Source organism: Notolepis coatsorum (assembly GCF_963971535.1).
Source record: "Notolepis coatsorum genome assembly, chromosome: 12".
Classification (NCBI taxonomy): Eukaryota; Metazoa; Chordata; class Actinopteri; order Aulopiformes; family Paralepididae; genus Notolepis; species Notolepis coatsorum.
The window spans coordinates 115,593,995-115,666,083 of NC_140176.1; the positions used below are offsets into that span (position 1 = coordinate 115,593,995).

The 72,089-nt window shown below is 42.6% G+C and overlaps 1 protein-coding gene across 4 annotated transcripts; it reads left to right on the forward strand.

Annotated features, from left to right (window-relative positions):
• The first annotated feature begins 17,111 nt into the window (after positions 1-17,111).
• On the forward strand, positions 17,112-58,456 carry LOC311238426 (uncharacterized protein). Of its 4 annotated transcripts, XM_084326484.1 has the most exons (16): positions 17,112-17,360; positions 24,475-24,525; positions 30,482-30,549; positions 41,651-41,783; positions 47,919-47,979; positions 52,268-52,346; positions 52,433-52,648; positions 53,709-53,824; positions 53,926-54,192; positions 54,311-54,500; positions 54,656-55,131; positions 55,335-55,662; positions 55,760-55,979; positions 56,340-56,396; positions 56,747-56,812; positions 56,901-58,456. In XM_084326484.1, exons 3-16 carry the CDS (start codon positions 30,502-30,504, stop codon positions 57,236-57,238), a joined length of 2,595 nt encoding a protein of 864 aa, XP_084182610.1. In that variant the 5' UTR covers positions 17,112-17,360; positions 24,475-24,525; positions 30,482-30,501; the 3' UTR covers positions 57,239-58,456. The 4 variants fall into 4 exon arrangements, with proteins under 4 accessions (XP_084182610.1, XP_084182609.1, XP_084182611.1 ...); XM_084326483.1 differs by lacking the exon at positions 24,475-24,525; XM_084326485.1 differs by lacking the exons at positions 24,475-24,525; positions 30,482-30,549.
• Positions 58,457-72,089: the final 13,633 nt, after the last annotated feature.

Below are 72,089 nucleotides of genomic sequence, written 5' to 3' on the forward strand. Positions count from 1 at the left end.
GAACACATGAATAATAACATGCTCAAATACCATGACATAACTGGAGGATAAAAGGCACACATCGTCCCATAGTCTCGCTATTATGGTAACGGCCCTTGGCGCAGCTCACAGCACATCAGACTCACTGTGAGTTTGTCAAACATAACACAACACTGTACATCAACAGAACAGCGCATAATAAAACATAACGGTGTATATAAAAAAAAACATAACAGCCTATAATAAAACATAATAGTGTATATCAAAACATAATAGTGTCGTAGGGCGCCAAAAGGCCCCCTAAAAAACAGAAAAATACAAAAGAAAACGAAACTTCACCGCCGCCCGACGTCCGCGACGGATCACAGCTCTACATATCAGACTTGTACGCAACCTTGTGGAGTGTGACCACATACAATGGGGGCCCAGAGGAGAGAGATGAATTGGTGCGGATACAGAGAGATGAGAGAGAGAGAGTAGAATAGGAGACAGAACAGGCTAGAGGCCGATAACACGAGGCGTCTTCTCCCGGTACCAGGTACAGGAGAGTCCGTGACATCCGGTGAGGAGAGGCCAGGCACAGCCCCCCCCATTATCTGGATATCAACACGTGGCAACGGACAGCTCCACACTACCCGCACAGTCAGTGGGGGTTAAACGGGGGAGGAGGAGTAGAAGAAGGATGTCCTCCGAGACGACTGCCCCCCCCCCCCCGGTAGAGTCCAGAGTCTTATGACAGGAGGGATCGCAGGTGGGCAGATGACCCAGAGGGGAAGAGAGTGGAGCGAACCGTTTACAGAGGAATAAACAAAAACTCATTGCCATAACCTTACAGAGGAATAAAAACAACAAAAAAATAAAGTAGTCCACTCTAACATTAACCAGGATCTGTAAAATATGGAAATGATGCATGACACCCTCGCACAACGTACACCTTTGAAATATGGATAAGACAGATCAGACAGCTCAGCATTATTCTGCACAATATCAATCACATCTCAAGACGGTCCAATTTTAGTTCAGTCACATTTTGCATAATTTCAATCAATTCATACTTTCTCACCTACTATTCCAATACTCTCATTCCAATTAATTATTTCAGCCCAGTAATTTATCCAGTTGTCGAGTCCAATTCAGTTGCTTATTCCACACCCCGCAGGCCACCAGGCAGAGAGCGCCGAACAACATTCCAGCCTCGTCAGTCAGCCATCACCCCCAGAGAACACTGCACCACACCGAATTCAGGCCGAAGTCCTGTTGCCGGCCCCTCCCCCTCAATTCGGCCCCAGCCCTACATTTTCAGGCGATCATCGAGCGACAGCCCGCGATATCGACCGGGGCTTCCAGAACCCACCTCAAGGCAATTCCACCCCAAGATCAGTTCCGTCACCACCGGCAGAGGTATTTGGAGAGGAGAAGGGCCTCGGTACGGTTCTCATCATGACCACAGCGTCCCCAAGGAAGTGGACGACAGCTGACCGTTCCCCCATCGCATCCTCGGTCGCTCAGCCACTCCCCAGTCCGGCAGCCCGTGGAGGAAACAAAAGCACACAAAATACCACAGCTTACTCGACAACCACAAGCCGTTTACAATTTATCCAGACACTCTTCATGAGAAAACCCATTGACTGAAACTCATACAAAATGTAAAGAACCACTTAACTCCAGGTTCCCAGTTCCGGCTCATCAGCGTCACCCTCCGTGCTTATTACACATATATTTCACAAATGAGAAGAAAAAAAACAACAAGAAAGGAGAAAAATCAGAAACACATATTCCAACATAACACATTGCATAAACCCAAATCAAACCCCAAACAAAACACACCGTCCTATATCAGTGCATTCACAACGCAGATCTAACCTATTGAGCATACAGTAGTCTACCGAGCATACAGTATTCCAATGAGTATATATATTCTAATGAGTATACAGTATTCTACCGAGTATATATATTCCAATGAGTATACAGTATTCTACTGAGTTATACAGCATTTTACAGACCAGGGGTATACACCAGCATGATTGATGGGTCACGGCCTCCCTAAAGGAGAGCAGGAAAAGGGGAGAAAAAGAAACACGCAACAACATCCAGTCTCCTACCATAATCATAGAAACATGCAGTAATCGAACCAAGCATACGCTTCACACCCATACTCCAGGACACACATGTACCCCATGCACCCCCCAATAAACCATGACAAACAAAATTAGTTAATGTTTTAGTTGGAATCATAAACGCAGAACCATGCACCCACAGACAGACATGCACTTAGTATCGTATTTAGGCAACCAAACACATTAGCGGCCTTCCTCCCTGTCTGCCATTACTTCCCCCTAGGCCTAGGAGAGAGAGAACACGAGAGAGATTAATGGGGATCGCCCCCCTTGTGCTGAGCCGTCACACCTCTCAGCATACCTGATTCCCTGTGCCATCTCTTTCTCAAGGGGCACCCAAGATACCAAGTACCAGGATTAGTACACAAAAAACAGCCTCGTGTCCCAGGTTTGGGGGGTGGGCAGGGACATTCCCTGAACCGATGACCAGGCATGCCACACGAGAAACAGAGTTCTATAGTCCTCTCAACCTCCCCCAGAAAACAGGAGCAGTCAGCCAGGAATGTCTCGGCCTCCGCTAGTCCCCGTTCAGCTCCCCGTTCAGCTCCAGACACAGCTCCGAAGTCGAAGGGTTCCGTCCCTTCCAAAACAGCTTCCAAAACAGCGGTGGCAGTCGCCACCCTAGTGGCCGCCTGAGTCGCGCACGCACTGAGCTCAACCTTTGCCGGTGCCGCTGCCGTCCAATGTCCTAAAACCCCTATCCTCTGCACCCTCCCAGCCCACCTTACAAATCTCGTACTGGCTTTGCGTTTTCCTTCGTCAGCGACCTCACCCAGCCAACGTGAATGCGTGGCCCCCAATACCTGGCCTACGCTACCCGGTTTACACGACCTCCACTTCTGTATAATTCGTTCAGACATCTTCCTTGAAGAGGGATGGGAGAGACAAAGAAAGAGGGGAGAGAACAGTAAGAGGGAGAGAAGAATAGAACAGCGGCCTTCCCCGCCAACATTATTACCAAATCCAACACATTAAAATGACATCCACACAGAGATCCATAATAAAATGGCATACTTAAAACGACCCAGACTCAAAACCTAAAAAGAGTAAAAAAGAAAAAACAACACAAAATCTACACCCCAAAAATTTAAATAACGTAAAATAAGGAGCAAATAGGGAGAGAGAATGAAGCGGAGTGTCGTGTGTGATGTGCGCGCAGTCAGCCCGTGCGTGTATCAGAGTCCGTGTGTTCATGTGTCAGTGTACGTGTGTGCGTGTCAGAGTGTGTGTGTGTATGCGTGCCTGTGTTTGTAATAGGTTGTGTACGCGTGCAGACAACGTGTGTGTGAGTATTTATGGATTAAGACCTCTGAGTGCCCCGCTGTGCCAGTGAGAGAGAGAGAGAGAGAGGGAGAGAGAGGGAGAGAGAGAGAGGGAGAGAGAGGGAGAGAGAGGGAGAGAGAGGGGGGGGGGGGGTGAAACCAGGACTCTGCAAGTATCCAAAGATTCATTTAAACTCGTGTAATTCTGCAGTCCAACAAGTCGAAAGTACTAATCTCTTTGGAGTGAAGCTGGACAGCACTCTGTCTTAATCTCAGTATTTTAATTATCGTCTTTATCTTTCTTAAAAATGGGAAGAGCAATCGGTATTCCCAGGAGACGTACTCATTGTCAGATAGAAGCGGTGACCTCTGTAAACTCCAGGTTGCCCCGAACTGGGCAGCACGGTTAGTACTGTACATGGGCTACTATAAAGCATACAAAATATGTGGGAGACCCTGATGGGAACAAGACAAACGCCCTTCTCAGGTCTGCATCCCCCCAACAATTGTACGTATTGAGCCGCACTGTATCGTACCCATTCCGCAATCCGTCAAATAAAGTTTTCATTCACTCATCCATTCATTGGTCCACTTTTGTACTTCCGCCACCGTGCACGCACGTAATTTCATTCAACCCGATCTCACCATCATGCAATATGTGTCTGGTACCATCTCTAAAAAACAAAGAATCGCAATAATAATTACTGTTCCTGGTGGACCCCAGGAAGACTAATAAAAATCAAATAATGGGTCAAATTCCTATAATTATGATTCACGGTCGCTCACTAATTCGCCGTTATATAGATAGCGAAACGCATGCTTTGTCTCGCATCGGAGCGTGGCGGCGCTGCAAGCACAAACCAAAACTTCACCTATTTATCAAATGAAAAAACAAAACACCTCTGGTCCTCTTAATTTATAATAATCGCAGCATCCTTATCCCAATCCCAGTAACATAACGTTCTATGATTAGTGCAGTGACCGCTTGTCAATGTCACACACCCCCCATCCTGACAACGCGCCCGGCGCATATCGTTCCTCCCCGGGCCGGGTAATAAGACGTGGATGTCGGCTGAACCGAACGCAAGGGGCCCACATCGTCCGGGAGAAAACAACAGCCCGCAGTGGCCCTCTGTTGCCCCCGGCGCCGGCAGGAACATGCCTCGATCGAGCGCACGTTGCCCCAATAAAATAGGCGGCGCGTCCCAGTATTGTATGCTCTATATTCCAACATGTGCGTCTACATCAATGCAGTCCTGTGTGAATTATGTGCGTGGTCCTGCAACATTACACATCTACTATGTACCGCAAGCGGCACTAACAGTCCCCGCGCCTCGGACCAAAGAAATAATAATAATAAAAACAACAACATGATGATTATGATGAATTGAAAACGGGGGACCCTGATGCAAACAAGACGAAAGTCCTACTCCCCCCTTTGTATGTCACGCAGTCCGCACACCGTGCGTGTAACTATAATTATGTAATAACATATAATGCAGGACCTCTTTAGGGGGTCTTTAATCGGCATGCAACGAACTGGACCATGAGTCCGGAATTAAAGCTATTTTCATGTCTTTCGTATATATTTTATTCCATGGAAGGTTACGTTTGTCGGAGCCAAACGAATGAACGATGAAAATGATATCTGTATCATACTTTATGGTCATCGCGCCTTGCGTTTATCAATAATACGTTTATTCATGCATATGTAATACGTGAAAACCCTGATTTAGGACGCAGCGGCTGGGAGCAAAAAACGCCCTCAGACACTCGCAGGTTTGCATTGAAAGCGAATAGCTGTAAATGCATAGGCCATATGTGTCCTCATAGATTTCCAGTTCCAGTGTTCCATTGTCCATTTTGCATGTATAACCAGCTATTATATATTTAATCAGAATATTAGAATTCATTATAGAATGATGATCAGTGCGGCTGTACCCCACAATATGGTTAATCCGCATTAGAAAAGATAAAGCTTGCTGGTTCAACAGCATCTATAAGTGTGGTAATAACGCAGATATTGAGTGTATAATATTTCTGTGAATATGCGCGTGGTGCACGCCTCTGTATCCAACCAAAATTAAAACGATTGCTTCCAGCCCACGAGTCGCGCGTCCGTGGTGGCTGGTGGGCCAGCAGTGCGCATGGCGGTGTTCAGAGTGGTCGCGACGAGAAGTCAGGTACCCACGCCTCCTATATAGCACAATACAATAATATAATACCCGCTCCTACAACTGCTTATATAGCATAACATAATAATATAATATAACATAACACCGCCTATCGTTAATGAACTAGATACATCCATCTAATCGTCAACGCATAGTCTGAAACTGCAATGCGAAGAGGGTTCAATCGTTTCTGGTTCCACAGACCTGCTCCCTCGCGCGGCCGCTGCGAAGGTTCAAAAGTCTGCTGAACCAGTACCCCTCCTCGCAGAGCAGGACATGGCCCCCCTACCACCAGTACACTAATTTCAATATAATATACCATTCTCTACTACACAACACTCAGAATATAAGAATTCAACATTAAAATACGGGAATAAAATATCGGTATAACATAACTCATACGCTAACCACATTCATGGGTTCTTCGTAACTGACTAAGCTTATTCCTGGCCAGGATTGCAGCTGGCTGACGCAATCAAGAGACTAAATCAGGACAAATTAAGGCTGATCAACCATTAACCGTAAACTGTTCGTAATTCCCATGCACTTCAGCCCTACACAATCCCATGGTTTGTCCACTCAACCACTCCGGCCATACTCAAGCCCCTGTACACTGTGGCTCTAACTTAAACAAACAACCCTAACTTAAATAAAATGGGTCATTCTAACCTATGACAGTACTTATTGCCTTTCAGAGAAGGACTTATCATTCAACACAAACAACAACAGCAGAGGGGGGAAAAAAGGACAGAATATAAAACACACTGCTTTTCATCGAGCACATCCACACACAATCAAACCCTCATTGCTCCAACCTAAACAAACAACCCTAACTTAAATAAATGGGTTGGTTCCAACCTAGTGTAGGAGAAAAAAAAAAAAAAGAGAGAGAGAGTGGTGAGTGGGAAAAAAATTAAATAAAAAAAGTTCTAGTTATAAATTGCACCTTGCAAATATCCATTTCAACAACACAATTCAATGGGTTTTACTTTTATTTTTAGCCACCTATTTACAAGACAATAATTGAGAATGCATCCACTCATAACGGCTGTTTTAACTATGCAGATTTCGACTTTTGCGTAACAGGCTTATCTTGCTTACCTTTTTTGAAATGGATCCTCTGAGAGTGGATGTTCAGTCAATATTGCCCGTAAATAGCTAGGTCGGTAAGTCTGATTGAATGCCCACCAGGAACGCCAAATTGTCACGTTTTAGATTCAAACGTGAAAGTTGTATACTATACTTAGAAATATAAGAGATGAAACACTTTTGAAGGTATTTATTATAAACAGTTTAACATAACAGCAAATTAGCAAGGTACAATTGAAATCTAGCGATTGTTACAACCGGCCGGTTGAGTATATTTAAAGGAAAGTATAAAAGTCAAGTCATTGTGTCAGTCCAGCATGTTTCCTCCGTTCCAGTCTGTGTCCAGTCCAAGTCAAAGCAGAAGAAGTCGAAGTGAAGTGAAGTCAAAAAAGTCCCCCCTTCCCTGTGGGGGTGATCTTTTATTAGCGATCCCATAGTCCAGTGTGTATGTGGTCTCAGTCCTGCGTGCACGTTGTGTGTCTGTGTGTATTGCTCAGCCTGTATGTCCGGCGTGCATGAGTGCATGTAGCGCGCGTTTACGTGTAAGTAGGTGCATGTGTGTATCTAGGATAACGATCTGTGATTTAATAGCGACTGGACTTCGTGACCACTGAATGACCCAGTCGTATTTCATTCGGCTTGTGGCATCCTGTTGAATTTATGTGATCGGCTAATCTGGTGGGTGAGCAAGGGTGTGTATGTGTGTGTGTAGGTTTGTGTGTGTGTGTGTAGGTTTGTGTGTGTGTGTGTGTGTGGGTTCGTGTGTGTGTGTGCTTGTGTGAGAGGAACGGTACCATGTACCAGGGGTCAGCCTGCAGGTCACTGATCTGTGAGTGGCCCTCTTGTCTGAGAGAGAGACGTAAACCAGCTTTATATAGTGTAGTGATGGGAGAATGTCTCCGCTTATAAAATTACATGATACGTGTCATATTTCATCAACGCCCAGGAACCCGAAGAGGAGTGGGTCTCAGGCAGCCAGAAGATGCAGAGTGTAGGGGTCTTGAGGGTGTGTAGTTAGAAGATGCAGAGTGTAGGGATCTTGAGGGTGTGTATAGTTAGAAGATGCAGAGCGTAGGGGTCTTGAGGGTGTGTAGTTAGAAGATGCAGAGTGTAGGGGTCTTGAGGGTGTGTAGTTAGAAGATGCAGAGTGTAGGGGTCTTGAGGGTGTGTAGTTAGAAGATGCAGAGTGTATGGGTCTTGAGGGTGTGTAGTTAGAAGATGCAGAGCGTAGGGATCTTCAAGATTCAAGATTCAAGATTGTTTATTGTCATATGCACAGTTAAAACGACAGTATGCCATACAATGACAATCTTACTTTGCTAGTCCACCCTTCACAAAAAAATCACACAGTACTTAACTTAAACATATTTAAATACAAGCGAGTGCTAGAAAATAAGATATAATAAAAATAGATACAACATATATATACAATACAACAAGGCACAGTGAGTTACAATTGCACGTTCCATGGAGGTGACAGTGGGTCATAGCAGCAGTTAAAAGTGTCTTTAGTGATTCATAGTTCATAGTAGAAGGTGTGTGTGGAGGGGGGGGGGCTAGGCATTCAAGAGTCTGATGGCCTCAAGATGGCCACATCTTGAGGGTGTGTAGTTAGAAGATGCAGAGTGTATGGGTCTTGAGGGTGTGTAGTTAGAAAATGCAGAGTGTAGGGGTCTTGAGGGTGTGTAGTTAGAAGATGCAGAGTGTAGGGGTCTTGAGGGTGTGTAGTTAGAAGATGCAGAGTGTAGGGGTCTTGAGGGTGTGTAGTTAGAAGATGCAGAGTGTAGGGGTCTTGAGGGTGTGTAGTTAGAGACCATTGAATGGAGGTAGGAGGGTTTACTCTCAATGTACTGTAGCGTTAGCATATAGTTTCTAGAATCATTAGTCAACTCCTCACACTCCCAGCCTTCTGCTGGGTAATTCCATTAACCCTTTCACTACCACACTACCAAAGAGTTAACCCTTTCACAGCCACAATACAGAAGGCTAACCCTTAACCTGTTAACCTGAAAGGTTAACCTGTAGTGTGGTAGTGAAAGGGTTAAAGTTAAGCACCAATATTTACCGTGGGCCAACATAACCAACATAATCACCACCACTAAATGTCAGATCGACTAAACAAATATCTTCTTCCAAAGATAAAGTCTTCTTCTACAGCTGTTATAAGAAATACATGTATATCTTTGTAAAGAGAATAGGCCATGGCCAGGGGAATATTTGTAAAGAGAATGTCCAGTACGCCTACTTGATTTTCTGGGAGAATTTGCAGTGTGTATTGTCACCCACTAGATGGCGGTGTTTAACAAAACAAGAATACGGGGCATCCGTTCTGCCACTCTGATTTACAGTAAATAGGACATATCTGGCCACATCTGGCTTGAAAAAAACCAGGTCCTTCAAGTCGAGGCCTTTATTGTTTCTAAGCAATATTATAAGAATGCTGCAGTATTCTGAGGTTACAGATTAAATAGATTTTCCTTAAATGGATTTTCTAGATGATGCAGAGCTGTTCCTGGTTAGACACCAGCAGGGAGTTGTAGGCAGGCAGAGCTTGTGTTCCGCTTTTGTTGTTTAAATGTAGGCCCACAGATTTTAGAGCATTTTCTGGGCAATTCATTAGAATGACAATGCGATGTAAATGTATTTTCTGCCAGATTAGATTACATTAGATTAGATTCAAATGTATTATCATTATACAGCACGGTAGGCCTACAGTACAACAAAAAGTTTGGCATCCAACCAGAGTGCAAATGTAACAGTAAAGTGTATGAATGAATAATGGACTCTGTGAAGCGCTCTGGGTCTCATGAAGAGCGCTATATAAATCCAAGTCATTATTATTATTATTATTAGTAAAGTGCAATAGTAATATACACTGTACAGGTGATTAAACTGGGTATAAAATATATAAGGTAGTACTACTGTATAATAGTGCTAATCAGAGTTGTAGTATTAATATGTACATTGATACAGATATAAACACACTATGTTAGTAGTCATACTGGCCAGCAGAAAAACTAGTAGGAGTAGGTAAGGGATATGTACAGATATAGATATAGTATATACAGGTATGTAAAAAGGATTATATGCAGGTATATACAGACATATGTGGATAAATATATATACAGTAAATATAAATATATGTATACAGCATTTGTGTACATGCTATCATAGAGTTACAGTATATGGCTTATATGTAGGCAGGGCCGCCTCAAGGGGTGTGCGAGCAGTGCGGTCGCACAGGGCCTCGCGGGAAGGGGGGCCTCGCACAATTTTTTTTTTTTTTTTTTTTTCTTTTTTTTTGATGCCCCCCTTCCCGCGAGGCCCTTTTTCATCACAGACCTAAAATCTAGTTTTGCTTATATGCTTATATATTTCACATTAGACACGTTTGTAGAATGTTCCTGGCTCTGCGGCTCTGCAGACATACTCACTATTGGAGCTCTGGGGCTCTGCACATACTATTGGTTTCAACTAAGGGAGGGGTTACATCATGTGTACGCCGGCGTGCGTCAGCTGCGTTTGACTATTTCGCGCGTGCAGCTTTGGAGGTTATGCTTAGTTATGCCAGGCAAAACGAAGAGGGCGGTCATTCGGCAGATGGACTGAAGATGAAAGTTGTTGCATGTTAGACAGTTCAGTCAGGCTAGCCATCCCGGCTAAAGGCAGGGACAGCTAGTTAGCTTTAGCTACGTTATAATATTGAGTGCTAACGTCGGGATAGCCATGATGATGTCGGCTAGTAGCTAGCTTAGCTAAAGGCTAACTAGCGTTAGCTAACCTAGAGAGAGCGCGTGCAGCATTGTTATGCCAAGATGAAGAGGACGGTCGTTCGGCAGATGAACTTCGTCAACTCCACGCGGTTGTCTCCATCCTCTTGGACGTTTGGTGAGTTTTTAATGCACTTTATTCTATTCCCGCCGTGGATCTCTCTCTCTCTCTCTCTCTCTCGGGAGCCAAACGGGCCGGCTAGGTAGTAGCTAACGGTGTGTGGCCTGGTGTCAGCACCTGGTGCGAGGGAGGTGAGCTTGGTGTTTCATTATGAGAATATCGCCATGCTCAAGTCGGCTATAGTCCGCGAGGGACTTGTTGCCGGCACCGCTATGGTAAACACCACTCTGTAGTGGGACGTGTATTGCCTTATTTTTCCCTTCTCTCTTCGTATGAGAAGAGGAAAACACAGCGGCTGTCTGAAGTGTTGGCCTGTATTGCTTTTCTCACGTTGTACAGTTTTTCAGTGGTAGCCGCATAGCTTGCTTCTGCGTTAGCTAGTGGTTAGCGATAGCCGGGTTGAGCTAACTGTTAGCCAGTTAGCTGTTTAGCTACGACGTTAGCTGCTCGTTTTCGCTCGGCTGGGAACGTTAGCTTGATGCTATCAGTTAGCCTAGAGTTAGCTGTTAGCTTGTGCTACGACCATTGACATTAGCCGTGAGAATAGCAGGCCCTGGCACTCTGACTACGACATCATCTTTGACAGAAGATGTAGTCGGGCCTGCACCATGACAAGGCTCCGGCCATAGCTTCTTTTTGTCCCGCCAGCGAGAGGCCTTTCGTCAACGTGGAGACCTGTGTTGCGGCCTTTCGCCCTGCGTTCCTTGGTGCAGGTAAGATGTCCATTGGACATTACCCCACTCTTCCTTCCTTCCCCTCCCGAATGTTTTGTTAATAACAATGTTTTTTTCCAGGCAAAACATATGTTACTTCACAACATTTGGAGATACGACATGTGCTGTGTGTGAATTGTCTTGGTCGTTTGTGTAGCTTGGGTAGCGTTGGCCAAAGCTGTGTGTGGCCTGGTGTCAGTACCTGGCTACTCTATTTGCAGTTAGCCTATTTAGCTGATGTCGGCCATTGGCTCCTTGCTACTTTGTTTTCTCTGGTATAGACCCTCTTCTCTTTGGATTTAAGTGTTGATCTTTGTCCTTTTGGATCTATGTATATTCATGTTGCCTTTGTGAAGTTATCTTTTCCTTCTGTTTTGTTCTTCCATTAAAAGTTGAATATCCTTTGGGGCTCATCTTTGCTTATCTCTCTCATACATGCTCTCTCTCTAACACACACACACACAGACATGCTCTCTCTCTCTAACACACAAACACACATGCTCTCTCTCTCTCTCTCTCTAACACACACAGACATGCTCTATATCTCTCTCTAACACACAAAATGACATGCTCTCTCTCTATATATTTCTCTCTCTTTCTAACACACATATACATGCTCTCTCTCTAACACACACACACAAACAGACATGCTCTCTCTCTATCTCTCTCTTTCTAACACACACAACTGTGCAGCGATAACACTGTATATTGACTGTAGAACGGGAGCTCTCTCTCGCTCTCTCTCTTGCTATATGTTGACTGTATCATGCCCAGCCTCGGGCAGCGCTATTATTTAAGAATATGTTGACTGTATGAAAAAAAGAAAAGATTTTTTTATTTTTTTTTTTTACCTTTTAGGGGGAGGGGGGGGGGCTCGCGTTTAAATATCGCACAGGGCCTCGCATTCCTCCCAGGCGGCCCTGTATGTAGGTGTATATACAATATACAATATAATATATATAAGGGCTGCAACGATTAGTCGACATAATCGACGACGACGATTATGAGAAATCATCGACGAGATATTGTTGCGTCGATTAGTCATAAAAAAAAAGATAATTATTATAATTTTTTTTTTTTTTTTTTTTTTGCACTACCTATCTTTGTGAAAGTGGCTTCTCAGCTCTGGTCCAGCCAGCTGAAGACTTCTTAGCTTAACATAACAGACCGACAGTAAGTTTGGGGGAACTAATGGGATAACTGGGGATGTTGTTTGGTCCTGACAAGAGTCTCAAAGCAACTCTGAGGTCATGATCAATGTCCAATCTGTTCCTCTGCTCTGTCTTCAGCTGGACCAGAGCTGAGAAGCCACTTTCACAAAGATAGGTAGTGAAAAAAAAAATCAACAGATTAGTCGACTACCAAAATAGTCATTAGTTGCAGCCCTAATATATATATATATAGAAAGGATTATAGGTATATTCAGACAGATATACATCACAAGGCATTAGTCCGGGCTCTTGATGAACGAGAGGTGCACCTAGTTGTTGTCTTTTTGCTTTTTGCTGAATGAATGAATGAATGAATGAAAACTTTATTTAACAGATTGCAGAATGGGTACAATACAGTACGGCTCAATACACACAATTGTTAAGGGGATGCAGACCTGAGAAAGACGTTTGTCTTGTTTCCATCAGGGTCCCCCATTTTCAATTCATATAGACATTTATGACATACACAACATACATGACATTTATGGCATAGGGACATATAGGTATAGCACTCATTCAAGGGTACTACGACTATGCTTGCACCTCATGGTACCAAAGCACCTCAAAGGCGCTAAAAACAAGATTACAAACATCACAAAACAAACTGGTCAGACTTCTACTTGACCTTACCCCTAGAACCCACCTCACCCGAGTCGAGTTGGCTTGAGATAAAGGCATGGATCTGGTTTTCAGCGTCCTTTTGATTTATAAATGGCCGTACTTTAGCTATGTTTCTAAGGTGGAAGAATTAAGTTTTTGTCAACTTGTTGATTGTGATTTAAAGCTTAGGTCTGAGTTTACCATGACACCAAGACTTAACTCACTCAAATACAGTTAGCAGCTGGATAGACCACAGATGGAAATTAGCTTCTGCTAAATCTGGTGCAAACATATTTTCATGTAACAATGATGAATTGTCAAAAAAAAAAAAAAAAAAAAAAATTAATTTAAATAGATTCGGGGCTTTTCAGAAAACATTCGGGGCTTGAGCCCCAGTATCCACCCCCTAGCTCCGCCCCTGGTACCCATGTACATGTCAAAATACTTCCCAAAGGTCAGTGAATACCACGACCACAACACCAGAGGAAGCTCAACAAATCATGTTAAACCCAGATTCGGCTCAAACAAGGGACTAAACACGTTAACCCAATCTTTCTTTCACCAAAGTACAAACAGAGAATAAAAAGTACTCCTGTAGTCTCGCGAGAGGTGCAGAAATGGGATTTGACGTCAGAGGAGACGCTCCGGTCTGTGTTTCACTGCACAGACTGGAATGTGTTCCGCGACACAGATAACATTAATGTCTACACGGAAACAGTGCTGGACTATGTTTGTACTAGGGTGGAAGAAACAATCCCCACTACCAAAATGAGAGTTTACCCAAATCAAAAACCCTGGGTAGACAAATCCGTCCGTGAAGCTCTGAGAGAGCGCACCAAAGCATACAACGACGGCCTAGTGGCAGGCAACATGAATGACCACAAGGTGGCGCGATACAACGTAAGGAGGACAGTGTCAGAGGCCAAACGGCGCTACAGGGATAAAATTGAACTCCAGTTTGAACAAGCTGACTCTAGAGCTATGTGGCAGGGGCTCAAAACGATGACAGACTACAAAGGCGCCTCCCTCAAACTGAACAGTGACATCTCCTTAGCAAATGACCTCAATACCTTCTATGCGAGGTTTGATGCTGGTAATAACAACACCAGCTCACAAGCCACGGCAATGGGGGGGGGGGGGGGTCGGCTGCTGATGGAGGCGCAGTGTTCAGGGTAACAGAGCATGAGGTGAGGCGGACCTTTAAAAAAGTGAATATCAGGAAGGCAGCAGGTCCGGACGGCATCCCCGGCCGCGTCCTAAAAGTCTGTGCCGACCAACTGGCCCCAGTATTCACTGACATATTTAACCTGTTGTTAGAACAGGCTGTCATCCCCACCTGCCTGAAGAAGTCCACTATTATCCCTGTACCCAAAAAATCCAAGCCTGCTTGCCTCAACGACTACCGCCCTGTAGCTCTCACCTCCATAGCCATGAAGTGCTTTGAGAAGCTAGTAAAGGGCTACATCTGCTCCTCCCTCCCCATCAACATGGACCCCCTGCAATTTGCATACCGCCCCAACAGGTCCACGGAGGACGCCATAGCCCATGTGCTGCACACAGCAGCATCACACCTGGACAAGAGGCAGGGGAACTATGTGAGAATGCTATTCATCGACTACAGCTCGGCATTCAATACCATAGTCCCCTCCATACTCATAGCCAAGCTCAGGGACCTGGGCTTGAACTATGACCTCTGCCAGTGGGTCTTGGACTTCCTGACTGGCAGACCCCAGGTGGTGAGAGCAGGCAACTGCACCTCCTCATCCATCACCCTCAACATAGGGGCCCCCCAGGGCTGTGTTCTGAGTCCCCTCCTCTACTCCCTGTACACACACGACTGTGTGGCTCAGCGGAGTAGCAATACAATCATCAAATTTGCTGACGACACAGTGGTGGTGGGCCTGATCTCTGCCAACGATGAGAGGGCCTACCTGGAAGAGGTCAAGGTCCTGGCGGGATGGTGCCAGGAAAACAGCCTCTCCCTGAACGTCAGCAAAACAAAGGAGATGATTGTGGACTTCAGGAGGTCGGGGGTCAAGGACTACAGCCCCCTCAGCATCGACGGGGCACCGGTTGAGAGAGTCAACAGCTTTAAGTACCTCAGAGCCTACATATCCGAGGACTTGACATGGACCACACACATTGACAGTGTTGTGAAGAAGGCACGACAACGCCTCTACTTCCTCAGGCGCCTAAGGAAGTTCCAAGTCAGTCAGAAGATCCTTAAGAACTTCTACTCATGTACAATAGAGAGCATCTTGACCGGCAACATCACCTCCTGGTTTGGAAATAGCACTGCACAAGACCGAAGCAGACTACAAAGAGTGACACGTTCAGCCGAACGCACAATTGGAGGGGGGCTCCCCACCCTCCAGAACATTTACAACAAGCGTTGCAAGGGCAAGGCTAAGAGAATCATTAAAGACTCCAGTCACCCGAACAACTGCCTCTTTGAACTGCTGCGGTCAGGCAAGCGATACCGGAGTCTCAAGGCGAGCACAGAAAGACTCAGAAGAAGCTTCTATCCCCAGGCCATCAGGCTGCTAAACGAACAATGAATGAACACTACACAACAACAACCACCAAACGCACATAGCACACACATCCACACGCACACACTCACTTAAACAAACACACTGTAGCACCCACTCCACACACTTTATAGCACACACCCACTTTAAACAAACACACTGTAGCACCCACTCCCCACACTTTATATTTATTGATGAAGGATTGCACTACAACTCGTACACCTTACTGTAAATTGTACCTAAATTGTACCTCATCCCATTTCTGCTTTGCACTAGATAGTACTGTACATTAGTACACTGCATAGTATTGTATATTATATGGTAACTCAGAACATTGTACATATGTCTATACCGAACACTGTGACCTCTTTTTCTTCTTCTAAATTACACGTATACTATGTTTGATACTATCTTGTCTAGCACAGTCTCTGGAGCGTAACAGTAAGAAGCATTTTGTATGAAAGTATTCTGTACTTCTGTATGACAACTATTAAAGAAACTTGAAACTTGAAACGTTTCGCAATTATGCCACATCAATGTGGAACGCCCTACCCAAAGCTGTAAAGGAATGTGAATACCCACATTCAAAACCGCTCTTAAAGAGCACCTACGGGAGGCTGCAATTCGAAACTGGCCACCGTAAATGTCCAAACCCCCCCACCCCCTCCTAATAGACAGTCTCCTCCCCACCGCATGTATATATTCTCTCCCCACCGTATGTATATTTCTCTCCCACCCACCCACCCCCTCCTAATGTACAGTCTCCTCCCCACCGTATGTATATATTATCTCCCCACGTATGTATATTTCTCTCCCACCCACCCACCCCCTCCTAATCTACAGGATCTATGGGTAACAGTATGGTATATTTGCATATCGTGTATGTCACAAATGTAACAGTACTAAATACCTGTATGTCATGTATGTTGTGTATGTCATAAATGTCACTATGAATTGAAAATGGGGGAATTAATGAATGAATGAAAACTTGATTTAACAGATTGCAGAATGGGTACAAAACGGTACGGCTCAATACACACAATTGTTAAGGCGATGCAGACCAGAGAAAGACGTTTGGCTTGTTTACATCAGGGTCCCCCATTTTCAATTCATAGCGACATTTATGACATACACAACAGGGACCCTGATGTAAACAAGACAAACGTCTTTCTCTGGTCTGCATCCCCTTAACAATTGTGTTTGTGTTTTCAATTGGTTTGGGGGGTATGATTTGATTTTAATTGAATTATATTTAATTAAATAAAAAATAAAATTGTTTGGTTATTGTTGTTTTCCTTTCTTTATCGGGTTCTCGATTGTTCAGTATGTGGCGGTGGCGGTATGCATAGATATCTATGCGCCTTTTGTGGTCGCGATCTGCCATTAAACCATTGAAGAAGAAGAAGAAGAAGAAGAAGAAGAAGAAGAAGAAGAAGAAGAAGAAGAAGAAGAAGAAGAAGAAGAAGAAGAAGAAGAAGAAGAAGAAGAAGACAGAGTGATGCATTGTGGGATGTATGCGCGGTCAGAGAGTGCAGCGGGAACGATAGAACTTTATTTGTCTGTAACTTTAGTCAATAACATTAAGAATAGAGAGCTGTTGTCAACATTGCAAACCCAAATAAATGCCCAGTCCTCGAGAGAAGTGTCTCCTGGTTTACTGTCACCACCTTCCAGAGGGAATGAGCCAGAAGTCCGGCTACTTCTAACAAGTAGTTACATTACGGAGCTTCACCTGCAGCAGGAGACGCTGCTGGACTCTGCTACGTTCAGAACAACACAGGAAACAAACACAGGTAGGTTCATGTCGACCTCTCCGTTTAGTTACAGTAAAATCAGCTTACTGACCGCACATCTGATCTGTTGGGCGTTTCTGCCACTTTTCCACCAGACTGGGCCTTGACCAGAGGTAGCTGGAGCAGCTAACAAGCTAAGCTAAGCCCACCCACCCACCCCCTCCTAATGTACAGTCCCCTCCCCATCATAATATACTCTGTCGGGATCTAGGGTTAACAGTACTGTATATTTGAATACCGTTTATGTCACAAATGTATCAGTACTAAATACCTATATGCCCCTATGCCATAAATGTCATGTATGTTGTGTATGTGTAATTATGATGAATTGAAAATGGGGGACCCTGGTGTAAACAAGACGAAAGTCTTTCTCTGGTCTGCATCCCCTTAACAATTGTATGTATTGAGATGTACTGTACTGTACCCATTCTGCAATCTGTTAATAAACTTTTCAATCAATCAATCAATATGTCATAAATGTCTATATGAATTGAAAATGGGGGACCCTGATGGAAACAAGACAAACGTCTTTCTCAGGTCTGCATCCCCTTAACAATTGTGTGTATTGAGCCGTACTGTATTGTACCCATTCTGCAATCTGTTAAATAAAGTTTTCATTCATTCATTCAAGCTGCTAAACTGAACACGTGACGTTAGGTCAGAAACTGGTGCGACTCTATGTATAGAGAGAGAGACATGTGCGTTTATTCAGCTCCTTACTAATAATACTGTTATCTTAGCTGCCTGGTACCTCTGTATCTGGGGCTAGTGTTACTGTGTTATCTTAGCTGGTACCTCTGTATCTGGAGCTAGTGTTACTGTGTTATCTTAGCTGGTACCTCTGTATCTGGAGCTAGTGTTACTGTGTTATCTTAGCTGGTACCTCTGTATCTGGAGCTAGTGTTACTGTGTTATCTTAGCTGGTACCTCTGTATCTGGAGCTAGTGTTACTGTGTTATCTTAGCTGGTACCTCTGTATCTGGAGCTAGTGTTACTGTGTTATCTTAGCTGGTACCTCTGTATCTGGAGCTAGTGTTACTGTGTTATCTTAGCTGGTACCTCTGTATCTGGAGCTAGTGTTACTGTGTTATCTTAGCTGGTACCGTACCTCTGTATCTGGAGCTAGTGTTACTGTGTTAACTTAGCTGGTACCTCTGTATCTGGGGCTAGTGTTACTGTGTTATCTTAGCTGGTACCTCTGTATCTGGAGCTAGTGTTACTGTGTTAGCTTAGCTGGTACCTCTGTATCTGGAGCTAGTGTTACTGTGTTATCTTAGCTGGTACCTCTGTATCTGGAGCTAGTGTTACTGTGTTATCTTAGCTGGTACCTCTGTATCTGGAGCTAGTGTTACTGTGTTATCTTAGCTGGTACCTCTGTATCTGGGGTTAGTGTTATCTTAGCTGGTACCTCTCTATCTGGGGCTAGTGTTACTGTGTTATCTTAGCTGGTACCTCTGTATCTGGAGCTAGTGTTACTGTGTTATCTTAGCGGTACCTCTGTATCTGGGGCTAGTGTTACTGTGTTATTTTAGCTGGTACCTCTATATCTGGAGCTAGTGTTACTGTGTTATCTTAGCTGGTACCTCTGTATCTGGAGCTAGTGTTACTGTGTTAGCTTAGCTGGTACCTCTGTATCTGGGGCTAGTGTTACTGTGTTATCTTAGCTGGTACCTCTGTATCTGGAGCTAGTGTTACTGTGTTATCTTAGCTGGTACCTCTATATCTGGAGCTAGTGTTACTGTGTTATCTTATCTGGTACCTCTGTATCTGGAGCTAGTGTTACTGTGTTAGCTTAGCTACTAAGGGGTAGTGTTGTCTGTAGATGTCCACAATAGTCTTTACAGGCGGGGTGATGTCCACTTAAAAATATTTAAAATAATTTTTATAAACTGGTCAACACTGCTCAAAACGGCTGTATTTCCGTATTTGGCTGCCTGGTGCGCCTGAGCTGTGATCACAGCGCATGCGCATCATGCACCCAACGCCGGAAATAATGCAGTGTTGACCAGTTTATAAAAATTATTTAAAATGTTTATTAGCAACGCCAAGCTTTCAAACCCTGCCGCGTGTGTGTGAAACCCTAATGGAACGCTGGGTACCTGGCTTGCATCGCAGTCACGAAAGGGGCTACCACTCTGCCGGACTAGGAAGGGAGGGGTTTTAGTTTGTGTGGTGTGATAACTATGTTGAAATTTAATTTAGAATTTTAGACGTTAGTTTTACAACTGAAATAAAAATTGTTATTACAGAGAGGGAGTAAAGTACAGAAAAAAAGGTACCAATATCGATTCCCAGGTACTTGTACCGGTATCGGTTGAAATGTGAACGGTCCCCAACCCTAGTCGTAGGTGAAGAGGTATTCAGTATGGTTCTGACACTGGGTCTGTAGTAAACAGATGAGCATCAAGTTCTGTTCAAGTAATGTAATTAATGTAACGTTATTCTTTGAAATAATGTAATCTTATTGAGCTCAATAGGGCACAATAAATTACTTTGCTCTTTTGATGTCATACATCACTCCCAGCAGCTTTCTGTGGGGGGCAGGTGTGGCAGTAAGTAGGAGGCTGATTATGGTGATTTGTGCGTCGCCCTCCCTGCCACAGGTGATTTTTATTTTTTGCATACATTTTTGCAAATGTGCTGATCGCCCCTCAGTCCTCTTGTACATTCATGTGTTGGCATTTTCTTTTTCAAAAACCACAACCTCCAATGCATTTCTATGGGTTGTTTTAGTGTAAGCCCTTACGTGCTTTAGTCATACGTAACGTAAGTCATACTAGGCTGAGCGTGTGGCATTCATTTGACATCACATCCGTAATCACACCAACCAGGAAATAACTAATGCTAATAGTTGTTGACTTTGATAACAATCACTTCACCAGATACATTCAGTGCTGGATCTAACTAAATGGATTTATAGAGACACATTTATGGAAAGTTCACGCCCGGACCACAAAGCTTCTCGAAGGGTTAGCGTGACACGCGACGGCTCTTCCAATTCATACGCAATGTTCTACCGGCAGCAAAAAAAGTGAGTCTCAGCCTTAGCGTTATGATATTATGATATGAAAATGTAATTGTAGTGCGGTCAGACCCGGTTACGGGTTGTCTTTTCCCTTTATTTTCTTCTGAGTTGCAATAAAACACATGTAAATAAATCTGTAAAGTAAAGTGCAATGGTGAGGATAAAATAAATAATAATTTTAAATAAAAATCTACATAAACTATGGGCTATATACCAGGGGAGGAAACTAACTTTTTGGCTTACCAGCCAACTGGCTGGTATCTGATTTTTTTTACCAGCCAAATAGATTTTTTACCAGACAAAAAAAATCGCTAATTGTGATAATTACTTCTTTGTACGTCTTCGTCTAAATTGATTTTCAATCATAGTAAATTAATCACACTGTCTCTACTCTTCAAAATATTACATCATTAAATCACATATTAACATGAAAGAGGGAACTATTCTGGACTGGGTTGGGCTGAACTGGGCAGTGAAAGATGCTGGGTTGGGCTGGTCTAGGTTATACTGAATGATAAATTGAAAATGGGGGACCCTGATGTAAACAAGACGAAAGTCTTTCTCTGGTCTGCATCCCCTTAACAATTGCATGTATTGAGCCGTACTGTACCCATTCTGCAATCTGTTAAATAAAGTTTTCATTCATTCATTCATCACAGCTCAACTACTAGGAATGTGTGTCTGACTCTTAAGTGCAGGAAATATTCATCAGAAAGGGGGGACATGATGGAGGGAATGGAAAGAGCAGGTTTGACAGGAGCAGGGTTGAAGGGCATATTGGAGTGTGGAGGAAGTGGACAAGGCATTAAGCAAACAGGACTGAAATGGGGGACCCTGATGTAAACAAGACTAAAGTCCTTCTCTGGTCTGCATCCCCTTAACAATTGTGTGTATTGAGCTGTACTGTATTGTACCCATTCTGCAATCTGTTAATAAGGGCTGGTTTAGGTTGGACTGAGTTGGGCAGTGAAAGAACCAAGCATTTCACTGTAATGTAATAGCTAAATAAAACAACTTGAACTTGACTTGTTACATTTGCACTCTGGTTGTATGCCAAATGTATTCTGGTTGTACTGTACTTGTGCTGTAAGATGACAATACATTGGAACTGAATCGACAACGCTAGGGGTTCAGCAGGTGTATTCTGAATGCCAAATATGACAACATCACCGTTGTGAAGGGCATATGGGCGAGTGGTGATATGGGGGGAAACTCGGTAATAATAAAATGTCACTCGGCTGCATTTAAGCAAAGCCGCTCAGTATAGTCCACTATGTTGAATGCGCGTTATGGTAGCTTGTTACATGCTAGGTAGCTAGCCGGCTAATGCTGGTCATTCTCATCCGACTCGAAGGAGACGCGTCGCGTGCTGTTGTTCGCCCCCATGTCAGACCGCACTGATATCCGAAAGCGACGACTCTACATGCAATTATTTTCATCCACTGATGTGTTTTTGTAAGTTTGTCTACGTTGTCAAGCCGGCTGCCGGTGGCAGGAGTTTGTAGGTCTGCGCGCAGTGGTCTGTCCACTTCCGCTAGATGGGCGGCGTCTTCTAGAAAACGAGTGTTCATTGGAGGAGCTTAGAGCGCATCTGTACAACGATGATGTTCATTGGTTATGGTCTGATTATTATGTGGCGCAAATGGGAGGAATCAAGGGGGGAGTCAGAGTTCGGTTTGTGCCAGTGAGCGAATCAGCAGATTGCAGAATGATTTTTTTGTTTTTGTAATTACTAGTACTCGCCAGACTGGCGAGTGCTCTTCATAAATTACTCGCCAAACGTAAAAAATACTCGCAATTGGCGAGTAAAGTGGCCTAATTTCCTCCCCTGCTATATACACAGGTATACAGTGAGGTACAGTGGGCTAAGTAGTGTTTTGATTCAGTAGTCTGACAGCTGAGAGGAAGAAACTATTTGTGGTCCTGTTGGTTCTGCCTGGGAGGCTGCGAGTACCCCGCAGGCGGGTGAACACACAGTCCATTGTTGGGGTGAGAAGCATCTCTGATGATGTTCCGTGCTCTCCGTGAGAACCGCTTCTCGTAGACTGATGAGATGGGGGGGGGGGGGGGGGGGGCAGTGGGGTCTTGTGACGTGAATGCATAGGGGAATAGGAGCGAGTGTTTTAATGCAACTAATCTCCATTTAGATGCAAATGCAAATACATCAGAATTGTCATTTAGAAATGAGATTGCATAGATGACATGTATGAATCGAGATTGCGTTTTTATCGTGCAGCCCATTTTGCAATTGAATATTTCAAAATGTTTTACTAGTATCCTCAGGTCACATGGGTAGTTGCCTCTTTGACACCATCGACACCTAACTTAATAGCCATAATAGGAGATGAGCCATGAAGTAAATTTATGTCGGCCGGGTAGTGCAGCGGATTAAGCGTCTGTCTACCACCACAGAGACAGTGGGATCGAATCCAGCTGTGGTGCTTCCGGGTTGGCCGACCGTCCATACTAGCACAATTGGCAGTGTTAGCGGGTGGGAAGCCGGCGAGGGTGGGTCCTGGTCATTGTAAACAGCGACTCCTACAGTTCGGCCGGGGCGCCTGCACAGCAAGGGAAGGATCTAGGAAAGGTAGTGTGTTCCTTCCACACGTTACTCTCCCCCAGTGAGAGTCCGCGCTGCCAGGTGAAAAGAAGCGGTGGGCTGGTTACACATGTGTCGGAGGAAGCATGTGATCCGCCCTCCCGGACAGACGGTAGGGGGTATAGTGCGCAACGACCAGGAAGGGGATTGGGAATTGGCATAACGACAAACATTGGGATGGAGAAAAATGGAAAAAGAAGGAGGAAAAAGATTATATATAAAATAAAATAAAAGCCCACTGTACCTGAGTAGGGTGAGTAGAGCTGCCGCGGTATTGATTATTTCCTTACCGCACAAATTTGCAAAATATTTCCTACCGCCGCGGTTATTACCGCATGCACACAAAAAAAAAAAAAAAAAAGTTTGAATGCATTTTTTTTAGTAGTAGTCTACTCTTTATAGCATATAGCCTGCCTCTAGTCTAAATGTCTATTTTTAGAGGATGACTTTGCAGCATGAATATTGTTTGGGATTCGGCAAGCACGCATTAGTTATTGAAAGTGAAACACGGATTCGAAGTTTCCCATCTGGTCGTGCGCCGTTCACTCGGTGTCGCGGGCAGGGGTGGTTACCCCTAACCCCCCCGACCCTTTCTTATTATTATTACTATAAAGTTACTACTTTATAATAAAGGCATTCGTTTTGTGGCATTAACATTATATAGTTATACGTTCAATAACATCAGCGTATTTACCGGACAATAGCAAGGCAAGCAATACTCTATTCATATCTCAGTTCCTTTCTTTGCTCAGAGCGTGCTGAGTTGTCCCATTCTGCGGTCTGTTAATAAAGTTTTCAATCAGACAAGTGTATAGAACGAAGGGCTTTTATTATAACATTCGTTGCAGACAGTAAAATCATTATGTCTCGTTTAGTACTCCTGAGGAGCGATGATAGTCCACTCCGGCGGAGAGTTAAAGCTAACGTTATTAGCCGTGTTGTGATGATCTGACATTCAGGAAGTAAAAACCTAATACGCGCTTGCCGATTGGTGGTAACACACTGCATGACGCTACAACGTGTGACGCGTCTCTCTTCTGACCAATCAGTGGTCTGCAATGTTTCACGTGACTTTTCTGGTACCCAATAGGGTCGCTTGGAACCTCGATAGATGAGTAGGGTATATCTGCAGAGCCGCAAGCCCAACGAGAGGAGGGTAATTTATTATTATTATTATAAAAAACAGCGGTGACGCGGTATTCAGCCTACTCTGCGGTGGCCGTGATGTAACAGCGATACCGCGGTAATGCGGTAATCGCGGCAGCTCTAAGGGTGAGTAACCTACATGCCATTACTGCTTTTTATCTATTGACTCATTATAGCTACTTTATTATCTTGAAATAATATAACGGCAAACGGGTGCTATTTGCAGATTTTAGCTCTGCTAAAATTCACCCTATAATTCACCCTCACCTGCTTGTTCAGAAGCTTATGAGTTTGGGGATAAACCCCTCAATAATCAAATGGTTCTATTCTCCTCTTACCAACAGGACACAACAAGTCAAGGTGAATGACTGTGGCACACTCTCGTCAAATTCAAGGTGCGGTGAACTTTTTTTTTATGTTGTGGGACTTGTACAGCACTTCAACTTTGTCAGTGCTGTAAAGTTTAAACCTTTTTAAATCTTAGACAAATGAAACACTTTGCTTTAGGGCTGGGCGATATGACGATATTATATAAATATCGGGTACAGTTAACGATACACTTTTTTAACGTATCGTGGATATCGTGATGTTTTGCCCAAGAGGATTGTGTCGCGTCAATCTGGTCCACACGTTCAAACTTTTGAACAACGCCGCCCCCACACACACTACTGCATCAAAGTTACTACTTATGATTAACAAACGCATTCGTTTTGTGGCATTAACGTTATATAGTTACACGTTCAATAGGGATGGGTACCTTTCACATTTGAACTGATACCGGTACCGGTACCTGTGAATCGATACCGGTACCCAACGGTACCTTTTTTCTGTACTTTAGTCTCAAGAAATTTAATTTACCTACCTCAGTCGTAAAAAAAAAATCCAAACTTCAAATAACTACAATTTAGACAGTTTTCGGCTTGTCATTGCTCCGACTGCTTTGTTGTTGAATCAAGTCAAATCCTAGGTAAGCATATATTGTGCGTGTGAACGTTGACATGAAAAGAAAAAAGTAAAAAAAAAAAAAAATCATTTTTTTTTTTTCTTTCGGTTTCTCACTTGATTCGATACTCGGTAGTACCGACGTGTTTCGGTTCGGTACCTCAAAAGTACCGAATTCGGTACCCATCCCTAACGTTCAATAACATCAGCGTATTTACCCGAACATAGCAACGTCCGAGGACGACATAGATAGCAAGCATTACTCATTCATATCTCAGCCCGTGCCGAGTTGTGCCCATTCTGCGGTCTGTTAATAAAGTTTTCAATCAGACAGATGTATGGAAAGGCTTTTATTATAACATTCGTTGCAGTAAAATCTAGAGCTGCCGCGATAACCGCATTACCGCGGTATCGCTGTTGCATCACGCTCACCGCAGAGTTAGGCTGAATACCGCGTTACCGCTGTTTTTTATCATAATAATAAAGTTGGCTTGCGGCTTTGCAGATATACCCTACTCGGTTCCAAGCGACCCTATTGGGTAGAAGTGGTACCAGAAAAGTCATGTGAAACATTGCAGACCACTGACTGGTCAGAAGAGAGACGCGTCACAGTTTGGAGGCTCTGAACAAAAACAGAACGCCGCCATCTTTACTGCCTCGCTAAGGATGCATTTCATTCAGGATTTGTTTGCGACAGAACCAAGTGCAATAAACAAAAAATAATGGATTCACTGTGTATTCTGCCTTATTTATTGACGAAACAAAACCGACATCAACCCAATTTACCACCGAGCGGAGAGTTTAGTGTCACAACAAGATCGCTGATGTCGTTTGTTGTTGTTATTAGCCTAATACTACCGTCAGCCGATATACACGAGAGGTAACGTTAAACCCGGGTTGCTTGGTAGAATACACAATGAGAGGTAACGTTAGCTTTGGCAGAATAGACGCAACGAGAGTATGGTTAATGTTGTTATTGATTGATTGATTGATTTAAACTGTGTTAAACTCTGGCTTGCTGCAAGCCCTCGGACATGGCTAATTGGCTATGCCCACGGAGCTTTCAGTGTACACAAGCGAGCGGCACCGCCTGCATCCCCACACGGAGACAAACGGAGTAGTACCTGGCTGCAGTGGAAAAGGAACGAAGTACCAGGTGCCTAAAGCGGGTCGAGTCGAGTAGGTACTATGCAGTGGAAAAGCGCCATTAGACTAGAGGCAGGCTATAAGAGTAGACTACTAAAAAAAAAAAAATGCATTCAAACTTTTTTTTTTTTTTTGTGCGCACTGTGCGGTAATAACCGCGGCGGTAGGAAATATTTCGCAAATTTGTGCGGTAAGGAAAATATCAATACCGCGGCAGCTCTAGTAAAATCATTATGCCTCGTTTAGTCATGCTGCGGTGTGCTGGTAATCTGACTCGTCGACCGCGGGGAGCTACCGTTGTTGTTGAGCTCTCGTCAAAATCAATGGAGGACTTTCTGGAAAGTAAAAAACGAATAGCGCTTGCCGATTGGTGCTAAGAACAGCAGGGCGGGTGCAAGCGGTGTGACGTAATTGGCAGACTCGACTGTCAATCAAAATGATTCTGTTGCCGGCTGAATGATTGAATGAATGAGAACTTTATTAACAGATTGCAGAATGGGTACAATACAGTACAGCTCAATACAACAACAGTGGACTGGAGTAGAGCCATATGGAATCCGCGATCACGGAATCGCGGACGGAATCGCGGAATTGAGCAATAAAAATGGGAATCCACTATAATTTTTTTTTTTTTTTTTTTTTTACCTTTTTTTATGTTGTGGGACTTGTACAGCATTTTGTTCAACTTTGTCAGTGCTGTAAAGTTTAAACCTTTTAAAATCTTAGACAAACACTTTGCTTTCATGAAATATTGTAAGCCGTCATTTGAGGCTTTATAAAAGCAGCACAATGAACACAAATCTGTCAGTGCCGAGTCCGACCTCATCTTAAATAACAAACAGCATTGCTTGTTGTAGTTAACAAAGAGAGGCAGAGTTGATTTAGCAAAAATATATATAATTTTAAAAAATTATCAAATTTTATTTTCATATTCGAATCCCATGCCCATCGAACAAAGCTTCAAAGTATTTAAGATGGCCCTATTAAATGGACTGTTATATCTTATTAAATTGTGGACATTTATTCATTCCCACTTATTAGACACTATTCCTGATGGTAAAATGAGCGTACAAAGCAAAATACAGAATTCTGAAATATTAAAACGGAAAAAACGGAATTTGGAAAAAAATAAAATGGAATTTGGAAAAAAATAAAACGGATTTCATATGGCTCTAGACTGGAGGATGAAGACCAGAAAAAGACTTTCGGCTTTTTTACATAAGGGTCCTCTATTTTCAATTCATCAAAACATTTAGAGACATACAAATATTCAGTAGTTTCATTAAAATGCTATTGATTGATTGATTGATTGATTGATTGATTGATTGATTTAAAACTTTATTAACATATTGCAGAATGGGTACAGTACAGCTCAATACATACAATTGTTAAGGGGATGCAGACCAGAGAAAGACTTTCGTCTTGTTTACATCAGGGTCCCCTTTTTCAATTCATCATATTTCATATCTAAATCATATAATATCTCATTGCTAAATATATGCAATATATAATCTAATAATCCAATCATCTAAACCTAATATATAATATAAAAATGCTAAATGCATGGGTATTTTATTTTGTCTTTAATGTTAGCTTGCAAACTCAAATACTGTCTTGGTAAGCCTCATAATGATTTGTTTGTGGAAAAAAAGAAAAACATTGTGATGTGTATTGTGTATCGCCGAAAGGTCAGAAAATATCGTGATATCATATTTAGGCCATATCGCCCAGCCCTACTTTGCTTTCATGAAATATTGTAAGCCGTCATTTGAGGCTTTATAAAAGCAGCACAATGAACACAAATCTGTCAGTGCCGAGTCCGACCTCATCTTAAATAACAAACAGCATTGCTTGTTGTAGTTAACAAAGAGAGGCAGAGTTGATTTTGCACCAAAATATATACATTCGAATTTTATTTTCATATTCGAATCCCATGCCCATCGAACGAAGCTTCGAAGTATTTAAGACAGCCCTAGAAATTACAGTGTGGCAGTAATGGGAAAAGGGTGCTAGCTCGCCATCAATCAGTAACTTGCCACAAGACTTGCATTCGCTCTCTCCAGCACACAGCCTCCCTGCCTGGCACAACAACCACAACAGTAGGGTCTATAGTCACAGTCAGGACAGTAGGCTCTACAAGTAGGCTCCCTTAAAACGCTAACGCTATTAAAAAAAAAAAATAATACAGTGGGTGTTAAAATAAGAATATGACTTGGCCTGAAAAAAAGTCAGTCAGGAGATTTCTTTTTGATTTAATCCCTGAGCCTACATGCCATTACTGCTTCTTATCTATTGACTCATTATAGCTACTTTATTATCTTGAAATAATATAACGGCGAACGGGTGCTATTTGCAGATTTTAGCTCTGCGTTTGATATTGTTCATCCTCACCTGCTTGTCCAGAAGCTTATGAGTATGAAGAGTGAAGAGTATGGGGCAGGGTTAAAAAAAAATTAAAATCCAGTGCTTTTTTTGCCCCCCTTAATTGATTATCGGGGGCTTTTTTTTATTTTGTGGGCACAGAATTTTTATGATGAAAATTAACAAAGATTATAAAACATTGTTGACGCTTTTTTTTACAGTCTCATCCCTATGTTTGATAACGTAATGTTAATGTCTCCATATATAGGGCTCTACGCTAACCTTTTTCCCAAGGAGCACATGTGCTCCTAAATAAAATTTTAATAAAAAATATCTGCCGATAAATCTAAATTTAGGAGCACACAAAGAAATTTAGGAGCACAGTAAAAAATGTTCAAGTAACACAGTTTATTAACAAACTATTTATTACATGCATATTATACTGTGCGTGTGCATAGTGCTAGGGATGGGCGTGAGTAATCGATTACTTGTAGCTATGAGAAAAATGGGGGGGGAATCGAAATTATTAATATTTTATGAAAAAAAGGTAATTTTTTATTTATTTTACATATTTTTTCACTATATAAGTGTTTGTTGGTTTCCATAACACTTTGGGTGCCGGGAAACGCTTTACAGCGTCATTCCCGGCCATGCTCAAGTTGCAGAAGGACGCTTTACAGCGTCTTTAATATCAATATTTCAAAAATCTGTGATCGGATTCATATTTCCCCTCCGCTGGCCTGAGATCCACCAGGAGGACCCACTGAGCTCTCTGGCGGTTCAGGAGCGCCATCTGGTGGCCGATCGGCGCAATCGCCAAACAGGAAGTGCTGTGGAGGTTGTGCTGGTCGACCATATTACTTCCGGGCACTCTGTTTGGCTGCCGGCACTCTGGCTCGTCACAATATATAGCGATCCATTGCCAATAACTCGATAAACAACATGATTTGGACGTATATAGTATTATACAAGCTGGAAATGGTTCATCAGGATAAACATCCCATAATCGAAAACGGTCTACACCACGCTGATCGTCCAACGGCGCGAGGAAGATCCGGTAAGATTCAGCGTTATTTTTGAACGTGTTCCATATAAACTGTTATGATGAACATATGACCCACACTAGATGAATGATATAACGCTGCCCACGGAATTATAAACGATCCCCCGCCCATCCGGTCATCATCAGATCATACGTAGATCATTCTAGAAGTACGTCCAATTGACATTTTTTATATCTCCCCGATTGCCATCAAACTGTATTTCATCATCAATATAATGCATTTGGGGCTATAGATCACGTTCTGGAGAAAGCTGCAGAAAGAGATGAAAACATACTTATACATTAGACTATTCATTACTATGAATATGTGAATGAAAAAGTTTAACGTTGCTACACAATGAACAATACATATAGGACTTTGAATGGGCCCTAATAATGGCAATGTAGCAATAGAATTTAAAAAGTTATAGCCCTGCAAAGAAGGGGTACTTCTCCATAGACAAATAGAGCTGGCAATCTATGGTATATCATGAATTTAACCCATGGCACCCAAAGTGTTAAACATATACGTGAATGAACAAAAATAAGTAAAATTAAAAAAATATATATATACATTTTATTTTTTAAAGTTTCTTTTCCCTTTTCGAGTAATACACGATCACTCGAGTATAGCATGTGATCAATCGATCTGGATTTTTCTTTAAAATGCCCATACCTAGTGCATACTAAGGGCTAAACATCTGTGCAAAGTGTCGGGGGCTTTTCTTGCCCCCCTTAACTGATTTTCGAGGGCATTTGTTAAATTTTCGAGGGCATTTTGCCCTAAGCCCCCCTTAATTTCAAACCCTGGGGATAAACCCCTCAATAATCAAATGGTTCTATTCTCTTCTTATCAACAGGACACAACAAGTCAAGGTGAATGACACACTCTCTGAGGTCAAATTCTGCAGCACCGGGGTGCCTCAAGGTGCGGTGAGCTCCCCTCTTCTATTTACACTGTACACCAATGAGTGTAGCAGCAGTCAGCCTAACAATCATGTCCTGAAACTTTCAGACGACACACTTATTCTAAGCCTATTGAAGGCTGGCGACTGCCCCTCTACTTACTTTAAAGAGATCGACTCCTTTCAGGTCTGGTGTGGGAGACATCATCTCATCTCAATACCACCAAAACCAAAGAGATGATCTATGACCCCAGAGAAGTGAGAGTACATTTACATTTACATTTAGTCATTTAGCTGACGCTTTTATCCAAAGCGACTTACAAGTTCTGTACGACAAGCCATCAGGAAGGGCACAACTCTATCAGCTGAGCAACAATGTTCATCAAAGTGTTGAGTGCTACAGTGTAGGTTAGTTTATTAGGACAAGTGCATGACAGTACGGTTAGTTAGGGTTAGATATTTTTTTTTTTTTTTTTTATTCAGATAATGGTTGAAGAAGTGCGTCTTTAGTCGACGGCGAAAGATTGGACGTGATTCGGCTGTCCTAACTGGGGTGGGTAGTTCATTCCACCATTGTGGGGCAAGGACTGAGAATAGGCGAGTACATGACCCTGTGGTAATTGGCGACTGTGATATAGAGCAGGTTGCATCATATAAATACCTAGGAATCCACATGGATAATCGACTGAAATGTTATGTACACTTCCTCCGTAGTCTCAGACTGTTTGGTGTGAGCACAGCGATCATGACCACATTTTATAAAGCTGTCCTAGAAAGCCTGATGAGATGGGGCGTGGTTTGGTACGCTCACAGTCACAGTACAGTGTAAGTCAAATATTGAAAGGCTAGTGAAAGCAACGATGAAGGTGACCGGAAACACCAAGTATCCGTCACTCCAATATATCTTCGATAAAGTAGTGGTCAGCCAGGCACAGAATCTTACAGGACCCTTCTCATAATCTTTATCCCGAATATGAAGTTCTTCCCTCAGGGAGACAGTTCAGAGCAAGTAGATATAACAGCAACCGCTACAAGCTCTCCTTCCTTCCTACATCCATCGCTCTCCTAAATAATAATAGAGGTTGATTCCTTTGAGGTGCCACCTAACAGTGGGCTGTCACCTCTTTCTTTCTTGTCCAAGTCTTAATCTGTTGTAATTTAATTCGGGCAGGGTGCAATATGAAGCTTTTTGAAATTAGTTTACCTACTAGTGTTGTCACGATACTGGAATTTCGACTTCGATACGATACCTTGAAAAGTATCGATACTTTCGATACTTTCAATACCAAAAAAAATTATAATTTTATTTTTATTATAATTTTTTTTTTTTAACAAATTTTGCTTTTTTTGCAGGTTGATTCTCCTCAGCTTCTTTCTCTCTGGTACTATACGAGATGTTTATCTTTAGATCAGAGAGAGAGAGAGAGAGAGAGGCTGCTGGAGATTTTAGGTCGAGAGAGAGAGAGAGAGAGAGAGAGAGAGAGAGAGAGAGAGAGAGAGAGAGAGAGAGAGAGAGAGAGAGAGAGAGAGAGAGAGAGAGAGAGAGAGAGAGAGAGAGAGAGAGAGAGAGAGAGAGAGAGAGAGAGAGAGAGAGAGAGAGAGAGAGAGAGAGAGAGAGAGAGAGAGAGAGAGAGAGAGAGAGAGAGAGAGAGAGAGAGAGAGAGAGAGAGAGAGAGAGAGAGAGAGAGAGAGAGAGAGAGAGAGAGAGAGAGAGAGAGAGAGAGAGAGGAGAGAGAGATGAGAGAGGAGAGAGAGAGAGATTTCAACAACATTGCTGCTAATTGGACCGATTATTTTTTCGATTAGTCGACTAATCGAAAACCAATGTAAACAACAACAAAAAAAAATTTCCCTTTTTTTTAAAATTACCTATCTTTGTGAAAGTGGCTTCTCAGCTCTGGTCCAGCTGAAGACGGAGCAGAGGAACAGATTGGACATTGAGCATGACCTCAGAGTTGCTTGTCTACCATCACCCAGACTTTGAGACTCTTGTCAGGACCAAACAACAACATCATAACATGATGATCCCATAGCAAATTAAAATAATGACTCATGAAACATTTGAATTTGGATCTTTAAGCCACTTTAAATGAAAATGTATTTGAAGAACAATACAGCAATCACTCATAACAAGATAAATAAATTAAATAATACAAATTAAAGTGGAAGTGTACTTTAAATAACTTTTGTTTGCTGTGTGTGAGAGGAGTCCGTGTGTGTGTGTGTGTGTCTTACTCTGATCGCTGTGTGAGTGAGAGGAGTGTGTGTACTGTGTAATTTGTGTGTGTGTCTTACTCTGATCGCTGTGTGAGTGAGAGGGTGTGTACTGTGTAATTTGTGTATGTGTGTGTGCATGGCCGCCTAGTTATAGTTGAAAGTGGGGGTGCATTTTTTTTGAAATAGTTTTTTTTTTTTTTTTTTTTTTTTTTTTTGACAGGCAAACGGCAGATATTTTTTTCATTTAATGAACCTGTACGTGCAATTTCCTGCAATGTAGAGCCTTCAATCTTGACTAATAAAGCTGCTCTTTTCACTATAAAACTCAGTTTTATATTGCAGTATGATAGCCAATTACTATAATAATAATAATATTAAAAAATGGAATTAACATATTGCAGAATGGGTACAATATAGTACGGCTCAATACACACAATTGTTAAGGGGATGCAGACCAGAAAAAGACTTTTGTTTTGTTTACATCAGGGTCCCCCATTTACAATTCATAATGAATTGTAAGTAAGGGTGCAATTAACACCGTGCAATCCATTATTTGTGGAGCCCGCCCTTTAAGTCTTTGAGCTATTAGGCTACTAGGGTTCTTACTTTGCGTTTTGGTGTACTGAAAAATGCTCCGATGTCTGTATTCTTTCTTTTTTCTGCCATGTTACCTGGTTGGCTGGACACACACACACACATTTTCATTTCAGGTATTGTACCTTAAGATAATTGAACATCTTGATTTACCGTAAATCCTCAAATATAGGACGGGTCTTCTATTTACCTCAGCTGCAAAGAGCACCAGGCCTTTATTAGAGAGGCTTATATAAGAGGCAGGCCTTAATTTCTAAAAATGACACTCATGGACATAATCCCTTCATTTTCAGACTTTTATTGCATTATTATTATAATAAAAAAAATAAAAAAAAATTAAATTGGGGGGGGGCCCTCGTCACTAAAGGCCCACGGGCCGCGGCCGTCGTTAATCCGGCCCTGCTCGTCTGCCATAGCGAACGGTAAAATTTGCAAATGAAGTCAACGTTATCCAGCTGACGACACCACATATCTAGATATATGACAACGTTAGCTAGCGGCTAGCACTAAAGCTAACGCCAACCAGAGGGAAACTTTGTTATTATTATTATTGACCAGATGGCATTTCGGACCAGGAAACAATTTTATTGTATTGCGTGGTAGAAGTTATACCACTCAATAGTAAAGATGATGTCTAACATAATAGTTTGTTCGAACAACTGAACTTACTTAGTGGAAGATCCTGCTGTTGTGACAAAGTGTTCACGCTGCCTGCGTATCAGTTTACACCTGGAGGCTGCCTGCAGCGCTGTGAGACTGGAGTGCGCGTCCGCTCTGTCTGCTGGGGGCTGGATCAAACCATATCGGACAGGGGGGTGTCGCAGTCTTTGGAAACTTAAAAACTTGCTATTAAGTGTCATTGTGTATTATTAATTTGATTGAAATTACGTAGTTATGCTTAGATAAGATTTATATATTGGGGGGGGGATATTTATATCATATGATATGATCAAAAAGTGAGGGAGCAAAGAGACAAGCTTGCTCCCCCAAGTTCAATAGTCCTGGAGCACATGCATCGTCTGCTCTGTTAAGTGGGCGCCTATGTGTGTGTGTCTTACTCTGATCGCTGTGTGTGAGTGAGAGGAGTGTGAATGTGTGTGTGTCTTACTCTGATCGCTGTGTGTGAGAGAGAGGAGTGTGAATGTGTGTGTGTCTTACTCTGATCGCTGTGTGTGAGTGAGAGTAGGGCTGGGCGATATGGAAAAAAATCATATCGCGATAACGATATGATAATTTTATTTTATTTCTCGATATCGATAATTATCGAATTGTTATAAGTATAAAAAAAAAAAAAACATATATATATATTTTTTTAACAACAGATGTATGTTTATTTTGCAGCAATTCTTTGTCATTGCCGCCATCTTTAGTGTTACATCCCCTCACACTCCAGTTCTCAGGCTGCAGCTGGTTTAAAAGCTAAAGTAAACCGGCTTCTCTGCTGGCTGTGGCTCCAGAGGAGTTGAACAGTTCTGGCTCTGCTAGTTTATTTTCGATCTTTTGGCGCTTTTTTGGTGGACAAACCACCGCACATGTGCACTGTGACTCGTGACTGGAGTCTAGTTCTGCTAGCACACATAGCCTACTGTGTACAGACGGTTTCAAAATGTATTTTAAATTAGAAGGCAAACTAAATAAATGGACAAGAGAAAAAGAAATCTGAATTTGGTCAGTATTGTCATTTGGACAAGCAAAGCCATTACTTTAAGTTGCAGGCAAGAAAGACAAGTCTGTCCACGGTCTCTGGTTTAAAAACTGCCCTGTTGCAGGTAAAAAAAAAAAAAAATCGATTTTTTTTTTATTTCGATATTCGATATCGATTATTAAAATATATCGCGATATTTATCGTTATATCGCCCAGCCCTAAGTGAGAGGAGTGTGTATGTGTGTGTGTCTTACTCTGATCGCTGTGTGTGAGTGATAGGGCTGCAACGATTAGTCGACATAATCGACGACGTCGATTATAAAAAATCGTTGACGAGAAATTGTTGCGTCGATTAGTCATTAAAAAAAAACGTTATTTAATTTTTTTTTTTTTTTTTTTTGCACTACCTATCTTTGTGAGAGTGGCTTCTCAGGGTTCCAGACAACATCATAACATGATGATTCCATAGCAAATTTTGGACATTGAAAACATTGTTCCCCTGCAGGAGATGATGATCAGACTAGACACACAATACATTACACACGCACTCCTCTCACTCACACACAGCGATCAGAGTAAGACACACACATACACACTCCTCTCACTCACACACAGCGATCAGAGTAAGACACACACACATACACACTCCTCTCACTCACACACAGCGATCAGAGTAAGACACACACACATTCACACTCCTCTCTCTCACACACAGCGATCAGAGTAAGACACACACACATACACACTCCTCTCACTCACACACAGCAATCAGAGTAAGACACACACACATACACACTCCTCTCACTCACACACAGCGATCAGAGTAAGACACACACACATTCACACTCCTCTCTCTCACACACAGCGATCAGAGTAAGACACACACATTCACACTCCTCTCACTCACACACAGCGATCAGAGTAAGACACACACATACACAAATTACACAGTACACACCTCTCACTCACACAGCGATCAGAGTAAGACACACACACAAATTACACAGTACACACACTCCTCTCACTCACACAGTGATCAGAGTAAGACACACACACATACACACACACAGACTCCTCTCACACACAGCAAACAAAAGTTATTTAAAGTACACTTCCACTTTAATTTGTATTATTTAATTTATTTATCTTGTTATGAGTGATTGCTGTATTGTTCTTCAAATACATTTTCATTTAAAGTGGCTTAAAGATCCAAATTCAAATGTTTCATGAGTCATTATTTTAATTTGCTATGGGATCATCATGTTATGATGTTGTTGTTTGGTCCTGACAAGAGTCTCAAAGTCTGGGGTGATGGTAGACAAGCAACTCTGAGGTCATGCTCAATGTCCAATCTGTTCCTCTGCTCTGTCTTCAGCTGGACCAGAGCTGAGAAGCCACTTTCACAAAGATAGGTAATAAAAAAAAAAAAAAAAAAAAAAAAAATCATTTTTTTTGTTGTTGTTGTTTACATTGGTTTTCGATTAGTCGACTAATCGAAAAAATAATCGGCAGATTAGTCGACTACCAAATTAGTCATTAGTTGCAGCCCTAGTGAGTGAGAGGAGTGTGTATGTGTGTGTCTTACTCTGATCGCTGTGTGTGAGTGAGAGGAGTGCGTATTGTGTGTCTAGTCTGATCATCATCTCCTGCAGGGGAACAATGTTTTCAATGTCCAAAATTTGCTATGGGATCATCATGTTATGATGTTGTCTGGAACCCTGAGAAGCCACTCTCACAAAGATAGGTAGTGCACCAATTTTTTTTTTTTTTCTTTTTTTTTTTGACTAATCGACGCAACAATTTCTCGTCAACGATTTTTTATAATCGACGTCGTCGATTATGTCGACTAATCGTTGCAGCCCTAATCGATACTTCGATATTTTTGACAACACTATTACCTACTTATGTATTATGGTTGTACGTCTCTATGTATTGTCATACTCATATTTGCCTGAAGTCCGTTTTACTAACTAACTGAATGAATGATTGTATATATATTATCTTTTTTCTTTGTTTACACTTATCGCAGACTGATGCATCACTGATGTTCCCAGTACATTTTCCCCTCTGGGACAATAGATCATTCTTATTTTATAACACCCGCCCGTTACTATTCCATTATTTATCATTACATGATACAATGTATCCATGCCTGTAGCTAAATGCTGAAAAACAGGGATATTATATGTATTGTGTGTTATCTCTCCACTCCATGCTATGGTAGTGCTTGTGCCAGCACAGGAGATACGATTACAATTAGGGATGCCCCGATCGATCGGCCAGCGATCGGTATCGGCCGATATTCAGTATAAATATGAGATTGGGGAATTCCGATAATGCTTTCTAGTCCCCGATTGCGAAAACCAATCGGTGATGCTAAAAACATGAGCCAATTCTCAGCGGAGTTGGTGTCATTGTCGCATGTTAACTATCCTAAAACATGTCGGTGGTGTGGAACTATTACAAAGTGTCTGAGACAGATGCAACAAATGCCATCTGCAATGTATGCCAGGATAAAATACCTTGTGGGAAGTTTCAACGCAACTAATTTAATAACACTTGGAAGTCCCATCACCCAGAGGAGCATGGAGAGTTTGTTAAGCTTACCGCGGAGTAAAAAGAAAAAGGCAGATTAAAAACAAACGGCTGCTGACACAAACCACTTTAGAGAGCACCGTGCATATAACCGTGATAGTCAGAAGGCTAAGGCGATCACATGAAAAGTCATGAAATTCATAGGGCTGGACGAGACGGACCACTCCGTCACATTGAGCAACCCCCGGTACACTCCCAGCTCGCTGAAGAGACAACAAGCATTCCGTGAAGACCTGCCCTACTCTGCCTCTGATTCGCAGACTGGGTGGGGGAATGTGATTGGACCAAAGCAGAGTAGACAGACAGACATACACACACAGTGGAGTCGGACATGCAAAGATGCTGCTTGCATTATTGATAGCGGAGAATTTGTACTCGTTGCGTTGTCTCGCAGATGATACAGATAATACATATGAAAAGTATCATTTGCTCAGAGTCCAGAGACAGTTGTGGTTTGGTCCGGATCTGGACCGGAGTCCAGACTTTGAGAATGCCTGTGTTAGACCTACAGTATAATACTGCCAGCTGCTATAACAAAACAATCGGTATCGGCAGTGTATCGGCCGATATGGCTCATAGATGATCGGTATCGGTGGCAAAAAACATGATCGGGCATCCCTAATTACAATGTATTTTTTATATATAGACTATGTACATATTTCAATCAATATCTTCCTTTTGAGCATATTATATGGGCATACATGAATGGAATGGCGAGGATGTAAAGCATGTTAGACGCATTTATTAAAACCGTTGCTCACAGAGTTTACACCCCGTTTGTCATAGCTTTTAAAATTGAAGGTGGGGGGTATCGGGCTCAGCCCCTCCCTTCCAGCTGGAGTTGACGTGAAACATCAAATGCGAGCGAACGCGCACTGTCGAGTCCCGGCTCTAGGCAGAATCACGAATAGTGGTTTAAGAGAAGTTATTTATATTTCGAACGTGATCCATTGCGAATCGTTTTCAAATAAACGCTAGATTATCGATAGTATATGTGTACTTATGCACGCTAGAGAAGCGGGTTGAAAAATCAATTATCTATGCCCTGCCTGGCGCTAACACATATGAGACACGTTGTGATCCGCTGTGAAAAAAACTCTGATTACCCCAAGACTGGTAAAATAGATTCCTTACCTCACATCAGATGTTCTGCAAAAAGATTATTCCAATTCCTGATCGCCATTCCAAATATCGATCGCGTTTATTGATCCTGCCGTTATGTACTCGAAACACATATTCCACGCTGCTCTGATGGTCCCCAATTAATGCAGTAGTCTCGTGTTACATTGCCTGAGAAGTAAAATGTGGATTCCGGGTTTTTTTTTTCTCCCATGCATTTCCATTGAGTCCAATCCAATGGGTGCATGACCATCCGGGAGGCGTCTATACTTTCTACAACGGAGCTCGGTTTCCGGGTTCCTCCGATTGGCCACGACGCCCACGTGACCTCTGCTAGCACGCCCCCTTCCTGCTGCGCTGCGCTCGCCAAGCTCCTGCCGCGCCGCGCTCCCGCCTTCCTCAATGAAATGGAAATCGCTACTTTACATCAGGGTGAACGCTGGCTGTTGGTAACACCACCCACTTCAATGACAGGCTCTCATATTTGCGAATGTATAAACTATTAAAAAAATATACTGTTAACTGGAATATGTTGTTTCTTTACACATATGTTGGATTATGTAATTGGTTTGTCATGACAAACCAATAAAATCGCTACTTTACATCAGGCTGAACGCTGTTATGCTGCCACCACCCACTTCAATGACAGAGCTCGGCGCATTACATCAGGCTGAACGCTAGGGCTGCAACGATTAGTCGAAAAATCGTAGACGAGAAATTGTTGCGTCGATTAGTCATTAAAAAAAATTATTATTATTATTTTTTCCCCCCCGCTACCTATCTTTGTGAAAGTGGATCTCAGCTCTGGTCCTGCCAGCTGAAGACTTCTTAGCTTAACATAACAGACCGACAGTAAGTTTGGGGGAACTAATGGGATAACTGGGGATGTTGTTTGGTCCTGACAAGAGTCTCAAAGCAACTCTGAGGTCATGCTCAATGTCCAATCTGTTCCTCTGCTCTGTCTTCAGCTGGACCAGAGCTGAGAAGCCACTTTCACAAAGATAGGTATTTTTTTTTAATATATAATTGTTTTTCGATTAGTCGACTAATCGAAAAAATAATCGACAGATTAGTCGACTACCAAAATAGTCATTAGTTGCAGCCCTACTGAACGCTGTTATGCTGCCACCACCCACTTCAATGACAGAGCTCGGCGCATTACATCAGGCTGAACGAACGCTGTTATGCTGCCACCACCCACTTCAATGACAGAGCTCGGCGCATTACATCAGGCTGAACGCTGTTATGCTGCCACCCATAGATATCTATATAGAACACTAGATAGCTTAAGGCGGAGTCACCAGCGTCACTGAACCGCCGCCATCTTGCTCGAGTCAGCCTTGAGTGAGGGTGAGTGAGCTGCACAGACAAAAATACTCATAACTCGCTGAAATATTGACTGATTTACAAACGGGTTGGTTTATTACAAGCATTATTAACGTGGCTATGATTCAAGTGGTTTGTAAAAAAAAATAACTTTAAGTAAAAATGTAGACATGAATGTTATCAGTAGCTGAGCTGCCTCGAGCAAGATGGCCGCCCTACGACGACGTCGCTCTACATTGGCCGGCAGCGCGGGTAAGCTATCTAGTGTTCTATATAGATATCTATGCTGCCACCACCCACTTCAATGACAGAGCTCGGCGCGGCAGGAGCTTGGCGCTTGAGGAAGCTGGTGAGCGTGGCGCGCGGCAGGAAGGGGGCGTGCTAGCGGAGGTCACGTGGGCGTCGTGGCCAATCGGAGGAACCCGGAAACCGAGCTCCGTTGTAGAAAGTATAGACTCATCCGGGAGACGATAGGGGGCGGTATTTGCCCTGTTCGAGCTCATAGACAGTCCCAATGATAACGTGAGGCTGGATTGATGAAAACTGAATGGATATCGCTAATAAAAGCAATAACGATTAAATAACGAGATTTCTCGTCCTTGGCACTCAACACATGGCGGCCAACAACGAGTTTTATTGTCCTTGGCACTCAAAGTGTTAAGATCAAGTATAGTCAATATCTAAACAAATGAACAATGGGCAGATAATTTACAGGGGTTTTTGTAGATGCAGTACAGAATTTTGCCATCCGGACAGTACACATGCAATATGAATGTAGAAATGGGTTTATAGTAGGGATGTCCCGATCCGATCACGTGATTTTCCGAAGATCAGGATAAAAAAAAAAGGGGATTTTTTTTATTCAACAAACATGACCATGTTCACGTCTTAAACTCATACTGAGGCCTTAGTTTTGGTTTTAAATTGCATATCATCATTCATATTGTCACACAGAACGGAAGAATTTTGCCAAAACAAACTCAATTCCTTTGATTTAATTATACATCAAATGATTTATGTCAAGGATTGCAATGCCTCGCTTGAATGAAGTTAACTTTTCACCTGGATAACGTCAACATTCAGGGTGAATGTGAGAAATTGGGATGGGATTTAAAAAAAAATGTTATCGGATCGGGAAAGATCGGTATCGGTAGATACTCAAAATCACATGATCGGGATCGGATCGGGAGCAAAAAAATGTGATCGGGACATCCCTAGTTTATAGGGCCAAGTGAGGCATCATTTGAAAGGCCAGAATCTCCTCTATTATAATACCATAGTTAAATCTGTAACCCTCTTACATAGAAACTAAATCACCAATTCTCATTCTCTCCTTCCACTGACACACTTCTCCATCACTATCTCCCTCCAGATAGCTGTCCTGTCAGGCCATTCTGTCTATACACCCATGTTTTTTTCAGTTCTTATGAAAATCTTCCCGTCAGGATTTTCTTTCCTTTCCAATTTGTTAGCCTAGGAAAAGAGAGCTACCTGTATAGCTGGTTAAGGACTGATGGTTCTTGCTTGGCTTTCTGTGTTTCTGATGAATTTCAACTGAAAAGTTAGACCTTTGTTTGTTAGGATGAATGTAAAATGTACTGATATTTCTTTCCTTACTTTCCCCCAAGATTGGTCTGAATATGACCACCCATCATAGCCTCTCACACCTTGGTTCGAGAGAACTGTCTGTCTGTTTGGTGGACTGCATGAAACCGTCACAGGTGGACCAGGCGAAGAGCTGTTTGGACTGCATGGAAACAAGTATGGAAATGTTCACTTTAATCTGTAAACAATATGACTTTATAAGTGTTGACTTTAACCTCTTAACACAATATCTGCCACCCAGTTTGAGCATATTATAGAATTATCTGCCAGCGCTGTAAGCCTATGGAGTTGTTCACCTTCTTTGCAGGGCTATAACTTTTTAAATATTATAGCTATATCGACATTACTATGGCCCATTCAACATCGGGTATCTATCTATCAGATGTGGGAACGTTATATTTTTCCATTCATACATTGTCGTGTTAATACCGTCGTGAATATAAGTATGTTTTTAGAGTGGTCTGCAGTAATTCCTAGAATGCGAATTATAGGCCCCGGTGCATATTATACATAATCGATTGGCGTTTCGTACGCTACATTAAAAAATTCAAATGCATATGATCGGTATACATTATGCTCCATCATGCGTGAAGGAAAGGGGGGGGTCGTTTATGATTCCTTGATTGTCAGTAACGGCTTTCTTTAGTACGACATCATACGTTGATCAGATGGATTGCAATGAAATAAATGGACAATCGAGCTGGAATTAACGTTGGATTCCTCTTACCTGTGGCCGATGAGTCTGGAGAAAAAATATTCCATTATTTGATTTCCATCTGCTAGATCCGTTTCGGTTTGTACGACACAAAAAAAACGCTGTAAGCATATTGATTCTTGCGTCTCGAAAGCGATCCAATGCACTAGAGTGTTTGTCTGGATCCACATAACAAGAGAGCTCTGCCTGGAACATATTCACCAATGCACAGAGCGCCCCATCCTGTTTAGAGTGGGTGCAACATTGGCCCATTACCTGCCGGCCGCGGTAGATGCAGTGTAGTGTTAGCCGCCAGGTGGCGGGCAGACCTTAAATTCTAATCGCCAAAGAATAAATCTACAAGCCAATGGCGCTGGGCGTGTAACTATTTTGTAACTAAAATGCTGCTTTAGAGTACTTGATTAGAAATACAAAACAATAAAAAAAAAAAAAATTACAGATGTGTTCCATAGACTCACAGGAATTGTGTAACATTGCCCAAATGCGTGTATGCTTTTTTTTTTTTTTATATAACTAACTTTTTTTTTTTTTATATAACTCGCATTCTAATGCGTGTATGCTTTTACCAACGCGTTTGTGTTTCCGGGTTCCCGTTTTTGCGCTCTGATTGGCCGCTGACCTACGCTAGCACGCCCCCCTCGCTACGCCCCGCAGCAGCGGACGCTAAATTGAAAGCTGTTTCCACTCGTACGCCCCCCTCGCTATGAGTGACGCACAAACAGCTGTTTCCGTGTGCTACACACGACAGTACAGTATGCGTACAGTACAGCTCAATACATACAATTGTTAAGGGGATGCAGACCAGAGAAAGACTTTCGTCTTGTTTACATCAGGGTCCCCCATTTTCAATTCATCATAATAAGCGGGACTCTCTGTTTCCGCGTGCTACACGTACAGTACAGTTTAAAGTGCTTAGAAATGTCGGTAAATGCCCGGTAAATGCCGGTTCATTCATGCTTTGAGGCACGCTTCCTGACAGGATTTTATAATATTGTATTTTATAATATTGTAGCTTGACAACGCTCTCGGCTGAGAGTCAAGAAACGACGCTCTCAGCAGTCGCCTTATGCAGCATCACTTTTCACATCAAAACAAAAGTAGAACTGTAATGTGGAGTTAGCACACGGAAACAGCTGTTCGTGCGTGAGTCACTCATAGCAAGTCACGCTTATTATGATGAATTGAAAATGGGGGACCCTGATGTAAACAAGACGAGCGAGGCACGCTTATTATGATGAATTGAAAATGGGGGACCCTGATGTAAACAAGACGAAAGTCGTGTAGCACGCGGAAACAGCTGTGCGTGCGTCACTCATAGCGAGGGGGGCGTACGCGTGGAAACAGCTGTTAGATTTAGCGTCCTCTGCTGCGTGGCGTAGCGAGGGGGGCGTGCTAGCGTAGGTCAGCGGCCAATCAGAGCGCAACACGGGAACCCGGAAACACAAATGCGTTGGTAAAAGCATACACGCTGCCCAAATAGTGAAAGGAATAGCAAGACATGGGACCTTTAACCTATTGGTAAACAAACGTATTGCTGAAAATATACACTATGGCAGCTGTTGTGACATGGTTAGGATGTTTACTGTTGGATACATTTGAAAAAAGAAACAAACATTATGTCATACAGTCTAGACAGATTGATTTATGACGTGATGTCATCTGCCGGACCGCACGGGTGGAAGAGGTTAATATCTAATTTCCGTGAAATCCTCTGCGATTCCGCAATCGCGGATTCCATAGGGTCCTACTCTGACCTCATCTGGTCTTTCCAAAGACCAGAGATGGGATGTGATCATGGGTGAGCACACACACACAGAAAGGGAGAATGGTTTATAGCAGACTTAATGATTTTTGAATATTTCAGCTAATGAAATCAAATGTTTATCATCACCTATCCAGTTTGTTTTTATATTTTTATTTTTGTTAGACACATTGAACCCGGTGGTCTGTGTCTATTATGAAATGATAATTGAGCGTCATTGAAGGTCCGTGCTGGTCTGTGTATTATGAAATGACAATTGCGCGTTCATTGGAATTTGGATTATTTTCTAACTGGGTGGGTCTTGGGTATCGAAATGTTTTCATTAGGTGGTGTCAAAGAGGCAACTACCCATGTGAACTAAGGATACTAGTAAAACATTTTGAAATATTGAATTGCAAATAGAATCGATTGTTGTTCTTCTGGTAAAATAATCGTTTAGATGAATCAATAACAAAATAATCTTTAGTTGCATCCCTAGTGTTGGTGCCATGTACAGGAGTTCAGTCGTAGGTGAAGAGGTATTCAGCATAGGTTCTGACATACATTGCTTCCAAATAAAAGGAGAAAAGACAAAGTGCCTTAATTTTCATTTAGTTTACACTCAGGATTATTAAAAAGTAGTCATGGATTATGTGGTTATTTTGTAGACAAATGTTTCATCCAATTTACAGAAATTGTACTATATCGTGATATATATTGTTACTGAGATATGAAATTTCCTATAGCTTGATATAAGATTTGATCCATAAGGTGACAGTTGACCTGTTGAGCCCTAGCCATATTAACGCTGTAAAGCGTTATTGCCCGCCATGCTTTGACCGCCAGATCTCGCTGTACAGCGTTATTGAGATCAATATTTAATTTTTTCGCCATGGCATTCATAATTCATATATAAACCTCCGATGCTGCAGCTGGACCCTACGGCTCAATACAACGACGGCTCAATACCGCCGCCTGGTGGATGGTCGGATGGAGTTATACTCGAACAACAGGAAGTGGGGGCTGTGCGTCGATTAAATTCATCCGGCCGTCAGACATTGTTGCAAGGCTCCCGACAGACACTATAGTACATATGGATCGCTTTATAAACTTAATAATCAATATGATTTCGGCGTTTATTGCGACATACAAACCGGAAATGGACCTAGGCGATCGACGTCCTATACTTGGGATATTTCACCGCCAGTCTCTTTGATGCACGGTAAGAGGACACTGACATTATTTTCAGCCCAATTGTTTATTCATTTCACTGCAAACCATCTGATCAATATATCACCCATACTACATAAAGCATTTACTGACGATCACGGAATTATAAACGACCCCCCCCCCCCTTTCCTCCGCGTATGATGGCGCATAACGTATACGATCATATACAGTTGCATTTTTTTATATAGCGTGTCTAGGGAATAAACGGCAATCGATAATCTATATATGCGTTTAGGCCTATAACTCACGTTCTAGGAATTACTGCAGAAAACGATAAAAACATACTTGTATTCTAGAAGGTATTTTTGTATTTTTGTATGAATGAAAAAGTATAAAGTTCCTACATCCTGAACGATAGATAATCGATGTTGAATGGGCCATAGTAATGTCAATTTAGCAATACAATTTAAAAAGTTATATCCCTGCAAAGAAGGTGAACATCTCCATAGGCTTACAGTGGTGGCAGACTGGCTATATTGATGGATATAACCAATGGCAGGGAATGTGAGACTAAGTGCCTTTAATTTTTATTTAGTTTACACTCAGGATTATTAAAAAGTAGTCATGGATTATGTGGTCATTTTGTAGACAAATGTTTCATCCAATTTACAGAAAACATACTATATTGTGATATATATCGTTATTTCGTTACAGATATATGACATTTCCCATAGCGTGATATAACATAAAAAATACAATACATAATAAATGTATTTATGATCATCATGCAACATAAAACAATTGTAGGAACGGTTTGGGAGAGGGAGGGGTTTTAGGTTGCGTGTTGTGAGTTAAAAAAATTAATAATTCTTAACACTTTGGATGCGACGGGTCCCCGTCTCAAAACATGGTTGAATGCCAGCACCCACTTCAATGATAGCGTTGTGAACGCATAAACTATGTCTTAAATTATGTCTATGTGTCTAATCTGGCCGTCGCTTATCAATGACTTGTTTGCAGTGAACATTGTCGAAAGTTAACGTATTGTTTTTTAATCTGTTCATTTCCGTTTTATACCATTTTGAAAAATCCTCTTTCTTGAAAGTTTCAGGAAAAGATAAAGATTCTGTGATAAACAGCCTTTACTGGAATATTCTGGAATACACAACAAACGTTGTAATTTTTTGGCCTATTTATGAATAGTTTTCAAATAAACGCTAGATTATCGATAGTATATGTGTACTTATGCACGCTAGAGAAGCGAGCTGAAAAATCTATTCTCATTTCCTGATCAGCGCACACACACATATGGCACACGCTGATATCTCTGATTATCCTAAGACTGGTAAAATAGATTCCTTACCTCAGATCAGATGTTCTCCAAAAAGATTATTCCAATTCCTGATTGCCATTCCAAATATCGATCGCGTTTATTGATTCAGCGCTGGGTACTGGAAATATGTATTCCACGCAGTTTTGCGGCTCTGCAATGACTTGGATCTCTTCGGATGGCTTGCCGGAGAAGTAAAATGAGGAAACTGGATGGTTGGCACTCAAAAGTGTTAAAGTTTAAAGCTCAATATATCAAAACGTGGCACTTTACAGTGAACAGGAGGTATATTTGTATTAAAAACAATAGATTGTTTTTCATTTAAATGTCGAACAGCTCAAAAATAAAAATGTCAAATGATATTTCCGTTGCCTTTTTTGAGTTGATCTAAATGTTACTGATGGTGTTAAATGGGCATATAATATCGTCTCATATCGATCGCAGGCACCTGAATCGAATCGTATCATATTGTCGCAGACGTTGTGATATCTGCAAATATTGTATTGTTGTCCAAAGAATCGTATCGTATCATGATGAGACTGGTGATTCCCACCCATAGTGTGATATAAGGTTTGATCCATAAGGTGACACTTAAATCTGTCATAACCTGAGACTAAAGGGGCTTTAGTCCCGGACTAAATTTAAACAGACCTTAACCATAGCCATGATGTAACCACTCCTTCTCCAGAAACTGTTGACTAACTGGTGCTTTAAACAAAGTGGTTTAAGTCTAGAACTGTAGACGACTCTGGACTACACTGTGTTCTTAACCTGTTAAGCCCTATTTTCTGAAAATCGACCTAAAAATACATACCTAAGTAAATGGAAGATTGCTCCACTTCTACAAGGTCCATTTGCATGTTCTTCTAGGGACATCTATGGATCTCATGGAATGTATTCCTAGTGTCAGAAATATTGTGTCTGTTGCTAGGCTTGAGTAAATTGTGATGAAACAAAGGAGAATATAAATTATGATTTTTCTTTGCGTCTTTGACAGTGAATAACACCATGCTAAAAATGACCAGACATGAAAAACTGACACTGAGCTCGTTCAGCACCTATTCTGGGGTCATGCTGAGCATTTAGTCTGTTTCTGTATTTGTTTTTCAGGTATGCTAGAGTAGTGATTTTTTTTCTTCTTTTTTTTACTTTTTATTGGCGACCCAATAAAAACGGGTCCGAGACCCATTTTGGGTCGTGACCCAGAGTTTGGGAAACGCTGGTCTAGAGGACTATGAATGCCAATTTCATGGGCAGTACAATTAATGAATTCATTTGAATCACCTGTGTTGGTCCTCAACATGACTCATCCTTGAATCCTTCCCTCGTTTCAAGGAAGGACACGCTTTTACGTCCACCCACCCTCGTGCTGGAAGATGGAGGAGCAGAAGCAGAGGTACATTTTAGTACATTTATCTGGTGTGCTGTAGGCTACATCATAAGCAGGGCTGAAAATTAACACCTGCCACCGGCAGGTAAAACGTCCATTTGGCGACTAGATTCAGAAGGCTACCTGCCACTCTGGCAGGTAAATGTGTGTACCAGTCACACAAAAACTAATTGTTTGACAGACTAGTGGAGCAAAGCTTTCATTAGGTTATGTAATTGTAACCATATGTATATTTCTCTCCCACCCACCCACCCCCTCCTAATGTACAGTCCCCTCCCCATCATATGTATATACTCTGTCAGCATCTATGGGTAACAGTACTGTATATTTGCATATCGTATATGTCACAAATGTAACGGTACTAAATACCTGTATGTCATGTATGTCCCTATGCCATAAATGTCATGTATGTTGTGTATGTATAAATGTCACTATGAATTGAAAATGGGGGACCCTGATGTAAACAAGACAAACTTCTTTCTCTGGTCTGCATCCCCTTAACAATTGTGTGTATTGAGCTGTACTGTACCCATTCTGCAATCTGTTAAATAAAGTTTTCATTCATTCATTGAACGCATATAATGCTCAAAAATGTTTTGCCTACTAAAACAGATATTTGTGACAAATACAATTTACTGTGATGATGGCGCCGCCCCGACCGGCTGCCTCTCTGTTCGCTCCGTCGAGACTGTGTTTACTTTTGTTAATATTTATAGTTTTTAGAGTTTTGTGCGTACCAACTGTTGGTGCATTTAATGTATATGACCGTCAGTCACTCATAGACATTGGATTACGGGAAACTTACCAACTGGATTACTCGCTGGATCAGCTTTCCGAACCACACCAATGGCCTGAAGAAATTCTCCGGAGACTAGGACCAGACCCTTTGTTCCCAGAGCCCAGGAAAAGACGACGAGGAAAGAGGGCTGGGATCCGAAACAGGCTGAGATCCAGACGCCACCGTACACCACTTCCCAGTATATTGCTAGCCAATGTACAATCAATAGACAATAAACTGGATGACATCCGAGCAAGGATTCAATATCAAAGAGACGTTAGGGACTGCAATGTCCTTTGCTTCACCGAAACATGGCTCACACCGGAGGTTCCAGATCACGCAATTCAACCAGCGGATCACTTCTTTATCCATCGAAAGGATCGGACATCATCAGAGTCCGGTAAACAACGTGGAGGAGGTATTGCCTTCATGTTTAACAAAAATTGGAGTGATCCAACGAACGTGAAGGAATTATCCAACCACTGCTCCCCAGAACTGGAATATATAACCATCAAGTGTCGTCCTTTCTTCCTCCCGAGGGAGTTAACGGCGATCGTCCTGGTCGGAGTGTATATTCCACCGCAAGCCAGCAACAAGGTTGCGCTCTCCAGACTACACGACGAGGTAAATAGAATACAAGTGGCTAACGTTAACGCCGCCATTTTAGTACTGGGAGATTTCAATAGCGCCAATCTGAGAAAGGTATTGCCCGACTTCTATCAGCATGTGACTTGCAACACCAGAGGCGGTAACATCCTAGATCACTGTTACACGCAATTTAAAGGTGGCTACAAGGCTCATTCTGATAGTGGCTTTGGCAAGTCAGATCACGCATCCATTTTCCTTTCACCAAAGTACAGACAGAGAATTAAAAGTACTCCCGTAGTCTCGCGAGAGGTGCAGAAATGGGATCTGACGTCAGAAGAGACGATCCGGTCAGTGTTTCACCACACAGACTGGATTGTGTTCCGCGACACAGATAACATTAATGCCTACACGGAGACAGTGCTGGACTATGTCTGTACTAGGGTGAAAGAAACAATCCCCACTACCAAAATGAAAGTTTACCCAAATCAAAAACCCTGGGTAGACAAATCCGTCCGTGAAGCTCTGAGAGAGCGCACCAAAGCATACAATGACGGCCTAGTGGCAGGCAACATGGATGACCACAAGGTGGCGCGACACAACGTAAGGAGGACAGTGTCAGAGGCCAAACGGCGCTACAGGGATAAAATTGAACTCCAGTTTGAACAAGCTGACTCTAGAGCTATGTGGCAGGGGCTCAAAACGATGACAGACTACAAAGGCGCCTCCCTCAAACTGAACAGTGACATCTCCTTAGCAAACGACCTCAATACCTTCTATGCGAGGTTTGATGCTGGTAATAACAACACCAGCTCACAAGCCTCGGCAATGGGGGGGGGGGGGTCGGCTGCTGATGGAGGCGCAGTGTTCAGGGTAACAGAGCATGAGGTGAGGCGGACCTTTAAAAAAGTGAATATCAGGAAGGCAGCAGGTCCGGACGGCATCCCCGGCCGCGTCCTAAAAGTCTGTGCCGACCAACTGGCCCCAGTATTCACTGACATATTTAACCTGTCCTTAGAACAGGCTGTCATCCCCACCTGCCTGAAGAAGTCCACTATTATCCCTGTACCCAAAAAATCCAAGCCTGCTTGCCTCAACGACTACCGCCCTGTAGCTCTCACCTCCATAGCCATGAAGTGCTTTGAGAAGCTAGTAAAGGGCTACATCTGCTCCTCCCTCCCCATCAACATGGACCCCCTGCAATTTGCATACCGCCCCAACAGGTCCACGGAGGACGCCATATCCCATGTGCTGCACACAGCAGCATCACACCTGGACAAGAGGCAGGGGAACTATGTGAGAATGCTATTCATCGACTACAGCTCGGCATTCAATACCATAGTCCCCTCCATACTCATAGCCAAGCTCAGGGACCTGGGCTTGGGCTATGACCTCTGCCAGTGGGTCTTGGACTTCCTGACTGGCAGACCCCAGGTGGTGAGAGCAGGCAACTGCACCTCCTCATCCATCACCCTCAACATAGGGGCCCCCCAGGGCTGTGTTCTGAGTCCCCTCCTCTACTCCCTGTACACACACGACTGTGTGGCTCAGCGGAGTAGCAATACAATCGTCAAATTTGCTGACGACACAGTGGTGGTGGGCCTGATCTCTGCCAACGACGAGAGGGCCTACCTGGAAGAGGTCAAGGTCCTGGCGGGATGGTGCCAGGAAAACAGCCTCTCCCTGAACGTCAGCAAAACAAAGGAGATGATTGTGGACTTCAGGAGGTCGGGGGTCAAGGACTACAGCCCCCTCAGCATCGACGGGGCACCGGTTGAGAGAGTCAACAGCTTCAAGTACCTCGGAGCCTACATATCCGAGGACTTGACATGGACCACACACATTAACAGTGTGGTGAAGAAGGCACGACAACGCCTCTACTTCCTCAGGCGCCTAAGGAAGTTCCAAGTCAGCCAGAAGATCCTTAAGAACTTCTACTCATGTACAATAGAGAGCATCTTGACCGGCAACATCACCTCCTGGTTTGGGAATAGCACTGCAAAAGACCAAAGCAGACTACAAAGAGTGACACGTTCAGCCGAACGCACAATTGGAGGGGGGCTCCCCACCCTCCAGAACATTTACTACAAGCGTTGCAAGGGCAAGGCTAAGAGAATCATTAAAGACTCCAGTCACCCGAACAACTGCCTCTTCGAACTGCTGCGGTCAGGCAAGCGATACAGGAGTCTCAAGGCGAGCACAGAAAGACTCAGAAGTAGCTTCTATCCCCAGGCCATCAGGCTGCTAAACGAACAATGAATGAACACTACACAACAACAACCACCAAACGCACATAGCACACACATCCACACGCACACACCCACTTTAAACAAACACACTGTAGCACCCACTCCACACACTTTATAGCACACACCCACTTTAAACAAACACACTGTAGCACCCACTCCCCACACTTTATATTTATGGATGAAGGATTGCACTACAACTCGTACACCTTACTGTAAATTGTACCTAAAATTGTACCTCATCCCATTTCTGCTTTGCACTAGATAGTACTGTACATTAGTACACTGCATAGTATTGTGTATTGTATATTATATGGTAACTCAGAACATTGTACATATGTCTATACCGAACACTGTGACCTCATTTTCTTCTTCTAAATTCATGCTATATTATGTTATTATGTTATTTGATACTATCTTGTCTAGCACAGTCTCTGGAGCGTAACAGTAAGAAGCATTTTGTATGAAAGTATTCTGTACTTCTGTATGACAACTATTAAAGAACTTGAACTTGAACTATTATTTGGCCGGTAAAAAATATACTTGGCCGGTGGATTTTTTTCATCTACCAATCCCCCTGGCGGTGTGAGCCAAAAAGTAAATTTTTCACCTCTGATCATAAGATATACAGTATTTGTATACCTAAATAGCTAGCCTGTTGTTTTTGCGTTCATTTGGACTTTAGACTTGGTGGTGGTGGGGTTTGTGAGGACTACCCAGCGAGAGCACAAGACAAGAATATAGAGGACTACCCACAGTTAAAGGTAATCCCTGTCGTGGATTATGATCATTCCTAATCTTTATGTGGGGGTCTTAAATTACCAGTAGGCTAATTGCATGTCTCCTGTAGGGTTGGCTGCCTGACAAGTTTCCGCTTCATGTGTGCAAGTATGAAGAAGAGGTGGCCCCATTAGTAGACCACACTGGTTTCGTGTGTACAGTACACGCGGATGTCCGTACTGTGGAACAGGCCAATGAGTGGGTGGTGTTGGTGAATGAGTCATCTGGCGTGACATGGAGAGTGGAGGTTACCCGACCAAGGGTGGGGAACCGTGTCCTATTCAAGGTAGGGCTGGGCGATATGGCCTTAATATGATATCACGATATTTTCTGACCTTTCGGCGAAAATAAAATACCCATGCATTTAGCATTTTTATATTAGATTTAGATTATTGGATTATTAGATTATATATTGCATATATTTAGCAATGAGATATTATATGATTTAGATATGAAATATGATGAATTGAAAATGGGGGACCCTGATGTAAACAAGACAAAAGTCTTTCTCTGGTCTGCATCCCCTTAACAATTGTATGTATTGAACTGTACTGTACCCATTCTGCAATATGTTAATAAAGTTTTGAATCAATCAATCAATAGCATTTTTACGAAACTACTGTATATTTGTATGTCTCTAAATGTTTTGATGAATTGAAAATGGAGGACCCTTATGTAAAAAAGCCGAAAGTCTTTTTCTGGTCTTCATCCTCCAGTCCACTGTTGTTGTATTGAGCTGTACTGTATTGTACCCAATCTGCAATCTGTTAATAAAGTTCTCGTTCATTCAATCATTCAGCCTGCAACAGAATAATTTTGATTGACAGTCGAGTCTGCCAATTATGACACACCGCTTGCACCCGCCCTGCTGTTCTTAGCACCAATCGGCAAGCGCTATTCGTTTTTTACTTTCCGCTCTGTCCGCCATTGATTTTGACGAGAGCTCAACAACAGCAACAACGTTAGCTCGCCGCGGCCGACGAGTTAGATTACCAGCGCACCGCAGCATGACTAAACGAGGCATAATGATTTTACTGCAACGAATGTTATAATAAAAGCCTTTCCATACATCTGTCTGATTGAAAACTTTATTAACAGACCGCAGAATGGGCACAACTCATCACGGGCTGAGATATGAACGAGTAATGCTTGCTATCTATGTCGTCCTCGGCCGTTGCTATGTTCGGGTAAATACGCTGATGTTATTGAACGTGTAACTATATAACGTTAATGCCACAAAACAAATGCCTTTGTTAGTGATTGGCTAAAGAGCCGCATGCGGCCTCGAGGCCGCAGGTTGCCGACCACTGCTAACCCATACTGCATTCAATCAAAATGTTGTGCAGAAAAGTTACAGGTGCCAGCATAAGGTGAAGGGGCCAAGACAAGGCAAGCAGAAATCCAAAAACACCGGCTGCCAAGCTACCATGGCTGTTACACTAAAAAATAGAGGAATGACCCGGTGAGTTTGAACTGTACAATACTTATAATTCAATTGTTTTTATGGACATAACAGTTGGGGCCTAGTTTTTATTGTTAAGTTGATTTTGATTTGTTTTACAGGAGCAAAGACCCACACATCCCTCATTTTCCATTGCACGTTTGCATTGTGAATAGGCACAATCACAATCTCCATGATGCAGATGCCATTCGCTATAGAGATGTTGGACAAAAGGCCATAGACACATTGATGGGGTTATTTGCGATTGGCCACACGCCTCCTTCTGCTTTGGCTGTGCTAAAGCACGATATCATAATCGAACAAGGAGACTCATACGTCTATGCTGCAGCCAACAGAGAGATCTGCCCAGACATGCCCTATGTGCAAAAGTAAATGTTTAATTATAAACTACAGTACTGCCAAAATATTCATAACCATGTAGATGTTCATTTAATTGGAATTTTATGCAGTTACAATTCCACCAACTAAATTCGTGTTCTATGACAGATTATTCGCAAAGGTGTACAAGGACCAATCTGGCACCCAGAGTGGCCCGAGTATGGTGGAGGCCCTCGGTCAACAGGTGGAAACCTACAACGCCAAGTGCCAGGACAGCTGTGCCGTAATGGGAACCTCTTCTCAGGGAGCCCCATTAATTGCGGTGTGCTCTCCCCTGATGAAACGAGTGCACCACCAGGTATTTTGGCTATTTGTATCTGTATACTGTGATTTTGTCATGGTGTTCCATTCACAGTGGTGCTGAGGTGGCAACTAAGTAACACACTAACTAACACTAACTATGCCTGCCTCTGTGTCTGTCTGTCTGTCCGTCTGTGTTTGTTGGTCTGTCAGCTGAAGCACAGTGGCGAACTCTGCTTCATAGACTCTTCAGGAAACATGGATAGGGAGAACATGAGTGTTTTTTTGTTGCTGACCCACAGCCCTGCCGGAGGTCTACCATTGGGGATCTTCTTCTGCCAGTCTGAGGACGAGGAGACTATTTTTGAAGGGTTACAGCTGCTGAAGAATTTGATTGGAGAGAGGGCCTTTGCTGCCAGGGGAGCAGCAGGGCCACAGGTCTTCATCACGGATGACTGCAAGGCAGAGAGGGGAGCCTTAGGGAGGGCATTCCCACTAGCCACTCCTCTCCTGTGCTCCTTCCATCTGCTACAAGCAGTATGGAGATGGCTGTGGAGCAAGGAGAGTCTGGTGGCGTGCCGAGACAGACCAACTCTGTTCACTCTGGTTAAAGAGATGCTCTACTCCAAGGAGATGGCAGAGGTGGACAGGCTGTACTTGGAGGCGAGAGAGCACCCTGTTGCAGTGAGGTTAGTGCTTAGACAAGTTTGCTTATGTTTAGCTGTACACAGACATTCCCACAATCACACAGCAGTCTTGCAAATTCGGTGCAAGAAAGTCAGGAGGCTTGTGTTTGCATACTTCATGTGTGTCGACCTCTTCATGAGCCTGCTGTCATTACATCCATGTATGTGCATTTTCTGTGTTTGTTTCCTTATTTGATCAATTGCAGGTATGAAAAGTACCTGCGGTACATTGAGCGCCTGTACAGTCGCAGGGAGTGTTGGGCACTCAGTTACCGGGGCAGCCGCGATCTCCTCACCTGTGGAAATAACACCAACAATTTAGCTGAAGCAGCGATGCGGGTGGTCCTCAAGGACAAGATCCTCCAGAGGACGAAAGCCTTCAATCCAGGCCAACTGTTTGACCTCCTGACCTCGAGGCTGGATGTCTACTATGAGGCCCGCATTGTGGATGTTGCCCTCGGACGCTGGGAGGCGTACCAGAAGAGGAGATTCCTTCCCCAGGATTGCAACCACACTGCATCTCAGATTCAACAGGTACTATATCAAATGCATACTTTTAGAGATTACTGCAGTAACCAGTGCAGATTTAGCCATTCTGTAATGTCCCTTGTATGACTTATGATTTGTATAGCTTGAGGACAACACGTATGAGGTGAAGGGGTCGGTGAAGGCCCAGGGGACATACATCGTGGACATGGAGATGGAGCTGTGCTCATGCCCGGCAGGACAAACTGGGGCCCCATGTAAACACCTGGCAGCAGTGGTCAAGTTTTACAGTGTGGATATGTCCAGCACTTTCCTCCCCACAAGTCTGGAGATGAGAGCAGAAATGCTCAAATTAACATCAGGAGGTAAAGCTAATACCTTTCTTTTCACAATAAACCGTAATAGACCTTTCCTACACTGAACGCAAGTCCCGCCCCCCATTGTTACTGTTGCTATGTCCCACAATTAGAGACGGGGGAGAATCTCCCATCTGACCAGATCTGCCCTTAGTTCCTTGATTAACTTTCCATAATTGGCGTCATATAATTGTTGTGGTGGGAGTGATTACAATGCTTAGATATCGGAATCCAGCTTTGGACCATTTGAACTAGTATCTCCCATCTGCATGCCAGTCATTCCAGGGTAAGTAATACCACCCTCGCGCGGGCACGCACACACACACACACACCATAAGATGTGAGATGCGGATGTCTTTGTGTCAACAGAAGCCACCCCTGGACCAAGCAGTACGCCCATCCCCATGGAACAGCTGCAAGAAACCGGTTAGTTATGAACTGTCTGTTTGTGTCACTTTCTCTCTCACACACACACACACACACACACATACACACACACACACACACACACACACACACACACACACACACTAGTTTAACTATGTAGGATTCCCTACTCCAGCCACAAGTGTTAAATAGGATATAATAATATGAAGGATGTACATCCTTGATGTTGTTCAAACCCTGTGACTACCATACAGACAGACCATTCTAGTTCTCCTTGGTTCAGCAGAGAGCAATGTGCATAATGGTAATTATTACCTATACTATACTGCATGTACAATACCAGCATACACATTCAAAATAAACCTATTCCCTTATTGTCACACATTCAGATGATGACGACTCTGATCTCGCGGATCAGAGTCTCCTTGGTTCAGCAGAGAGCAATGTGCATAATGGTAATTATTACCTATACTATACTGCATGTACAATACCAGCATACACATTCAAAATAAACCTATTCCCTTCTTATTGTCACACATTCAGATGATGACGACTCTGATCTCGCAGAGGTGATCTCAGATATGAGGCGACGCAGCGGGGACCCCCTCTTCACTGCTGGACTCAAGGCCATGTCAAAACAGTATCTGCTGCTGAAGAGAAACCCTTCCGCAATGTTGTCAGCCTTCCACACATTCGGCAAGTCCGGGAGCCTGTCGACGACGAGGGCTGCCACATTACGGCCGGCTGCAAGGCCCGATCATTGGCTGCCAGCCAACTGCAGTGGCGCGCAGGAAGTTGCCAGCCGGCTCAACGAGGCGAGTTCAAGTTGGGCGACCTGCGAAGCAACACAACCTGAGCTTGTCGGTGGCTTTGAACACTAGTGGGACGAAAAAAACATTGAAGCTCATAGTGTAACGGTCTGTATCGGACAAAGTCTGCCACAACCAACAGTCATCAGTCGTTAACACATTGACTGCCACGCTTCTATCCATCAATGTATGCTCACTGCCACCAGTCTAAACCTATGGAGATGTTCACCTTCTTTGCAGGGCTATAACTTTTTCAATTGTATTGCTAAATTGACATTACTATGGCCCATTCAACATCGATTATCTATCGTTCAGGATGTAGGAACGTTATACTTTTTCATTCATAGATTCTTCCAAAAATAGCTTCTAGAATATTTTTCTGCAGTAATTCATAGAACGTGAGTTATAGGCATAAACGCATATATAGATTATCAACTGCCGTTTATTGCCGATACACGCTATATTAAAAAAATCAACGGTACATGATCATATACGTTATGATTCATCATGCGCGGATGAAGGGGTTGTTTATAATTCCGTGATCGTCAGTAAATGCTTTATGTAGTATGGGTGATATATTGATCAGAGCGGTTTGCATTGAAAAGAATAAACAATCAAGCTGAAAGTAACGTTACTGTCCTCTTACCGTTCGCCGATGAGACTGGAGGAAAAAGATCCCACTTATTTGACGTCGATCGACTAGATCCATTTCCGGTTTGTATGGCGCAATAAACGCCCAAATCATATCGATTATTGAGTTATGGCAGCGATCCATTGCACGCCAGTGTGTGTCTATAGTCCCGCAATGATATGTGACTGCCGGACGGATTTCCCAGATGCACCGAGATCACCAGATCCACTTCCGGTTGTAACTCGCCCGATCATCCACCAGGCGGAGGTATTGAGGCGTTGCACTGTTGTGCAGAGTCCCACTGTAGAGGCAGAGGCTGGGTGGCGGAATTATGAATGCCATGGCGAAAAAATGAAATATGAACTCAATAATGTCGTACAGCGTGGTCTGGCAGAATTAGCATGGCCAGCAAACACGTCGTAAGCCTTTTTTTGGCGGTCAATGTGTTAATTGACTTAAAAATTTTTTAATTATTAAACCTCTATTTTTCATGGGGCACGTATAATCCACAGGGCACATTTACGCACACTGTGACATAGCATAACACAACAAACAAATCACACCGCAAGCAGGGCACAGACACCAGAAATACATGTCGGCATACACTTCTAATAGGCTGGGTGCATGACTAGGGACAAGAACCCAATATTGTCATTGTATGTGTGTAGACCTAATGTTTTTTTAAATAAATGCCCAGTCACGTGCTTTGTCGCCACCTGTCAATCTGTTCTGTTATTAGCCTACACCAAGGTCCTTGATGGAAATAAGTTGATATAGACTTTATTCTGTCAACCTTGACAATGTGCTATTGATGTAGACTAATCAAAGTATTTTAAAATGCTTTATGTCTAATAAACTAGACTAAATATAGCCTATAGAACAGATTTTTACAGCCTAATCTAGAGCGGATTTTTTTACACATTGGTTCAAACATGATCATGGAAGGTGACAACCCTAACATGTCTTGTTGTGTCACAACAGAATGAGTAGGTGAGTGTTAGGCCTACAGAAAGTGTAATCTATTGATTGACTTGCATGACCTAGTCAATTCGGTAGAAGAGTCTGGTGGGCGAGATTATGCATGACTAGCCTGTGATCTAAAAACTCCTGCCTGTGGCTGAATAATGAAGCCCAAAGTCGCGTCACGCGCAAGAGCATATTACCTACTTATGGCATGCTCAATATTAAAACTCCCAACATAAACAGAGCAGAGATAAGCAATAATGAAGTCGTGTTTTGAACAGAGCAGAGATAAGCAATAATGAAGTCGTGTTTGCAGAGATGAGCAATAATGAAGTTGTGTTTTGAACATTTATGTTGTGTTGATGGAATCACGTTAACACTTTCAGTGCCCACCACGTGATAACACGTGTTATCAGCCCAATGCCTGAATGCCCACCACGACAATTATCGTTTAATTTTTTTATTAGCGATCTGAATTCATATTTCATCAACCGAGTCTCCCGTTGGTAAACCAGCCCCATCAGGAGCTCAGATGTGAAAAAAGCGCCCCCTATCGTCTCCCAGATGGTAATGCACTCTTTTGGAATGGACTCAATAAAAATGGATGAGAAAAGAAAAATCCGGAATCCACATTTTACTTCTCAGGCATGTAACCCGAGCCGATCGGATTCATTGTGTAACCCTCAGAACAGCGTGGAATACATGTGTACAATATGTAGCGTTGGATCAATAAAAGCGATAGATTTTTGGAATGGCGATCAGGAATTGGAATGATCTTTTTGGAGAACATCTGATCTGAGGTAAGGAATCTATTTTACAAGTCTTGGGATAATCAGAGTTATCTGTGCGCGATCGCTTTGAGGAAATCAGAGAATCGATTTTTCAGATCGCCTATATAGCGTGCATACGTACACATATACTATCGATAATCTAGCGTTTATTTGAAAACGATTCATAAATAGGCCGAAACATGACAACGTTTTTGTGTATTCTAGAATATTCCAGAAAAGGGCGATTATCATGGAATATTTATATTTTCCTTGAAAACGAGGGCTTTTCAAAATGCTATAAAACGGAAATGAACCGATAAAAAAACAATCCGCTTCGACAATGTTGACTGGAAAACGAGTCATTGATAAGAGATGGGCAGATTAGACACATAGCCATAATTTAAAACATAGATTAGGCGTTATTGAAGTGCCAGCCACGACAGCCAGTTATTGAAGTGGATGGTGGGCATTCAAGCACAAAATCGTGCGCCCCCTGCTGGCACTGAAAGTGTTAATATAGAGAGATGAAAACAATCCAATACGTTATTTCGATTGATATGAATAGCTAGTTACGTTAATATAGAGAGATGAAAACAATACGTTATTTATAGGGGTGGGAATCACCAGTTTCATCACGATACGATATCGATTCTTTGGACAACGATACGATATTTGCCGATATCACAAAGTCTGCCACGATACGATATGATTCGATTCAGGTGCCTGCGATCGATATGAGGCGATATTATGTGCCCATTTAACACAATCAGTCATATTTAGATCAACTAAAAAAAGGCTATGGAAATATCAATTGACGTTTTTATTTTTGAGCTCTTCCAGACATTTAAACTAAAAACTATCTATTGTTTTTAATACAAATAGACCTCCTGTTCAGTGTAAAGTGCCACGTTTTTATATATTGAGCTTTAAACTTTTAAGTAAAATGTTTTGGAACTCACAACACGCAAGCTAAAACCCCTTCCTCTCCCAAACCGTTCCTACAATTGTTTTATGTTGCATGATGATCATGAATACATTCATTATGTATTCATGTTTAAATATCAACATTATCTGTCCATCCTCAGTAAATAATATCAATATAATAATACTCCTGACTTCATCTGGTATTTTCAAACGCGCACACACACACAGACAGAATGCCCCCGCCCGCCCCTCCTCCTTCCCCTCTCTCTCCGTTTCTCTCTCTTAGCTTAGTTAGCTTAAGCAGCTAATGTAACGTTAATTTAGGTCTGCCCACGCGACGTGGGCATAAAAGAATGGCGACGATGCAAAGCATGTTAGATGTATTTGACCTGTTGCGGGGGGAAAACTGCACAGACTAATATCGGCTCGCAAAATAGAGGCTCCCTAGCGCTGCTCTGCTACACGGAGTTTCACAATATTGGCCGCGGGGCGGATATGACGTCGCTGGATTTTCAAAATAAGAGTATCGCAATATGAATCGATCTTTTTACGTTGCATCGATCCTATTTGATTATTGATAATAGATCGATATATCGATCTGGATCGATGTATCGTCCCACCCCTAGTTATTTATATTGATGTGATGTTGATTGATATGAATAGCTAGTTACGATTTAATATAGAGAGATGAAAACAATACGTTATTTATATTGATGTGATGTCCGACTTGGGCTGTGGAACTGAACGACTTGGGCTGTGGAACTGAAAGCTAGGCGCGATTGTTAGGAGTAACGCGATTGGGCGCTGAGAGAAACGTCAGTGGCCAATCAGGCCGCGCAAACCGAACACGGAAGTGCAACCCCCTTAGGGAAAGTATTCACGGCCCCAGGACCACCGCTCCGGTACGCCGCTCACCTGGACGCGCCGTGCGGCTGAATACTTTACCCAAGGCAGTTGTCCTTCCGCGTTCGGTTTGCGCACCCTGATTGGCCTCTCAGCGCCCAATCGTGTTAGCCCTACTATCGCCGCACGGAGGAATACTATCCTCAAGTTAACCTAATTTATACAAATGGAAGTATTGATTTCGCCGTAACGAATCATTAAAAAAATATACCGTTAATGGGAATATGTTGTTTCTTTACACATATGTTGGATTATGTAATTGGTTTGTCATGACAAACCAATAAAAAATCGTGAATTAACCGGTGGTTATCCTATTATATTAACATAGCTACAACAACACACAGTAACGTTAACTTTAGGTTAGTTTTAACGTTAGCTAGCAGCAGGGATGGGCGCCTTTGTGCAAATGCAGGCAGCTACAGGCACTCGAGGTGGAAGAGCTGCTGAATTTAATCGGCAGGAGAGAGAGAGCCGTCAAAGCCGGATATGTCCCTGTGGCTGTGGTGTGGTTGTAGGCACGAAAATGCAGCTCGAACTACCTGTTATATTAAATTAATTGATTGCTGTTTAACTTGTCCATGTCCAGTCCTTTTGATTAGCCCCACCGTTCATTGTAAACAATGATGCATGTAATTATATTAACGTTACTGTGTGTTGTTGTAGCTATGTTAATATAATAGGATAACCACCGGTTAATTGGCGTTTATTTTTTTGAGGGGGCAGCGGTGGCCTAATGGATAGAGAAGCAGGTTTGTGACCGGAAGGTCGCCGGTTCGATCCCCGGGACCGGCAGGAAAAATCTGCCGCTGAAGTGCCCTTGAGCAAGGCACTTAACCCCCAACTGCTCCAGTGGAGTTGCTCAGTGGCCAATGGTGTCAGACTGTGGTTGTACTGGGCAGCTCCCAGGTATGAATGGAACTGTATGAATGTGAAGCAGGGCGTAGCTGAAAAAGAGCATCTGTGCTCAGCGAACCTACCCTGGGTAAATAAAGGTTAAACAAAATATTCCAGTTAACGGTATATTTTTTTAATGATTCGTTACGGCGAAATCAATACTTCCATTTGTATACCTAAATTAGGTTAACTTGAGGATAGTATTACTCCGTAGGGCTAACGCGATTGGGCGCTGAGAGGCCAATCAGGGCGCGCAAACCGAACGCGGAAGGACAACTGCCTTGGGTAAAGTATTCACGCGCCCCGTGCGGCACATGGAACGCACCATTCCTCTTCTGAAAAACATTCTTGTACCTGTCGCACATTCCTAACTTGTAAACCTGTCTGCTTGGGAGGTCACAATTAAAACCAACCTAAACCGCTCCATTCTCTCTCCTCCTGTGTTCTGCAATTGGGCTCCGCCAACCCCTATCCTAACACCATATAGGCCTTACCTTCACTCGGATGTACCCCAAAAAGAATATTCCAATTATCTGATCGCGAGTCCCAGTATTGGTGTCGATCGTGTCGCCAATATAATCCGCCACGCATCATGGACCGGGAGCAATTCACGCTTCTCAATCCGATCGGGACAACCGGTCCCCTTGCCCCAGACCCGGCGCCATGGGCGGCTTTAGGGGGCCTGGCCCGCCCACTGAGTCAGCTGTGCCCGCCCTGGCGAAATGACTAACCTCGTTCCCAGTTTTATCTCCTCCGTGAGATAAGTAAGGGATAATGTATAGCTACGAGGTCATTGTCGCAAAATAATTGACCGACACAGAGTTTAAAATACCGAGGCGCCTCGCCGAGGTGTTTTAAACGTCAGTGAAGGTCAATTATTTTGCGACAATGATCGAGTATAGCTATACATTATCCCGCTTATTACATGGCTAGCTTACTAACAATATACCTAATTCATTTTACATCGTCAAGACGAGATCAAATGCAGACGCAGTTCTGTTCTGGCTCCACTGTCATCGTCACACACACTCCGCTGTCAGTGCAGCCAGCAGGTGTGTCTGATTGGCTGCACTGATGCAGTGTCAGTGGCCTTGATTGCGAACACCTGCGCACAGCGGTCATTATTGTTCCACAGAGGTCCGTTATCGAGTAATATTGGACCTTTGACGAGCGCTATTGACCAATCACAAGCAAGCATTTCGGCGAATGTGAAAACGCCATGTAATAAAGCCTGGTAAAGAACTCTGTATGGGGCTGCGGCAGCGTCTATGCCTTCTACAACGCTGTTCGGTTTCCGGGTTCCTCTGATTGGCCACTAAGCCCACGTGACCCTACGCTAGCACGCCCCCCATATCGCCGCCAGTTTGTGCGACAAGCCCCTTCAATGACAGAGCTCCCATATTTGCGAATGCATAAACTATATCTTAAAGTATGTGTCTAATATGGCTGTAGCTTATCAATGATTTGTTTTGTTTACATCAGGGTGAACGCTGTTGCATTCGCAAATATGAGAGCCAGCAATACGCAGCTATGTTGTTTCTTTACACATATGTTGGATTATGTAATTGGTTTTTCATGACAAACAAATAAAAAATCTGACTTGTTTTGTTTACATCAGGGTGAACGCTGTTGCATTCGCAAATATGAGAGCCAGCAATACGCAGCTATGTTGTTTCTTTACACATATGTTGGATTATGTAATTGGTTTGTCATGACAAACCAATAAAAAATCGGACTTGTTTTGTTTACATCAGGGTGAACGCTGTTGCATTCGCAAATATGAGAGCCAGCAATACGCAGCTATGTTGTTTCTTTACACATATGTTGGATTATGTAATTGGTTTGTCATGACAAACCAATAAAAAATCGGACTTGTTTTGTTTACATCAGGGTGAACGCTGTTGCATTCGCAAATATGAGAGCCAGCAATACGCAGCTATGTTGTTTCTTTACACATACGTTGGATTATGTAATTGGTTTGTCATGATTGGTTTGTCATCATGACAAACCAATAAAAAAATCGCTACTTTACATCAGGGTGAACGCTGTTACGCTGCCACCACCCTTGCGAATGTCATTGAAGGGGCTTGTCGCGCGAACTTGTGGCGATAAGGGGAGCGTGCTAGGGTAGGGTCACGTGGGCTTAGTGGCCAATCAGAGGAACCCGGAAACCGAACAGTGTTGTAGAAGGCATAGACGCGCTGCGGCACTGCAGATATACCCTACTCAAAGAACTACCAAATGACCCGCCCTACTCTGCCTGTGATTGGCTTACACTGATTCCTAGTTTCCTACTACCCAGTCGGAGCTCTGCTACTACCTAGCCAATGTAACGTACTAGCCAATCACAGGCAGAGTAGTGTGTACTGTACTCATACCGGCGTCGCCATCTTTGAAAAGGTAGCGTAGCTAAATATAATGGATAATTATGGACATCAGACTTTTTTTTTTTTTTTTTAAGTACGACAGCTGGGTCGGAGAATCGTGAGAAAACGGGCAGCGTGGGAGGATGTGCCAGTTCGGGCCACAGCAGCACTGTCACTGATCTGATCATCTGAATAATAACACGACTACAAGCAGTGCCACTCCCCCTAGTAGCGTGGGCTCTGATGTCAACAACAACACTGCTAGCATTCATGCTAGGAGCAGCTACGGGCCATTGCAGGCTACTACAGCGTCAAGAGATCTTGGTACTGCGAAGCCCAACAACAGAATAAAGCAAGACATTTCCTACACGCCTTTTCTCTGGGAAAAAAATATCATTCTGCAGTGCACTCTGCAGCTCCTGGTATGGAAGATTTGACTGGCTGGAATACTCAATTCAGGCAGATGCTGCATTTTGCTTCCCATGCAGGTACAGTACTGTACATCTGTATGTATGTCATAAATGTCATGATTAATTGAAAATGGGGGACCCTGATGTAAACAAAACAAAAGTATTTTTCTGGTCTGCATCCCCTTAAAAAATTTGTGTATTGAACCGTACTGTATTGTACCCATTCTGCAATCTGTTAATAAAGTTTTCAATCAATCAGGATGTTTCAGCACATACAGTAGGTGTTTAGTCTCAGCAGCACATACAGTAGGTGTTTAGTTTCAGCAGCACATACAGTAGGTGTTTAGTTTCAGCAGCACATACAGTAGGTGTTTAGTTTCAGCAGCACATACAGTAGGTGTTTGGTCTCAGCAGCACATACAGTAGGTGTTTGGTTTCAGCAGCACATACAGTAGGTGTTTAGTCTCAGCAGCACATACAGTAGGTGTTTAGTCTCAGCAGCACATACAGTAGGTGTTTAGTTTGAGAAGGACTTAACAAAAAAGTTCAGGAATGAGTGGAGGGACAGTGTTTTAACTGCCGCTCGGCTCTACTAATAATGGGTGAGTAGCCTGTGGAGGAATTTTGTTTGCTTTTTTATACACCTTCTTTTTGTCAGTTCAGTTTGTCCGTGAATTCAAAAGTGTTGAATAAATGGAGACCCTCCAAAGATATATATCCGTTCAGTCTGTTTTTGTATAAGTGAATGTTCTTAAGATACACTACACGACCAAGGTACCCATGTACATGTCAAAATACTTCCCAAAGGTCAGTGAATACCACGATCACAACACCAGAGGGAGCTCCACAAATCATGTTAAACCCAGATTCGGCTCAAATAAGGGACTAAACACGTTTCGCAATTATGCCACATCAATGTGGAACGCCCTACCCAAAGCTGTAAAGGAATGTGGATCACTACCCACTTTCAAAACCTCTCTCAAGGGACACCTACGGGAGACTGCAATTCAACACTGGCCCCTGTAAATATCCTAACCCAACCCCCTCCAATGTACAGTAATTTACCTAGTATGGTTTTGTCAATAGTCCAATGTACAATTTTGTTTGTTTGTACAGTGTCTCCCCCCCCCCCTCAATGTACAGTTTTGCTTGTATATACAGTGTGCCCCCCCCCCAACCACCTCCAATGTAGATTACCCAGTATGGTTGTCAATATCCCAGTGTACCCAACCCCCCCCCCACCCAACCTCCTCCAATGTACAGTTTCTACGTCAAATGTATATACTCCCTTTTCCTGACTCCTTCTGTATCACAAACAGTACTGTATTTGCAAATCTGGTATGTCATAAATGTATAGATGTAGCAGTACTGACTATCTGTATGTCATATATGTCCAGATGAATTGAAAATGGGGGACCCTGATGTAAACAAGACGAAAGTCTTTCTCTGGTCTGCATCCCCTTAACAATTGTGTGTATTGAGCTGTACTGTATTGTACCCATTCTGCAATCTGTTAATAAAGTTTTCAATCAATCAATCAATCAATTAAGAGAGAGAGAAATTAGATTTTTCAGTTGCCTCCCTGCTGTTTAGTTCAGCACTGTGGGCAGCACCAAGCAAGCCACAGCGCCGCTGTCCCAGCTGAAACAGATGAAAGGGAACCTGTTATGTTGAAAAATCATTGCCCCCCCGAGAACATTTTATGCCCCCCCGCTCATTTGTTTCTGCAGCCTGGTCTGCCTTGCCCGACCAATAGAAATCCGACCGGAGACCTCTGATCGACCCACAGGCCAAGATATCATGTTTCAAAGGGTGCTCGATACTGCCACCTGGGTGGATGCAGCCGGTATTGCACATTGGCATTCTCAAAATGATTCCCCATGTTAACCCAGATGTCCGTGTGCCTGTAATGAATGGAAATAACGATGAAAACCTGACTATACTCGGGTCTGGTGCTGAACATTCGGCGAGTTAACCCGACTATCATCGGGTATGGCGTCCAAAGTGTTAACCATGCAGATAACGTGCGTATCAACCTCTTAACCTCTTCCGCCCGTGCGGTCCGTCGGCGGACCGCAAATTACATCACGTCATAAATCAACCTCTCCAGACTGTGACAATTATCGTTTTTCTTCTCAAACGTATTCAAGTATAAACATCATAACCATGTCACAACAGCAGTTATAAAGTATATTATTATCAATACGTTAGTTTACCAATAGGTTAAAGTTTTATTAGTGCGATTTTAGTATTAGTTTTTGTGCTGTTTTGATCGCGTCAGCCATTCTGTCAGCCATTTTGAAAGATTTACCAATGGGAATTGTAGTTATTTTTTTACGCCATTTTGAGGAGGACATCGATGGCTTTCAATGAGCGATGGAATTTTTCAGAACGACACTTCCCAAAGGCCTCTATGGGGCTTCAAGCTAATTACTTATGTATGAATTCTTATCTCTTATTACTCTGGATAATAAATCACAAAACGTAACGTTATTGGCATATATTGGAGCGCAGTTCGTTTCTCTCCCCTATTTTTAGCATGTAGCAACAATCAGATTTGAAATTAGTTTCAAATTTGTGGCACTCTGGCCAGAATAATAAACCTACTGTACATACAGTAGATTTCATTATCTTATGCACGCCTGGTGATACTAAATCCAAATTGAACAAATTGAATTTGAAAGATAAGATTTGGCACAATCCATAAATGTGCGAATTGGCTATAATAAGGTAATTTATAAGCCTGCTATTTATTCTATGTTCTATAATAATATTTCAAATTGCATTGGTCCGGATGGGAGAATTCAGTACTGTATCTACAAAACCTTCTGTTTAATCATCTTCCCTTTATTAATTTCCTTTAGATTTTTTGTACACGTGATCGCAAGAGGGTACTGAACAAGCTCAGTGGCAGTTTTTCATGTCTAGTCATTTTTAGCATGGTGTTATTCACTGTCAAAGATGCAAAGAAAAATCATAATTCATATTCTCCTTTGTTTCATCACAATTTAAGCAAGCCTAGTAATAGACACAATATTTCTGACATGGGAATACATTCACTGAGGTCCATAGATGTCCCTAGATACCAAGAATACAAATAACATGCAAATGGACCTTGTAGAAGTGGAGCAATATTCCATTTACTTACCAAAGTAAATGGAATATTGCTCCAGTTCTACAAGGTCCATTTGCATGTTCTTGGTAGCTAGCGACATCTATGGTCCTCAGTGAATGTATTCCCAGTGTCAGAAATATTGTGTCTATTACTAGGCTTCCTTAAATTGTGATGAAACAAAGGAGAATATGAATTATGATTTTTCTTTGCATCTTTGACAGTGAATAACACCATACTAAAAATGACCAGACATGAAACACTCCCACTGAGCTCGTTCAGTACCTTCTTGCGATCATGTGTACAAAAAACCTTAGGACATCAATAGGGAAGATGATTAAACGGAAGGTTTTGTAGATGCAGTACTGAATTCTGCCATCCGGACCCATGCAATTTGAAATATTATTATAGAATATGAGGAGACCTTATTATAGCCAACTTGCACATTTATGGTTTGGGCCAAATCTCCTCTTTCAAATGTCAGAGTTCAATTTGGATTTAGTATCGGCAGGCGTGCATCGAGAATGAAGATGAAATCTACTGTGTACAGTAGGTTTTTTATTCTTGCGACAGCTCCGCCATTTTGAAACTGATTTCAAATCGGATGGTTGCTAAATGTTCACAATAGGGGAGACAAACCAACTGCGCTCCAATATATGCCAATAACGTTCAGTTTTGTGGTATATAATCCAGAGTAATAAGAGAAATAAAAAAAATTCATACACAAGTAATTTGCTTGAAGGCAGCTAGAAGCCGTTGGGAAGTGTAGTTTTTCAAAATGCCAATGCTCATTGAGATCCCTGGATGTCCTCTTCCCCAAATGACTACAATCGTCATCATTCAGCGACAGCCGCTAATTCAAAATGGCCGATCTCCGTGAATAATACAACACAAAAAAAATTATCTCACTAATAACACTAACATTTTCAGTGCCGGCCACGTTGATTAATGTCCTTGAGTGCCATCATCCACTTCAATGATGGCGTTAAAAACGCATAATCTATGTGTCTAATCTGCGATTCGCTTATCAATGACTTGTTTGCAGTCAACATTGTCGAAACTGATTGTTTTTTAATCGGTTCATATCCTTTTTATAGCATTTCGAAAAGCTATTGTTTTCTCGAAAATTTCAGGGAAAATAGAAAGATTCCGTCATAAACGGCATTTATTGGAATATTCTCGAATACACTAGACACGTTGTCATTTGTCGGCCTATTTATGAATCGTTTTCAAATAAACGCTAGATTATCGATAGTATATGTGTACTTATGCACGCTATAGAAGCGAGCTGAGAAATCGATTATCTTATTTCCTCAACAGCACACACACACACACACATATACACATACGGGACACGCTGTTATCTCAGTGAAAACAGCTCTGATTATCCTAAAACTGGTAACATAGACTCCTTACCTTAGATCAGATGTTCTCCAAAAAGATTATTCCAATTCCTGATCGCCATTCCAAATATCGATCGCGTTGATTGATTGATTATTGGCTGCTGTAAATATATATTCCAGGCTGCTTTCCATCTCGCGATCACTTCCCTCTTCATCAGACGGCTCGCCAGCATAGTGGAGCCAATAGGCTCCCCCCCCCACAGATCCACAAGTGTAATCGAATGGCCTGCAGTTACACAGGGATAGACGATAGGGGGCTGTATTTTCCCATCGGAGCTCCTAGAGGGGCTGCTGTACCAACGGGAGACTCGGTTGATGAAACATGAATTCAGATCGCAAAAAAAATAAAAGACAATTAGCGTCGTCTGCATTCAACGGGCGGGGCGTAATAACGACATGTCGTGGCTGGCACTCAAAGTGTTAACATATTGGTAAACAAATTTATTGCTGAAAATATACACTATGACTGCTGTTGTGACATGGTTAGGATGTTTACTCTTGATACGTTAGAGAGAAAAAAACGATAATTATGTCAGACAGTCAGAGAGAATGATTTATGATGTGATGTAATTTGCGGACCTGTACCGGAAGAGGTTAAAGGGATAGTCAACTAAATTATTTCCCAGCCTTTTGTTCAATTACATTTCTCCCGATACTGGAAGCTACCTCTGATAGCTCTATGTAGCTGTAAAGAGAAAAAAAATCTATGTAGTTGTAAAGAGTAAATTTGTTTGTAATATGTTTATCAGATCAACATACGCATAATAGATCTAAAGAACTTAGTTAGTTCACACCTTATTTCACATCTATGGGCACTAGGGGTGTAACAGTACACAAAAACCACAGTTCGGTACGTACCTCAGTTTTGAAGTCACGGTTCGGTACAGATTTTCGGTACAGTGGGGGAAAGTTTAAGTTTATTTATTTGGCTTTCCATGTTCCCCTCAGGGGTGATGCAGTAACTGTTAAGTAGGGCTGTCAATGAATATTCTATATTCAAATTAATAATAAAAAAAAAAAAATTGAATTGATTGTGGGCCTGAATGCGCTGCATGACTGATAGGAGACACACGACGTCATTGAACTGAATACAACAACAACCGCGACCACCATCCCTCAGGGTAAAACGTTATTGAATAGAGAAAGAAGCGCCATGCAGGTCCCTAATGGTAAATACTATTTCCTTTTTCATGCCAAGGAAAATATATAAATTCATGTTTATCACACCTTGTTTGGAAGCGCGTTGCTGTGTATGAATGTGTTTTATATGCTGCAAACTATCATTAATTTGATCTCCGAGAGACGGCCCCTTCTCAATCTAGCACCAATCCTCCTCACGCACTGAGAGAGGGTGTGTGTACGTGTGTGTGTTCGCCACACTTTGAGGCCCTTCACACCGGCTGGGCTCCGTGCCGGAGCGCGTTCACACCGGGAATAATTGGTTCGGAACATGACGGAGGCTTTAGTTCGGCCCTCTAAGAAAACACTGAGAACCGATTTTTCATGTTCCGAACCAATTATTCGCGGTGTGTGAACCGGCGCCGGCCGGTTCGAGATTACGTTCGGGAACCGGCTCGGACACGGAGCCTGGCCGGTGTGAAAGGCCTATATGAGGCTATGCTAAATTGCAGGTAATCTCTGTGTTGTGCGTGGGCTGAACAAATATCTGGCCGTTTGCGCAAGTTATATTTTGGGAAGGGGTGAACTTGGAGTTTTGAATTAAATTCTGCATGCAAAAAAAACTTTGCATTAGTTCGGTACACAGCACATACCGAAGGTCCAGTACTGAAACGGTTCAGTACGTATACGTGTACTGTTACACCCCTAATGGGCACTAGGGTGGTCCTTTGTGATGGGTTAATTTTTTTATTAATTTATTTTAAGCTCCAACCCCCATAATCCGTCAAGAACACTCTCCTGGTGAATTTTTCACTTTGGGCCATACCTTTTAGAAATACAAGATTATGTAGGTTAGAGTTATCCTATCCCCAAAATTAACTCATAATTTTAGGAAACGCATAATTTAGACACCTTGCATGATGGGATTTCCTTCAGATTCATGTTGGCACCAATGTCTGGCCAAGGGGTTACATTTTTTTAAATCCAAAATGATGTAGGTTAGTTATCCCATCTGATAAATAAGCCAATATTTGAATTCCCCACAAAAAAAACTCACATTTTCGACACCCCTCATGTAAAGATTTCCTTCAAATTCATGTTGGCACAAAAGTATGGCCCGCTCTACTCTGGGATCCTCAGGGTGAAACTTGAAGGTTAACATATTGGTAAACAAATTTATTGCTGAAAATATACACTATGACTGCTGTTGTGACATGGTTAGGATGTTTACTCTTGATACGTTAGAGAGAAAAAAACGATAATTATGTCAGACAGTCAGAGAGAATGATTTATGATGTGATGTAATTTGTGGACCGGTACCGGAAGAGGTTAACACTTTGATTGCCACTCACGAGTTTTCTCGGATTTATAATATTTATGTTGAAAGCCACTCACGAGATTTCTCGGATTTTTTTTTTATTTTTTATT

Coding starts and splice junctions, on each gene's coding strand:
- LOC311238426 (XM_084326484.1), top strand. CDS start 30,502: ATGACACACTCTCTGAGGTCAAATTCTGCAGCACCGGGGTGCCTCAAG. Junction 47,980..52,267: donor ATGGAGGAGCAGAAGCAGAG/GTACATTTTAGT, acceptor TTTGGACTTTAG/ACTTGGTGGTGGTGGGGTTT. Junction 52,649..53,708: donor GGAACCGTGTCCTATTCAAG/GTAGGGCTGGGC, acceptor AATGTTGTGCAG/AAAAGTTACAGGTGCCAGCA.